Source organism: Kogia breviceps, chromosome 1 (genome assembly GCF_026419965.1).
Source record: "Kogia breviceps isolate mKogBre1 chromosome 1, mKogBre1 haplotype 1, whole genome shotgun sequence".
Taxonomy (NCBI): Eukaryota; Metazoa; Chordata; class Mammalia; order Artiodactyla; family Physeteridae; genus Kogia; species Kogia breviceps.
Genome location: NC_081310.1, coordinates 73,117,775 through 73,189,634, shown reverse-complemented (window position 1 = coordinate 73,189,634; position 71,860 = coordinate 73,117,775). Strand labels below are relative to the sequence as shown.

The window sequence follows — 71,860 nt, the reverse complement described above, 5'->3', positions numbered from 1 at the left end:
GTGCCACTTTTCACAACAATAACCATGCTACCCTCAGCAGTGTCTGTGGAAAGCAAAGGAGGAAGGGTCGAGTGAGAGAGAGAGCTCAGACTTAACCGTGACCTAGGTTATCTCAGCCCCCATGCTTATTCTGTTGCCCAAGACCCTCAGCGCAGCCAACAGGCCAACATTGATTGTTGTTATCCTCTGTCCCCTTATCCCTCTTGGGCTTTAGAAAGACCTTTAGAAAGGTCTGGGGGGAATTTCCTGGCAGCCCAGTGGTTAAGACTCCAGACTCCCAATGCAGGGGGCTCGGGTTAGATCCCTGGTCCTCCAGGGAACTAAGATCCCACATGCTGTGAGGCATGACCAAAAAAATAAAGAAAGAGAGAGAAAGAAAGGAAGGTGGAGATTGGTTCAAGATGGCAGAGTAGAAGGACGTGTGCTCACTCCCTCTTGTGAGAGCACCAGAATCACAACTAACTGCTGAACAATCATCGACAGGAAGACACTGGAACTCACCAAAAAACATACCCACATCCAAAGACAAAGGAGAAGCCACAGTGAGACGGTAGGAGGGGTGCAATCACAGAAAAATCATACCCCATAACTGCTGGGTTGGTGACTCACAAACTGGAGGATACTTATGCCACAGAAGTCCACCCACTGGTGTGAAGGTTCTGAGCCCCACATCAAGCTTCCCAACCTGAGGGTCCAGAAATAAGAGGAGGAATTCTTAGAGAACCAGACTTTGAAGGCTAGCAGGATTTGATTGCAGGACTTCAACAGGACTGTGGGAAAAAGAGACTCCACTGCTGGGGGGCACACACAAAGTAGTGTGCACATCAGGACCCAGGAGAAGGAGCAGTGACCACAAAGGAGACTGAACCAGACCGACCTACTAGTGTTGGAGGGTCTCCTGCAGAGGTGGGGTTTGCTGTGCCTCACTGTGAAGACAAGGACACTGGCAGCAGAAGTTCTGGGAAGAGTCCTCCATTAGCTCCGCCAAAGAGCCTGGTAGGCTCCAGTATTGGGTTGCCTCAGGCCAAACAACCAACAGGGAGGGAACCCAGCCCCACCCATCAGGAGACAAGCGGATTAAAGTTTTACTGAGCTCTGCCCCCCAGAGCAATACCCAGCTTTACCCGCCACCAGTTCCTCCCATCAGGAAACTAGTGCAAGCCTCTTAGATAGTCTCATCCACAAGAGGGCAGACAGCAGAAGCAAAAAGAACTACAATCCTGCAGCCTGTGGAAGAAAAACCACATTCACAGAAAGATAGACAACCTGAAAAGAAAGAGAGCTATGTACCAGATGAAGGAACAAGAAAAAAACCCAGAAAAACAACTAAATGAAGTAGAAACAGGAAACCTTCCAGAAAAAGAATTCACATTATTGATAGTGAAGATGATTGAGGACCTCGGAAAAAGAATGGAGGCAAAGATTGAGAAGATGCAAGAAAAGTTTAACAAACACCTAGAAGAATTAAAGAACACACAAACAGAGATGAACAATACAGTAACTGAAATGGAAAATACACTAGAAGGAATCAATAGCAAAATAACTGAAGCAGGAGAAGGGATAAGTGATCTGGAAGACAGAAGGGTGGAATTCACTGCCACGTAACAAAATAAGGAAAAAAGAATGAAAAGAAATGAAGACAGCTTAAGAGACTTCTGGGACAATGTTAAATGCAACAACATTTGCATTATAGGTGTTCCAGAAGGAGAAGAGAGAGAGAAAGGAACTGAGAAAATATTTGAAGAGATTATAGTCGAAAACTTCCCTAACATGGGAAAGGAAATAGCCACCCAAGTCCAGGAAATGCAGAGAGTCACAGGCAGGATAAACCCAAGGAGAAACACACTGAGACACATAGTAATCAGATTGACAAAAATTAAAGCCAAGAAAACATTATTGAAAGCAATGAGGGAAAAATGACAAATAACACACAAGGGAACTCCCATAAGATTAACAGCTGATTTCTCAGCATAAACTCTACAAGCCAGAAGGGAGTGGCATGACATATTTAAAGTGATGAAAGGGAAAAACCTACAACAAAGATCACTCTATCCAACAAGGATCTCATTCAGATTTGATGGAGAAATCGAAAGCTTTACAGACAAGCAAAAGCTAAGAGAATTCAGCACCACCAAACCAGCTCTACAACAAATGCTAAAGGAACTTCTCTAATTGGGAAACACAAGAGAAGAAAAGGACCTACAAAAACAAACCCAAAACAATTAAGAAAATGGTAATAGGAACATACATATAAATAATTACCTTATGTGAATGGATTAAATGTTCCAACCAAAAGACACAGGCTCCCTGAATGTATACAAAAACAAGACCCATATATATGTTGTCTACAATACACCTACTTCAGACTTAGGCACACATACAGACTGAAAGTGAGGGGATGGGAAACAATATTCCATGCAAATAGAAATCAAAAGAAAGCTGAAGTAGCAACACTCATACCAGATAAAATAGACTTTAAAATAAAGAATGTTACAAGAGACAAGGAAGGACACTACATAATGATCAAGAGATCAATCCAAGAAGAAGATATAACAATTATAAATATATATGCACCCAACATAGGAGCACCTCAATACATAAGGCAACTGCTAACAGCTATAAAAGAGGAAATCGACAGTAACACAATAATAGTGGGGGACTTTAACACCTCACTTACACCATCCAAACAGAAAATTAATATGGAAACACAAGCTTTAAGTGACACAACAGACCAGATAGATTTAATTGCTATTTATAGGACATTCCATCCAAAACCAGCAGATTACACTTTCTTCTCAAGTGCACATGGAACATTCTCCAGGATAGATCGCATCTTGGGTCACAAATCAAGCCTCAGTAAATTTAAGAAATTCAAATCATATCAAGCATCTTTTTTGACTACAATGCTACAAGATTAGAAATCAATTACTGGCAAAAAAATGTGAAAAACACAAACACATGATGGCTAAACAATATGTTACTAATAATCAAGAGATCACTGAAGAAATCAAAGAGGAAATCAAACCATACCTAGAGATAAATGACAATTCAAACCCAATGGGATGCAGCAAAAGCAGTTCAAAGAGGGAAGTTTATAGCAATACAAGCCTACCTCAAGAAACAAGAAAAATCTCAAATAAACACTCTAAACTTACAGCTAAAGGAACTAGAGAAAGAAGAACAAACAAAACCCAAAGTTAGTAGATGGAAAGAAATCATAAAGATCATGCAGAAATAAATGAAATAGAAACAAAGAAAATAATAACAAAGATCAATAAAACTAAAAGCTGGTTCTTTGAGAGGATAGACAAAATTCATAAACGATTAGGCAGACTCATTAAGAAAAAGAGGGAGAGGACTCAAGTCAATAAAATTAGAAATAAAAAAGGAGAAGTTACAACTGACACCGCAGAAATACAAAGCATCCTAAGAGACTACTACAAGCAACTCTATGCCAATAAAGTGGAAAACCTGGAAGAAATGGACAAATTCTTAGAAAGCTATAACTTTCTAAGACTGAACCAAGAAGAAATAGAAAACATGAACAGACCAATCACAAGTAATGAAATTGAAACTGTGATGAAAAATCTTCCAACAAACAAAAGTCCAGGACCAGATGGCTTCACAGGGGAATTCTATCAAACATTTAGAGAAGAGCTAACATCCATCCTCAAACTCTTCCAAAAAAATTCAGAGGGAGGAACACTCCCAAACTCATTCTATGAGGCCACCATCACCCTGATACCAAAATCAGACAAAGATACTACAAAAAAGAAAACTACAGACCAATATCACTAATGAATATAGATGCAAAATCCTTAATGAAATACTAAGAAACAGAATCCAACAACACATGAAAAGGACATACACCATGATCAAGTGAGATTTATCCCAGAGATGCAAGGAGTCTTCAATGTATGTGAATCAATCAATGTGATACACCATATTAACAAATTGAAGAATAAAACCATATGATCATCTCAATAGATGCAGAAAAAGCTTTTGAACAAAATTCAACACCCATTTATGATAAAAACTCTCCAGAAAGTGGGCATAGAGGGAACCTACCTCAACATAATAAAGGCAATACGTGACAAACCCAAAGTAAACATCATTCTCAATGGTGAAAAACTGAAAGCATTTCCTCTAAGATCAGGAACAAGACAAGGATGTCCACTGTCACCACTATTATTCAACATAGTTTTGGAAGTCCTAGGCACGGCAATGAGAGAAGAAAAAGAAATAAAAGGAATACAATTGGAAAAGAAGAAGTAAAACTGTCACTGTTTGCAAATGACATGATACTATACTTAGGGAATCCTAGAGATGCCACCAGAAAACTACTAGAATTAATCAATGAATTTGGTAAAGTTGCAGGATACAAAATTAATGTATAGAAATCTCTCACATCCCTATACACTAATGATGAAAAATCTGAAAGAGCAATTAAGGAAACACTCTCATTTACCATTGCAACAAAAAGAATAAAATACCTAGGAATAAACCTACCTAGGGAGACAAAAGACCTGTATGCAGAAAACTATAAGACACTGATGAAAGAAATTAAATATGATACAAACAGATGGAGAGAGATATCATGTTCTTGGATTGGAAGAATCAACATTGTGAAAATGACTACTCAAAGCAATCTACAGATTCAATGCAATCCCTATCAAATTACCAATGGCATTTTTTACAGAACTAGAACAAAATGTCCTAAAATTTGTATGGAGACACAAAAGACCCCGAATAGCCAAAGCAGTCTTGAGGGAAAAAAATGGAGTTGGAGGAATCAGACTCCCTGACTTCAGACTATACCACAAAGCTACAGTAATCAAGGCAGTATGGTACTGGCACAAAAACAGAAACAAAGATCAATAGAACAGGATAGAAAGCCCAAAGGTAAACCCACTCACCTATGGTCAACTAATCTATGACAAAGGAGGCAAGGATATACAGTGGAGAAAAGACAGCCTTTTCAATAAGTGGTGCTGGGAAAACTGGACAGCTACATGTAAAAGAATGAAATTAGAACACTCCCTAACACCATACACAACAACAAACTCAAAATGGATTGGAGACCTAAATGTAAGACCGACACTATAAAACTCTTTCAGGAAAACATAGGAAGAACACTCTTTGACATAAATCACAGCAAGATCTTTTTTGATCCACCTCCTAGAGTAATGGAAATAAAAACAAAAATAAATAAATGGGACCTAATGAAACTTCAAAGCTTTTGCAAAGCAAAGGAAACTACAAGAAGACCAAAAGACAACCCTCAGAATGGGAGAAAACATTTGCAAACGAATCAATGGACAAAGGATTAACCTCCAAAATATATAAAGAGCTCATGCAGCTCAATGTTAAAAAAACAAACAACCCAATCTAAAATGAGCAGAAGACCTAAACAGACATTTCTCCAAAGAAGACATGCAGATGGCCAAGAAGCACATGAAAAGCTGCTCAACATCACTAATTATCAGAGAAATGTAAATCAAAACTACAATGAGGTATCACCTCACACTGGTTAGAATGGGCATCATCAGAAAATCTACAAACAACAAATGCTGGAGAGGGTATGGAGAAAAGGGAACCCTCTTGCACTGTTGGTGGGAATGTAAATTGATACAGCCACTATGGAGAACAGTATGGAGGTTCCATAAAAAATTTAAAATAGAATTACCGTATGACCCAGCAATCCCACTACTGGGCATATACCCAGAGAAAACCATAATTCAAAAAGACACATGCACCCCAATATTCATTGCAACACTATTTACAATAGCCAGATCATGGAAGCAACCTAAATGCCCATCGACAGACGAATGGATAAAGAAGATGTGGTACATATATACAATGGAATATTATTCAGCCATAAAAAGGAACGAAATTGGGTCATTTGTAGAGACGTGGATCGATCTAGAGACTATCATACAGAGTGAAGTAAGTCAGAAAGAGAAAAACAAATATCATATATTAACGCATATATGTGGAACCCAGAAAAATGGTACAGTTGAACCAGTTTGCAGGGCAGAAATGGAGACACAGATGTAGAGAACAAACGTTTGGACATCGAGGGGGGAAAATTGCAGAGAGGGGTGGTGGTGTGATGAATTGGGAGACTGGGATTGACATATATACACTAATATGTATAAAATGGATAACTAATAAGAACCTTCTGTATAAAAAAATATATTAAATAAAATTCAAAAAAATAAAAGAAAGAAAGGTGCTGGGAAGGTGAGGACTCTTGGCAAGGTGCAGAGAAGGAGCACACCACGAGGGGGCAGTGTGGAGCATAGTCCCCATCTGCCATCTCACCAAGGGCTTGTTTTTCCTTCCTCAAAGCCCCAGGACCAAACAGCCACCAGTGTATGTATTCCAGGGGATCCACGAGCTTTGCATGGGGAACCTTTACATACGTTGTTTTCATTTAAAGTGTAAGTTAAAGTGTAAGCATGTTCTGAATCCCCTGATTACACTTACAACTGAGCACTTGGAGGCTGTCCTTGACATTTAGCAATATGCAGCAGCACTTCAACTGGCATAAACAAACCAGGAAAGATCGGAGGCCGATGCATTATGGAAATAATGTGTTTGTTCTGGGTGAAGGCCATGGGATACCATCACACCGAGGTTTTGCAGTTATTCCAATAGAGCAGTTGTATGCAGTTTAAGTCAAGCCAGATGCCAAAGAACCTGAACCACGGTTGTCATCCCACCAGAGCAATCAGCTTTTGGCAAAATCCTTATTGCATTCCATTAGGCAAGTTGAACTTTATTTGTTGTATTCTTTTGATGATATTCAATTTGTACATTTAGTTTTAGGGTTGTATAATTTAGTGGTTGATATCTAGTTTTATATATATACATATTTAAGTAATGTTATAAAAATTAAGTCAACACAGGTAGGCGGTGAACCTTCTTTTCTTGTAACTTACGTTACGATGTGATCGAACTTAAGCTTGGGTGAGACAGCCACGGTGCTCAGTCGGGGAAGACGGGACTGGAAGGCTGCAGTGTGAAGCTAGGATGTGTCCTCTCTGTAAGAGGTAGAGGTCACTGATGCCATGGGAGGACTTTGGGACCTGGGACCAGAAGGAATGGGTTCCGGTCTGCAGCTTCTTTGGCACGTCGGCTCCTGCTTCTAATTTCAGGCGGCTCAGTAAGCTTCCTCTTACCCGGCATCCCTCTTGGCTGCTCCCCCAAGCTGGAGGGTCAGGGGCTGCTGGGGGACGAGGGGGTGTCCCAGTGGGAAGCGGCCTTCGACTGCACAGAACTGCCCAACAGACAGACCTGACCTGTCTGGCTGCTGCGGGCCCCCAGCGCCCTCCTCCAATTAAGCCATTGGTCACTCTCCAGTGAGTCCATTAGTAGGGGTTCAGGGCAATTAAGCACCAGAGCATAGCAAGCCCTTCCTGGGAAGAGGCCAAGCTGGCCCACACTTGCTTGGACTATCCTTTCCCATCAGCATGCCTGGCGTATGCAGATCCCTCAGACCAGCGATTCCCCAGACCTGGGGTTAGAAATAGGAGAACCTCCTTCTTTTCAAGGCTGGGAATAGGGCCAATGTCACCTGGCAAAGGAAATTCCTGAAATCCCTGGGGCCTCATCTCTCCAGGACAAGTTTCCCTCTGCCACTGGTAAGATCAATAATAGTCAGCATTTTAAAATAGGTCTTTATAGTTTATAAAAGATGTTCACATATATTATCTTATTTTATAATCAGAATAAAGAACTCTGGGAAAAAGAACCCAAGTCACAGAGGTTAATAATGTACCTGAAAACACAGTTATAAAGCGGACACCAGGGACCAAAATCCAGACGTTTGGACCCAGAGCCCTTGTTCTTCCCACAACAAGCGCTGTTTTCAGTTGCACAACGTACAGGGAAGTTTTGTAGCTGGCCCTGCCTTCAGGACACTTACAATCCCAGATGTTCAGGTATTAACTTCCCAGCTTAACTGTAAGATACCAGGTCGCATCTTGGAGTCACCTAGAACCCTCACACACAAATGCTTGTTGATTTGGTTTTGATTTAAGAGAATAAAGGTGGAGAGCTTTGGCCATAAAGATTTCCTGTTCTTAGAAACACCTTCCACTTTTTCATCACTGATGAAGCTCCTTGAACAGAGGACAAACATTTTTATTTTACTTTATATTTCTTTAAAAAAACACTTTATTATGTAAACTTTTTAACTCACACAAAAGTGAACAGAGTAGAACAAAAAACCTTCATATTTCCATCACTCAGGTTTAACAATTAGTAAGGTTTTATTGCACTATCCCTTCTCTCTTTTTCTCTGAATTATTTTTTTTTAATTCTAGAAATTATTTCAACTCACTGTTACATATTTCAGTGTGCTTCTCTTAAATATATGTTTGTTCTCACATGACCATAATGTCAGTATCAGACCTAACAGAAAAAACAGTACTTCTTTGCTTTCTCCTAATACCCAGACTATATTCAGATTTCTCTGGTTGTTGAAATAGAGTCTATTTAATTCTGTTGTAATTGGCTATCTTCTATATTATAATACCCACCTACCACAATAAACTTTAGAGGGATACTGACTAAGAAGGATAATACTTTAGACATCTTTCTTTGTAAAATATCTCTAAGAATGCATATTTCTTTTAGATATAGATGTTTGTAAGTATTTAAGGGGAGTTCCTTAGTATCTGTGGATTGGATATTATTACAGTACCTGTGAAATGAATTTCCATTTTGGATGCTGTGACGTCACACTAGTTGTCAGAAAATGTAATTAACCAAGATGAATCTTAGTTGGCTTGAGTACAGCTTCCTGCCGTACATCTATCCGCCCCACTCTCTGTAGAGTCAGAGGTGTGAAATGTTATTGAAATGTGTGGTGTTTCCTGACGCTGTTGTGGAAATACCTGTGCTGTATGAGTATTCAAATATATAGTAAAATATTCTCAGTACCTTCAAAAAATTCTTGGTTCTCTTAATTTCTAGAGTTAGAAGTAATAATAATTGTGCACACTTATACAGTGCTTTTGAGCACTTTACCTATATTAACTCGTAATTCAAACATTGTTAATCTACAACAAGTATTCGATCCTTTTCTGAGAGGGAAGGGCTGGCGGCAGAGAGTGTTAAACATAAGACAACGACTAGAGAAGGAGAAGGGAAGCAGGTTGGCATTCAGATGTTAAATTTATCTCCTTTCTGTTGTCCTGAATATGTGAAATCCATACAACCTGAGGAACCAGACTAGATTGGAGAGTCACAAACCTTTTGTCTTAAAGCGGAGGAACCCCCTTTTAAAGTGAAATCTCACTTAGAAACCCAATACTTGAGCAAGAACAAGCAGAGGTGCTCTTACTAAAATGGAAGTGTGGCAGTGGAGGGGGGCGGGGAAGTAGCTGGAGTCGCACCCATGGTCCCCAAGCCATCTCTTCCTTCCCAGTTCCTCACAGCACAGTTTGGCACAGCTGGACAATCACCTCACCAGATCATTTGCCATCTGGGCTCCAGAGAGGCAGAGATGAGTAGCACCCAGGCCCTGCCAGCAATGCACTGTCAGATCCTGTTAACAGGTGGTGGGTGATGTGGGACCGAGAGAGAGGGTGCCTGGATGCTCCAGGAGCAGAGGAGAGGGGCTGCCTCCCCACTGGGGATGAGGGGGTCTGAGGCAGGGGAAGCGTGTCAAGAAGGGATGGTGCCGGAGTAACGTTTAGGATATTTTGGTGAAACAGGAACGAAAAATGTTTAAATTGAAAAATCTACAGATGTTTAAAGATAAAATCACAGTCTATGAGGTCACTGCCAAAATGGTTCGCATCCCTGGAGGGCAACCAGGATGCTAAAGGGTCAAGAGGCCAGCTCACATCAGAGAGGCAATGGGCACTGGTTCTGTGTCTGGTTACCTTACCAACCCTCCATGAATGTGTGCTTCTCCCCGTAGAGTCAGATCAGCCCCTGGGCTTATCAGAGACTGAGCAGCCCCCCAGCGTGGCCCTCGGGAACCCACCGAATGTGCGACGTGTCCGTGTATGGAAGGGGCAGCAGGACACCCCAGGGTCACCCATGCCCAAGCCCACTCCTGCTCTGATCCTTGCCTCCCCGCTCCCAGTTGTGATTTCTCTCTGTGTGTCTCCCTGTGTCTCTGTCTGGTCCAGCAAGCCAGGTACATCGAGAGCCTCAGAGTCTTTACCTGTGAGCTCCCTTCCACCTCCGGTGGCATCTGGCTTTGGAATGCCAGTGCAAGTTTCCTACCTTGCGTCCATGGGCTCTTGATGGATCCGTGGATGGGCTCACAGGGGGGAGCAGTGTATGCAGACTTGTGTGTGCACGGTTTTCTGGGAAGACGATCCACAGTTTTCATGGGATTCTGGAGTAGGGTCCAAAGCTTCCAAATTACTAATAGCCACTGTGTTCCCAAAGTTGAAGGAACTGGTATGTTTTGTCTGGAGAATTGTTCTCATATATTTGAAAGGCAGTCCTGTGAAAGAAGGTAAATGCTGTGTGGCTTCCCAGGAAGGAACTGAAACCAATGGTAAAATCTCCAGGAGGCCAATTTCAGCTCACTGTAAGGACCAATTAGTTGAGTGATGGAAAATATAAGTTGCCCCAAATGGTGAATTCCTCATCACTGAAGTATTCAATCGGAGGCTGTCCATGGTGTTGGGGTACAAGATGGACTGATGGCCTCGTGGGTCTGGTCCAGCTCTCAACTGGAGTGACTGAAGGAAGGTGTGGCTTCTGATGCCTGCTCAGATGAAAATGTGTGGAAGGAGAAGTTGAGCGTACCTTTGAATTATAGGGAGAGACCCTAGGTGTGGGAAGCTATCTGAACTGATTGCTTATTGGCTTTTTTAATGCCCCTCATTGGAAGAGGACATCAACAACAGGGTTGTAGGACCTCAGAGCTCACGTCTGCAAGAGCTGGGCGGGGGCTGAACATTCTGGACTTTATCCTGCTGGCCTGTGCTAGGCTGGATCTATGCCCTGGTACCTGGGAACCGCAGAATCTGTCTTTGTTTGTACTCTTTTAGGCAGCTTTTATCAACACTATTCTATGTGGTATTATGTGAAATGCTTCTAGATCTTCTCCAAAAAATATTTTTGAAATATATGCAAGAACAACATTAATTATGATTATGCAATTTTAATAGGTTAAATATTTTTAAGAAAGGCACACCATATGGAAAATGTCCTTCTCCTAGAAGACCTGATGTTGGAATTTCCAGAAACAATTAGTATTGACCTGGCATTACCTCAGGTCATGTTAACAGGTGGCCTATAGTCAATAATTACTGACACAGATTATATATCTTGCCTTCTAATCTGAACACATATTTTCTATTTAGTCAGTATTCACTGTATATATATTCTTTTATTCCATAAACATTTGTTCCCTATGGAGCTGTGGCTTAAAGGAGGAAAATTGTACATGAAAAGCAGAGTTATATGGTTCTCAATCTTTCTGAATCAAATAAGCAAACAGACGTAATACTTCAAAGCGAAGGCGAACAGTCGTGGCCTTTGATTTCTAGAAAAAAATGGAGGAGAGCTGCTGTGGATGAAAATGGTTTGGGAGCAGCCTAATCAGGATTATCACAAAACTATCACAAACTTGTTTCACAGGGGCAAACATTGCCTCTTATCCTGGTTTTCCTTATTTGTGAAGTTGCCACACCCTCGTTGGCCACCTGGAGAGAGCCGGCTACTTTCCAGCAGGTGAATCGGTCCTTGTGGGCTGGCGAGCCCTGAGGGCAGAACAGAGTCCACCTGAGCACTTCAGCTCAAAGAGCAGCCCAGGCTGGCCTTCCCCCACACAAGACCTCCAAGTGGGTCAGGAACCAGGCTGTTTCCCCCACTCCGCCTGGGCTGAGCCCGCTTGGTGGAAGAGACCCAAAACCAGAGAACCAGACCTGGTTGGAGGAGCTGTGTGATGTGGAAAAGAGGGGCCCTAGTGTGGGTGCCAATGCCAGCCCACAGCCCCTGCATTTCCAAGAAAAAGTGAAGCAGGAGGCTTGTCCCCAGACCAGACGGCAGGATGGGTGCCTCTCCAGCAGGAAAGGGTCAGGCCCCTGTGAGAGGCATTTGAAAGCACAGAAGCCTAGCCAGGGGAATGTGGCCTGTGGACTGAGGCCAGGAGAGAGGCCAAGGCAGGGAGGGATTGCTAGCTTCCCTTCCTTGTCTGGGCTGGATCTTATGCCTGTAGCTCACAAGATCTCTGCCCCTTGAAGAACTGCAGCTGCCGAAGGGGAAACCAACCTTGGTTGTGACATTGACCAATGTCCATTGGTGCCAGAACACCTGGTGGGCAGCGCCTCAGCCTCTCTGGCTCTCCTAACAACCCTGCAGTGAGGTGAGCTATCCCGGCTTTGCTGCTGAGTCTCAGGGCTGTTGGAGACTGGCTCAAGGTCAATCAGCTTTTAAGAGGCACATTGAGGGTTTGAAATTGGATCTTCTAACTCCAAAGTCCAATCTCTTTCCAATAGTCACTCCACCTTGCCCACACACCCCAGAAAAGCCTGATATGCACCCTCCATTCATAAAGGGGGTCACTGTTTACAAACTGCTTTGTAAATCTTGGCACCCTTTTGTGAGATGTGCCACTGATATATTCAAAAGACAGACAAACTCATGGAGCTCAGAGTGGTTAAGTGACTGGGCCAGAGTCACACAGCAAAGTCAGGGTTCAATTTGAGTGTGTCCACCTGCTCTCAAGAATCCTGAAGAGGGTAAAGGGTCTAGCCAGCCTCTGTCTCTGCCTTGCTTTACGTGACCCAGCTTTCTGTTTTGAGGGGAAGCATCTTATTTCTGAAAGACCAAAAGGGAAGCAAAGCAAATGTGATATCTGGGAGTCTGAAAAAGAACCCTGTAGTGGTCAGGATGATCCTGACAGCTTACAAACATGGGCAAATGTCTATTCCTGAATGGCCAAAGTCCATGTCTCTCTGTGGAGTGATGGAAAGGATTGTCCACCTCAGTGTAGGACCAAGGGTGAAAATCTTCAAATATTTCATTTTCTTAAAGGATAATACAAGCCCATGAGACCACTCAGCTTTATACAGAAAGTAGGTAAGCAACTACTTTTATTATTATTATTTTAATTGGGAATAAAAGAGGCTTAGCAAAGTGAAAATGATTCACTAAAGGAACCCTACAGGGAGGCGACTCATGACATTATATCTATGGCTGTGGGGTAATGGAGGCAGCCCTGGATTTGGGGTCAGAAGATATAGGTTGTGTGACCTTGGGCAAGTCACTTACCCTCACTGAGCCTCAGGGTCCTCCTCCACAGACCTGAACACTCTTTAGGGAAATGGTGACAAGCATAGGACACAGCGTGTGTACCAGAGGGACAGGTAGTGAGTCCCATTGCCAACAGCCCCAAACCCTTTGCTCATGCCATCACCATGCCCTTTTGACCTTGTGGCATGATTTCCCACTCACTTCACTGGGTGTCCCCTGATCTGCCCCACCACCCGCCACACTGCGGGGCTCAGTGAGTGTTGTTCGAATGAAGGAGTGAACAAATGAATTGACACATCCGAAAAGCATGATGCAGACTTCGGCTTTATTTTTTTTCAACGCAGATAACACATGAATCGCAGTGCAAAGAAACATGTTTTCTAAGCCTCTGTTCATAGCCAGACACATAAGGACGGAATACTCAGGAGAGGGTCAGAAGTGGCACAAAGTATTGAGCCCTCTCTCATTCCTGTTCCTTTGGCACAATGAGCTTTGCCCCTAGAGAGGTTTGGTTTCTCTCCCCAGCATCTCCCCAATGCTCACTTCACCACAGTCTCCCAGACACTCCAGGTGGATAACACAGTCAGCAGCTGACATCCCAGAGCTTGGCTGGGACCCTCTGACCCTTGCCTCTGCATCCATCTCACACATGGGAAACTGAGGCCCGGGAAGGAGAACAGACTTACTCCAGGTCCTCTGGAACCCGGTCAACAGGGCAAGGTGGTAGCTCGGGTGCCTGATAGTGCACCCAGAGGCTTTCAGCCTAGCTGTGTTCCTGGCAGGGCATGAGCCATGAGCAGGGCTGCCGAAAGCCCTGGATGGCAATGGAGCATGTTTGGCTTCAAAATTGGGAGATCACACAGATGATCCAGTAGCGTGCAGAGTTCAAATTAATTCAGTAAACATTTACTGAACATCTATCATGTGCCAGGCGCTGGCTGTTTAAGGTAAAATGTGGAACTTCCCTGGTGGCACAGTGGTTAAGAATCCGCCTGCCAACGCAGGGGACATGGGTTCGAGCCCTGGCCCAGGAGGATCCCACATGCCGCGGAGCAACGAAGCCCGTGCGCCACAACTACTGAGCCTGTGCTCTAGAGCCTGCGAGCCACAACTACTGAAGCCCGCGCACCTAGAGCCCGTGCTCTGCAACAAGAGAAGCCACCGCAATGAGAAGTCCGCGCACCGCAACGAAGAGTAGCGCCCGCTCGCCGCAACTAGAAGAAGCCCACGCGCAGCAACGAAGACCCAACGCAGCTATAACTAACTAACTAGATAGATAGATAGAGAGAGAGATAAATGGATAGATAAATAAATAAGGTAAAATGGGCGGGGGGTGGGGTCACGACGATTCCTTGTTTGGGGCAGGCCACTCCTGATTAGGTGCCCAAACTCCAGAGTGTGTATCCGCGATCCTCCTGGGGAAAGGGATCTGAGCGGCGCTGCCCTCCGGCCTGCTGACCGCCTCGCCCTGTCCTCTCTCTGTCCTCTGGGCTTCCTGCTCAGTCTCCAGACCTCTCAGGTGAAGAGCCACTCTTCCCCTTCCTGGGATCAGCCTAGCTGTCCCGCTTCCCCCTCTGCTCCGAGGCAGCTGCGTCCAGGGTTTGCTCCTGCCCCCAGGGATGGTGGAGGAGGACAGCTATGAAGGAGAGGGTCATGACACTGTGACCCTGGGGACAGGACCAGCCCCTGCCTTTCCCGTCTGCCTGGCAGCCGCCCGAGACTTTGACAGGGAGGTTCTCATTCACCCCGGTTTTTCTGTGGCCTCGGGAGACTGTGGCCCAGAGCCGAGAGGCAGACAGGCACCCTGTGTGTCAATGTGCTCCGGGCAAAGACAGTTTCCCAGGGGAGGCTGGGAAACAGAGGCAAACAAGCCAAACGGAGAAGAAAATAGAAAATGCCAGGAGAGGAAGCGGATGCAGGGCAGGGTAGAGCAAGAGGAAGTGTCTGCGGGGCGCTCTGCTCTGGCTGGTTGCTCTGAGTCTCAATATGGCTCAAGGCTGGAAGTCTGGCCGAGCTGGAAGGGGCTTTGGTGACCATACAGTGCACCCCCTTACGTCACAGATGGGGTACCCAAGGCCCAGAGCGGGGAGGGAGCCGCCCAAAGCTGTACAGCTGCATAGAGACACAGCAGAGCTGGGCTCACTGACTTCGCACGCGGACGCGCACGCGCTCGGGAGCGCATCTGGGGGTCGCTGTCTTCGCCCCTCCCCCACCCACTCTGCTCGCGGTCACCATAGAAAGGCAGCTCTTCCGATGGCATTCTACGAGCTTAAACCCAGTCGATCCTGATCCAAAAATAGGTCCAAACCCTGTGTGCAACTGCTGTTAGGGGATTGCAACGTGCAACTCTGCACCTACTGAGTCCTAACCACGGTCTGGGGAGGACACAGGCAGGATGCGACCAGCCTCTGATTGTCCCCCATCAGGGAGGTACCGAGACACAACCAGAGCACCCGAGGCCTTCTGGGAAGAGGCAGCCGGAGCAGGGCAGCTGCACTGGGCAGGTGGTGCTGCAGGAGGCCGGCTCGCACAAGCAGTTTCCCAAAAGGAGGGGTTTGCTCTGGCCACTGATTTAAAGCCCCTCCCCCAGGCCCAATATTACAACCACCATCCATTCTGCTCCCGGGGTTTGACGGGAACAAAAAGGACAAAGGAAGAGAAGTAAAAATCCCTCGGTTTCATTCCAGCTGTGCTGTGCATGAGCTGTGTGACCTTGGGCTCGTCTCTTAACCTCTCTGGGCCTACTTTTCCTCATATGTGACAGGAAAGGGTTGCCTGCATGAACCCTGAGGTCCTTCCAGCGCCTGGACTCTCTGACTCACATGAACTCAAGGAAGACTTGCCCATGCCCACCCTGCCAGGGACCCTTTCCTTACGTGGCTTCCTCTGTGGCTCTGACCTTGGAGGGTTTTTTATTTATTTATTTATTTATTTTGCGGTACGCAGGCGTCTCACTGTTGTGGCCTCTCCCGTTGCGGAGCGCAGGCTCCGAACGCACAGGCTCAGCGGCCACGGCTCACGGGCCCAGCCGCTCTGCGGCATGTGGGATCTTCCCGGACCGGGGCACCAACCCGTGTTCCCTGCATTGGCAGGCAGATTCTCAACCACTGCGCCGCCAGGGAAGCCCGAACACTCAGCTCTTGGTGTCACTAAGCTAACCAGAATTAAACCAACTTTCTCTGTGGGTGAATAATTAGTTTTTATTGCATCTCAAGGGCCTCAGTAAAGAAACCACTTGGTTTTTTGATGCTGAGGACATTCTGTATTTAGTTCTATGTGCTCTTTTACCCCTCATGTTTGTCACTGAAACTCTTCTTCCTACCCCAGATGTAAGCTGCACTTTGACCTTGCAGATTTGTTCTTGAGTTTGAAAGAAGTGGGTGGGGAGTGGAGTCTCTTCTCTATTCATGTACAGACTTCATGGTTCTCATGTGCACCTCACACTGTCATGGTCAGTCCCCCACTCAGGGCACAGCCTGCGTAACTGTCCGTGGTCTTTAGAGTGGTCTGCCTCATGCTTCCTCAAACAAAAGTCTAGCTTCTCTTTTCTTGTGACTTCTCAGCCCTGAAAGCTGAGACGGGAACCTTTAAGAATTGAATTCCGTATATAAAGTCAAGTGGTTCATTTGGGATGTGTCATCAACCTCTGCTTACCCAGCACCTGAAGCAGAAGAGAAATGGGTTTTGTGAAGCACAGCACCAAATTCGTGCAGCTCTTTCTGGAATATCTGGACTTACCTGGACGTGAACCCTCTTTCCCTTCTTTCCCTCTACCTCTATTCTGGGGGCCCTTTATCAGTTAGGTCTTGTTACAAAATTGTGAGTTAACAAACAACCAGAATACCTCAATGACATACTCAAGGCCCCTCGGAGCCTGGGCTCAGGGCTGGCACCCTGTCACTTCTGCCTCATTCTACAGACCAAAGTTTGCCACGTGGAGCAGAGGACACTGTGCTCTAAGCGGAGGAACTCCAGAGTTACATGGCAAAGAGCCTGGATACAGGTTGGGTAAAGAATTCGGGCCTTGGGGACTTCCCTGGTGGTGCAGTGGTTAAGAATCCGCCTGCCAATGCAGGGGACATGGGTTCGAGCCCCGGTCCGGGAAGATCCCACATGCCGTGGAGCAACGAAGCCCGTGTGCCACAACTACTGAAGCCCTCATGCCTAGAGCCCGTGCTCTGCAACAAGAGAAGCCACCGCAATGAGAAGCCCGCGCACCGCAACAAAGAGTAGCCCCACTCACCGCAACTAGAGAAAGCCCGCATGCAGCAACGAAGACCCAACGCAGACAAAAATAAATAAATAAATAAAAATTTAAAAAATCAGTAGGGATATAGATGATTTTTGAAAAAGAAGAATTGGGGCTTTGGTAAAATTAACCTACCACAGCCCCCAATTCTCCTGTACTCGTGTGGTCATCAGACCCTCCCTCCTGTGTCTTCAGCTGCTCCCTCTCTACTTGGTCAGACCCCAACCCAAAATATATTTAAATCTTTCCTGTCTTAAGACAAAAGTATTATGTAGTCCCTTAAGCATTTATCACCCTATATCTCCCTGCCTCCATTCTCTAGGAAATGTATCCAAGAAGGAAGAATAAGAAATAAGAAAGTGTGTACAAAGTACAAAAAGAATATAAAATATAGAATGGTGCTATTCATAAGAGCAAAACTGGGGGCTATGTAAGCTTCAAAAGAGGAGGAAGAGGGCTTCCCTGGTGGCGCAGTGGTTGGGAGTCCGCCTGCCGATGCAGGGGATGCGGGTTCGTGCCCCGGTCCGGGAGGATCCCACGTGCCGTGGAGCGGCTGGGCCCGTGGGCCATGGCCGCTGAGCCTGCGCGTCTGGAGCCTGTGCTCCGCAACGGGAGAGGCCGCAGCGGTGAGAGGCCCGCGTACCACAAAAAAAAAAAAAAAAAAAAAAAAAAAGAGGAGGAAGAATTTGGCAATCTGCTATACGTAGTGGGTGGATGTTCATTATACAGACATTATAAATGAAGACTATGCAATAATATTTTTTAAAAGCCCCGTGAGATCAAGTTAATTGAAAAAATAAAATTTAGACCACAGATACAAACCTATGTTAACAAAATAACCATAACATGTGAAACTGATGAAATCTGAATCAGGTGTGTGGATTGTACCAATGCCAATTTCCTGAGTTTGATATTATATTTATGTAGGATTTTATTACTGGGAGAAACTAGTTGAAGGGTATTTGGGACCTCTCTGTTCTATTTTTTCAGCCTCCCATGAATTTATAATTATTTCAAAACAAGAAGTTTTTTTTAAAAAGCTCCAAAACTTACACAGGAAAAAAAAAAATGAACATCCTGAAAAATAAAAAAATTAAAAATCCTGAAAATAAAGGCTATTATTACGTGATTGAAATACGGGTGGTTTTCTTAGTTTTTTCTGAATTTTTTCCATTTTCATGTTATAATGCAGGGGAAATATCCACTGCAGTTTTAAGAAAGAAATCCTAGATCTTCTCAGCTGGTGCTGCGATCCTCCCCCACCAGGCACGGAGGCTGGTGGCTGTCATGGCCTCACCATTGCTCTTTCTCTAACTTACTCTGCCATCTGCTTCCAGACAGCACACTCTATGAGGCAGGGGCTGGGTCTCTTCACCTTTGTGCATCTCTCTCTCCTTCTAGCACCCAGAAAAGGACTTCATACAAACGTGTTCAATATTCAACAAATATATGTTGAACTAAAAACTCTACTGGATCCTGGGGACCCAGAGCCAGTGTCAAGGTGGGTGGAAGTGCATTTTTACCTTCTAAGGGCTCACAGTCTCCAGATGGTCCAGGAGTTTTAAAATTTTATTTATATTTCAGTTAAAAAACAATTTTACCAAGGATAATTTTTGCCATTATCGTTTTGATTTTGTTTAGATTTTTTTCTACCAGAAATATTTGTCATAAATTGACTAAACTACTGAGCATTTTTGTTTCTTGGGTTCTCCACAACAAAGCTGAATGAATTTGTGAGACACACAGGGAGACAGATGAAGAGAGCAAATGAACAGGAGACAAGACTCCACGGGATGGGGCAAGGCTGTAACGGTGCTGGCGCCCTGCCCTGCCAAACACAAGCCCCGGAGAGTGGGGCTCACTGTCTCCTTTTGTTTAGAGAACAAAACTCAGTACCCTTTCAAGGAAAATCAGAAAACCCAGACTCCCTACAAAGGATCAATCACAAAGTCTAGTGCAGGATAGAAAATCACTAGACATGTGAAGAAACAGAAACATGCAACCTGTGGACAAGAGGAAAAGCAGCGAATGGTTCCCAATGGAAATTTTTAAATAGGGGGAAAAGGCATCGGTTGTGTATTTCAGAAGGACCACTCAGGTAGCCAGTGACCTAAGGACCACTGAGAAAGGACTGGCCTAGCAGGAGACAGCGAGTCCTGTTAGCAGAATGTCCTAGTGGCTCTGCAGGAAGATGAAGATATAGACAGATAAAGGTCCTGCAGATCTGTGAGTTTTGTGTTTGTACTATGATTACAAAATGTCAGAGCTGAAAAAAATCTTAGATAACATTCTATCTCCCCCCTCACATTACATGTGAGGGAAGCAGGACTCAGAGGAGTGATTTCCCTAAGATCCCACAGCCATTTCAAAGATGAACCTGGATTAGAACCCAAGCTCTGTAACTTTCCCATATCACATGGCCTCCTTATGACTGCCTTGTGCTAAAACAGGCTCTCTGAGATGACTCATGTGTGTTCTTATGGGGAGAAGTCCCAGCCATAGTTTCTAAGACAACACCAAAGTGTCATTTCTTCTTCCTTCTCCCACATAGAATAAGCAGGTTTCCAGTAAGCCATCAGATAGCAACATAAAGTCACCATAAACCAGACACTAATGCCCATTCGCATGAGTAGCTGAGATCTGAGGCTTCTGATACTAGATTTCTAGAAATGTGTGTACTTGAAGTTCACATTTGAATCTGTTTAGTTGCTACCCAGAAGCAACATGAAGAGGCGGAGACTTTGGCTTTAATTCACAGTAGTGCCCAGTTCATAGCACCCAGGGGAAAAGGAGGATACATTCCGTGACCTCAGTTTGCACTTGCAAAGATGTTGTTGGCAACACATGCAGCAAGTGAGGGATAGCAGTGGATGCATCAAGGCCCCTTCCTGATCCTGGGTGCAAACACGAGGCATCCACAGTGGTTCTGCAGGTCATTTTCCTCCCAAGACAGCCGCCCCTCGCCCAACACATCCCTGGGCTGCTCTGGTCCAATCTCTCCAGAAGTGCTTTCCAAGTGCTTCACATGTCTGACAATAGTGAGCTCCCTCCTGCAGAAGTAAGTTCCTTCCCTGTTCCTAGGGCTGCACAACCAGGGATTTCAATCCAGTTGGGTCTTACAGTCCTTCCCTGAGGGTTTGCTATTGGCTGAGACTTGGCTGGTGCTCAGGGTGGGGTGCTAAGGGGACCAGAGTAGCCCTGGTGGGGATTAGTCGTGAGCTCTAAGGCTCCTTCTTACTCACAATAGATGGAATTCTCCTATTGATTACCCTTTCCTGACTACCCTCCAGGCCAGGTAGGTGGCATTGGTTTTATACACATCATCTAATTTAATCCTAAACACCACACTGTGAAGCACGCATCCTCCTATCCACTGTTTTCATTAATCAGGAAACCTAGTCTCCAGAGATCAAGTCCTTGCCCAAGGTCACGCAGCTCATCACCCGTGTCTAGATAAAGGCGATGTTCTGTCTGCCACATCACACTGCCTCCAAAACTACAAGGAGGGGACACACACGTGGGGCAGCTTTTGGGTCCCTGTGACTTTGTAACTGAGAGTACTCATGACATATACTTGATGCAATGGGAGGAGGTCTGGAAAAACAAAAATATGTTAATGAGAAGTAGCAGCTAATACTTGTGTATTTCTGACCCACATGTTGTGGGATATTCAAATCTTTACAAAGCAATCATGGCAGAAGATCAGAAACCAGAAGTGAAGCTGAGAGGGTGTGTGTGTGGTTGTATGCGTGTATGTGAGCGTGTGTGTCTGCTCAGGCATGGACGTGAGCATCAGCACGTGTATGAACTGATCAGGAAGCATGTTTCCACAGGTAAACAATTCATTTATTTCATTTTTCAAAGCACAGAAAACCAAACCAAACCAAAAAAAGCTCCTGCTTTTGTTTACAAGATGGCCTTCAAAGATGGATGTGACTTGCAATTTTAACTTTTTCTGGGGTTTCATACTATTTATTTAATCGTTAAAAGTGCACAGGGCTTCCCTGGTGGCGCAGTGGTTGAGAGTCCGCCTGCCGATGCAGGGGACATGGGTTCGTGCCCCAGTCCAGGAAGATCCCACATGCCGCGGAGCGGCTGGGCCCGTGAGCCATGGCCGCTGAGCCTGTGCGTCCGGAGCCTGCGCTCCGCAATGGGAGAGGCCACAACAGTGAGAGGCCCGCGTACCCCCCCACCGCAAAAAAAGTGCACAAAGTGGCAAATTCTGAGTTCTTAGGAACCAATTGCAAGGAAACATACATCATGACTTACTCAAGTGAGCAGTAATTAAACTCTTGCTGGTCAGGTTCTCTGGAAATTCTTATCTAGGGGTTGCATGCATGTGTTGAGGCCAGGAAAACCAGACCTGCCCAGCAGGCTTAGGGAGGGCCTGGCTCGCTGAAGGGAGAGGAGACAGGCTGGTATATTTCAAGCCAGAAGACCCGCATTCTTTATCTGCTTCTTCTGGAACTGCAAGAACCCCAGCGGGACCCAGGGGCAAGCAGCTTATTTTTAGAAAGCACTTCAAGTCCTCTGCCAGTGTACGCAGGCGTGAAGAGAAGAGCTTACCGTCCCAGTTGATGCTGCCAGCATCCCCAGAGGGAATCAAGAGTGGGAAGAAGGGCCACCTGTCAGGACTGGCAGACTAGGGTAAAGATTTCTGCAAAGGGCTGAGCCAGAGGGCTTCTGGCTGAGGACGTTCTCACGCAACCCCTCAGCCACAAGGAAGCAGGCTTCTGACCTGTAGCAGAACTTCGACTCTCCTGAGCAGGGAGGCGTCTTGGCAGAGAGGCAGCCTCAGTTCTGCCCCCAGCTCCAGTGCAAGCCGAGCACCCTCAGCCCGTGGCACATTGCTCAGCCCACAGTGGAAACTCAACCATCGGCTGCTGAATATATGAAGACCTTTACCCCCTCCTTCCTGCTTTGCCCAAACAACAAGTTTTCCTGGAATAACTAAACAGGCAATTGTCCCTGTTAACCCGCAGAGCCATCAAAGGAGGTGTGGATATACTAGCTGCTCAAGAGGAGGGAAGTTCTAGGTGGATTCAATTTAATTCAACATTAATGAAGCCCCACAGCACCACACACGTGAGTCTAGGGAGCAGACAAACACAAGTGAGTTGTAGAGGCGGTGGGGCTATGGCACACCCGTGGCAGTCATCCACCACCCATCATAGCTTCTTTCCTGCGGGACCAGGAGCAGCCTCGGGACTGTCTCAGCAAAGCCGTCCCGACAGCCACTACACAGGACCAGAACTGGCACTCAGGATGGAACCTGTCTGCTGTCCTGATTGTGGGTGGGTGCTCTGGCCGGGCTTCTGTACTGAGTTTGGTAAAGAAGGCGTGAACGCTAGAAACCTGTAACTGGGAGAAAAGCAAACACCTGGGGGCTGAGGGGCCCCTTCCTGCCTGCCTCACTGACTTGGGCCCCCTGTTGCCCAGTGTTGAGAATGAGATGCTTTTCAGCTCAGGAAACCAATCATGACCACAGGAGCACAGGAGACACTGAGGTTCCAATCCAGGGTCGCCCCCATTCCCCACATAGGGGTTCGGCTCCTTCTCACATCAGTACCCTGCGTCCCTCCTCTGAGGTCCCTGTCATTCTAGGCTGCAGGCTGTGGCCCTCCCCCTGCCCATACCAGCAGCCCCCACCCTCCTTGCCTCGGTGCCCATCCTCTCCCACCCTCACGCTAGAAATGGCCAGGTTTCAGTGACCTTCCTGAAAGCTGCTGGATGTGAAGTTATTTGGAAACTCCACACCAAGCTGCTCCAGGGACTCACTTTCAGCCATTCTTCTCACTGGTAAAGCTCAGCTTCTCGGAACACTGTTGTGTGCTGGGAACACCATGCCCTCAGCAGTCTCTTCAGTTCCTGGGGTGAGCGTTTCAGGGCTGAGGGGCGATGTCAACAGCCAGCAGCCTGGGGGGGTGGGGACACTTGCCAAGAGCATCCTTCCAGGGGATCTTGCATGACCAGCAGGGAGCCTGGAGCATGAGGCCAGGTGCTGCATTATCTTCACTTGTGCTGTGCTGTCAGCACTGCCCCAAACACTTTTTATTATCTTTGTCATCATCCCCAAACCTGCGGTAAGACCCTGCCTGGGGTACACGGCTTCTGTTTTGCAGCAGTGACAGTCCTGCTGGGGAAAGAGGCTATCCGCATAAAGTGACAAATACCATCCAACAGCTCCTGTGCCCAGAGCCGAATCAACAGCACAGACACAAACAAGACTACACAAGTTCTGGAACGCATATTAAAAAATAAAAATAGGGCTTCCCTGGTGGCGCAGTGGTTGAGAATCCGCCTGCCGATGCAGGGGACACGGGTTCGTGCCCCGGTCCGGGAAGATCCCACATGCCGCGGAGCAACTAAGCCCGTGAGCCATGGCCGCTGGGCCTGCGCGTCCGGAGCCTGTGCTCCGCAACGGGAGAGGCCACAACAGTGAGAGGCCCGCATACCGCAAAAAAATAAAAAAATAAAAAAATAAAAATAAGATCAGTGTCTGAATCAAATATCAGTTTAACTTACTCATATAGTTGCCATTTCTTTCAGATTCCTTAAAAAACTAAGTTGAATCTTTTGGACCCAGGGAACAAGGAATTACTAGGCAAGGTTTTTCAACTTTTTTGTTAAAAGGCAGTAAATCATTTTATATTTTGAATAATGATTACTTCACAAATGTCAAGTTTTTAAGCATTTGCCTTAGAAGTAACATTCTACCTATCAGAGTCTGTGATCTGGATTTTTTTTGGAATGGTGGGAGAGATTCAGGTCAGGGGTTAAACTGAAGAAACGAATGGAAATTTTGCATGGTTGTATCCACATCTGTGTCAACTGACCAACTCACACAAAACATCAGCTACACCCTGTCTTTCTCCCAGTATGGAGACTGCACCATTTGTATCATGGAACAGGATCAAAAAACAGTCAGGTCCATCTGCCTGTGGGAAACTCAGATGCTCCCGCTGTCTAAAAGAATCATATCCCCCAAAGGGTCAACTCAGCAGTGCACACACTCACCACAAATGGCCTTAGAAGCCTGTCACTTGAGCTGTCTTTCCCTGTGTCGATTTTACCCCGATTAGACCCTGCCCTCAGCTGGGCAATTCCCAGCCATACTTCAGGTCTCAGCTTAAATGTTGTTCCTCCTGAGAAGTCTTCCCTGGCCATCGTGTCCCTGCTTTACCCTCCTGGCCATTATTCCTCACATGAGGGGAGCCCCGGGTTCCACTAGCTATATGTCCTGGGAGGGCAGGGACTTATCTGCCTGTCTTGCCAAGACTTAGCACAATGTCTACACGACATGGCAGGTGTTAGGAAAACCTTCTATGAGTGAAGGAATGAAAGAACGAGTGAGCAAGCGATAGACCTTGAGGCCTCCACACTCTCCTCACTTTTCAGGCATGAGGCTCTCGATGGCCAGACACATTAGGGCTCTTCTCACGCAGACACGTTTTCCCTCCGTACCCAGCAGAAACAAATGTGAATCTGCCCCAACACGTAGCCCCAGCACTCTTCCAGAACAGGGGTGGGCATACTCCAGCCCACAGGATCGACTTATAAGGAGGCTCGCTTATCCATTCACGCACCGTCTGTGGCTCCTTCCACACCGCACCTGCAGAGTTGCGTTGTTGCAGATGTGTTGGCAACGCCTTAACTGTTCACTATCCAGCCCTCTGCAGGAAGTGTGCTGAGCATTGCTCTAGGACCTCGGAGCAGGTGGGGATCAGAAGAGGATTCACGGACAAGCAGAAGTGGAGGAACAGGCAGCACAGGGGTGAGAGACGGGGTGGTGACATAGAGACTCCCCAGGAGAGGGGGAAGGTGCAGTGGATGCAATGGGAGGTGCTATCAGGAGAGGTGGTCTGAGCCCCAGGAGGAGTTTTTGCAACCCCAGTGGGCTGAGAATTGTGTGGGCTTTGGTGTAAGACAGAGCTGGGCTGGATCCTGCCGTTGTGGTTTACTGCTGCATGACCTTAAGCAGCTTGCCTCACCGTCCTGACCTTCAACTTCTTCACCTTTCAAAGAGAAACTGCTTACCTCACAAGGTTTTGGTGAGAATTAGATGAAATAAGATGGGTAAAGGGACTCTGAGAGCCAATAGAGTGCTGGGTTCTCCCAGCCCCAGGCTGGAATCGTGATTCTGCCTCTTATAACTCTGGGTTCCTGGGAAACCCTTGGCCCTTGTGTGCCTGCTTCCTCATCCCCTACACGAGGAGGCCACGGGTCGAGCAGGGCACTGCCGTAGGACTGCACAACAGCACACGCAGGCAAGCACCCAGCAGAGACCCCGGCACCAGGAGGTCTTTGCTTTTACTGCTGAATTGTCCAGCCCAGACCTCAATCTGTGGCGGGTGCTCGAGAACCGTGATTTCTTTCCAGCCTTCCTCCTGCACGTGGCAGGACCCAGCGCTGGGGGTTCACGGCTCACCCCGCTAAAAAGTTGCTTCGTGACTTTGGGCAGCCACAGGGCCTCTCTAGATGCCTAGAACTTGGCTTGTAAAATGAAAGGGTTTGTCCAGATGGTTTCCAAAGTCTCCTGGTGATAAAAACCTCTTGGAAACCTTGTAAAACGTCCAGCTTCCCTGACCCCTCCCTTAAGGGTTCTGGCTCTGGAGGCCTGGTGTGGGATCCAGGTTGGAATTTGTCATTGAAACAAATACCCCAGATTCTTGACATCAAGCTGCTTTGGGAAACACTGGGCTCGAAGAGGCCTACCTTCTGCGTTCCAATCCCACAGCCCAGGCAAGTGTGTGTGGGAGGGGAGGTGTGTGGGGAGGGGAGGTGTGTCTTCGGGCTAATGAAACTGTCAACTGGGCATTATTCAAAAACATTTTAGGTTGTCAGCTTTCGAGAATTACTCACCGCACGACCACTGTGATGCTCAGGCAGCCAATATGCAGATGGGACCTGTTTGTCTCTGTCCTCTGACTCACGTTTTGCTTTCCTCCAGAGACCTCTGCCCCGTCCGAAAAGAGCGCTGGGCCGGGACCTGCAGCTGGCATCCCATCAGCCGTCTGTGCTTCCTCTAGTTTCTAGAAAACTCTCCATCTTCTCAGCCTATCTCAGCACGGGCCAGGGGTCCTGAAGGCCGTGTTTGAGAGAGGTGAGCACCAGTAGCCTGGAAGTGGAGCCCCCAGTAGCAGGGAGCCCAGAGCCAAAGGCAGGAGGCAGACTGGGACGGGTGGCAGAGAATGTGGCCTTGGAATCAGGGCCTGCTGGGGCCCAGTCGGAGCCCACACCTGCCCATCACAGCTGCAAGCCCGGGGGCAAGTCCCTTTGCATGTCTACAGTTTAGTCATCTGTAAACACTCCCATACAGAATTGCCTTGGGGGTTAAATGAGCTCCTGGGTGAGCCCATTTAGGCATCGTGTGCCTGCAGCATCTCCACACGTCACCACTCTCCGGCTCTCTTGAAAGCTGCACCTGCAAGCCACCGAGTTTCTAGTGGCGAGACCTAGTTTTTCTTAGCTCCTTAGACTGTGAAGATGCAAATAGCTGGACACCTGGAGGGTCATTTAGGTCATTTTCCCTTCCTAGACCTGTTTCTGACCTCAGAGCAAATGCACGAATGAACAGCTCTGTTTTTTGAGACAGGACCGCCCCAGAGGGTGAGAGTAAAGAAGCGATCACTTACCTGAAGGGTGGATGGACAGGAGACAGCCAGGTGATGGTGGGTGAGAGGTGTGTCCCAGGCAGCAGAGACCCCACATGGACGGGCCCTGAGGTTTGAAGGAGCTTTGCACGTTCGAGGGTGTGAGAAGCACTCAGTGGGGATGGGGAGATAAAAAGAAGCCACAACCCACATGGGAGTTTTGAATGTTATCCTACATCCAGGGAGAACATTTGGGCTGGAGAGAAAGATGCTTTTAAAAGGAGATTTTCGGAGAATAGGCTGACGGGAGCAGGGGCAGAAACTGAAAGTTCGGCTCTGAGTTGCTTCTCAATGTGCTGTTATTGCAACAGTTCACTTAAATCTCACGACACCCTTATGAGGTGGCTGCTATTACCCTTGTTCTTCTGGGCCTGGGTAGCCTTGAAGAAACAAGGCTCAGAGAGGTTGCAGTTTGCCTGGAGGCCACCCAGCTGGTGAGCTGTGGAGCCAGCACTCCAAGTCCATGCTCTTGCCTACTAAACCTTACTGCCTTTTCTTTAAAGACAGCATCTGCACTTGGTGGTCCTTACCTCCCATTTGCCGTTCAGCCCCGTACAATAGGGCTTTGTCCCCCTCTGGTCGCTGCACCTCCCGCTGCAGTCACAGTGATGTGCTATGTCCATTATCTAATCCATGCCAACCTCTGACGCTGCCAACTGCCCCCTCTCCCCCACTCTTGGCTCCTGGGACATCACACTCTCCTGGTTCTCCTGGTTCTACACCTGCCTCTCGACTGCCCTCAGTGCAATACCCTGCAAGAAACTGAATTCTACCGGCAGTGTGAGCTTGGAAGTGGCTTCCTCCCCAGCCCAGTCCCAGATAAGACACCAGCCCTGGCCACCCTGACTGGACTGCCACCTTGTCAGATGCCCTGAGGCAGAGAACCCAAGTAAGCTGTGCTCTGATTGCCGACCCTCAGAAACTGTGAGGTAATAATGTGTGTTGTCTCAAGGTGTTAAGTTGGCGATAGTTGAGTACACGGCAATAGGAAATGAATACATTTACAGACTCTTCACCGGTTTGAACAAATGGAGGTGAGTTCCTCCTGCTGTAAGCAGGGTGTACACCCAACAGAGGTGCCCCGAGCCCACGGGACCAGCCCATCTCACTGTCCTCTCCTGCACATCGTCCCCCATACCTACTTTTCTATCATTTCCTGCATCCATGCTTTCTCTGCCTAGAATATCTGCCCCTTTTCTTGACCTGTGATCTCCCACTTATCCCTGGACTAACTGAAATTACACCTCCTCCATGAAGCTCTCCAAGATTGACCCCTGCTGTGGGATTTCACGCCATGCTACCTATCCCTCCACCCATGTCCTGTGGCTGCCTGTGCTAAGGTCTCACCCACCACATAGCGCCCCCCATCTCATTTATCATTGTACACCCAGGGCCTATGACATCATAGCGATGCAATAAACATGTGCCGAATGCGTGCATAGTTCAGCGCAGCACATCTCCTCCACCACGAACACCACAGCCAGCGAGGGAGTCTGTAGCCACCTTGAGTAGAAGACAAGGCCTTGCTGTCACCATATTGGCCCACTTTAAGAGTGCTATCATATGATATTTATGTAAGTGGGGGGAACTACCTTCACAGGCGAGCAGATCTGGGCGAATGAAGGGCCTTTTTGTTGCGCTCAGAGCCAGGATGGTTTGGGATATGTAATCTGACCTGCAGTAGAGCAAAGGGTGGAGGCAGGGAACAGTGGAGAGCACGGGAGCCCGTGGGATGTGGCAGCTGGGGACCACAGAGGTGACACAGGCCACCAGAAACCCCCAGGTGGGGAAAGGCCAAGGATGGAACTTCTGATGTTCAATTTGAAGTTGTCAGCATTGCTGTTGGGGTTGAAAGGTTTGGAAAAAAAATATTTGGGGCATGTTTATCTGAAATTCAGATTTAACTGGATGTCCTGGATATTATTTGGATATATATTTGCTGTGATATAACTACCTCCTCCGGTAAACTTTCAGTCAAGTCTACAATTAATACTGTGCCTTGTATGATTATATGCTGTTGGTGCATGTTATTTAGGTAGAAATCTTTCCCTGAAACTGTTGTTATGAATGTATCTACATACATATATGTGTACTAGGTTGCAAGGTAAAACATATTTCTGAGTTGTGGTCCAATTAGTTTGAATGTTACCAATTTATAAAATGAGCACCACAGACCATAACATGGAACATGGGAATTGGGACCGTGTCCTTTTTCTTATCATCACCCAAAATGTCAGTACATAGACACTCAGTAAAAGCATACTGCATGAAGGAATGAAGGTAGGGGGTAAGAGGGAAGAGAATCACGGTGTCAGATCACTGATTTGGCAATACTGAGAGCATGTATGGCCTTATCTCTGAGATTTCTGTGCACTGGCAGAGCAGAAGCCAGGCTGCAGAAGTAAATGGAAGTGAGACAAATGCCAGTGGAGATTGAGAGGCACTTGTTTTGTTTGCATTGAAAACATGGAAGTTCAATAGGTGACTAGAAGAGATGATACAGGAGAGGCATGCTCTATTACTGCACTGTCCAGTAAGAGAACCACTAGCCACATGTGGCTATTTAAATGAAAATTAATTAAAAATGCAGCTCCTTGGGCTTCCCTGGTGGCGCAGTGGTTGAGAGTCCACCTGCCGATGCAGGTGACATGGGTTCGTGCCCTGGTCCGGGAAGATCCCACATGCCGCGGAGCGGCTGGGCCCGTGAGCCATGGCCGCTGAGCCTGCGCGTCCGGAGCCTGTGCTCCGCAATGGGAGAGGCCACAACAGTGAGAGGCCTGCGTACCGCAAAAAAAAAAAAAAAAAAAATGCAGCTCCTTAATCACAGTTGCTAAGTGGCTAGTGCGCTAAGTGACTAATCAAATGTTAAACGGCTACCATATTGCCCAGAGCAGATAGAGAACATATCCATCATTGCAGAAAGGTCTATTGGACAGTGCTGCTCTAGAAAAAAAGTTGTAATTTGTCATGTCTACGCTGGCTTCAATAAAATGAGTCTAAGTGAGACCAGTGCACGCAGCCCCCAACCTCCTCCTACCCCAAACGTTCTCCAAACACAGCAGAAAAACTGTTGGGATTCTATTACAATCTATACACGATAAAATCACACTGGGTTCCAGTGATTGCGAGTTAACCCTGGGAGAGTTCAGTGGGGACGTCAGGGAACTGCTGGACCGCAGGATGTGGTCTGGGGGCAGTCTGGGCGTTCTGTGTCTTCATGATGGTTTCCCACCAAATCCAACAAAGGTCTGTGACAACTAGGAGCAGCTTACGATCGCCCGGACTGAATGCACGGGGAAAAGGAGGTATGGGCTGGGGGTACTGATGGGAGGTATCGGGGTCATGCTCAACAGAAAAGGTTGGAGCATTCAGGCTGGGGTAGACAGAATGTGGTGGGTAAAAGGTGGTCATTACAGCCAAATTCCTGTTCTACAAAATTCAAGTGACTGTAGAGAACCAACTAATTGTGTTTGTGATTTCTATATGTAATTTTCACGGTTTTTATATGGCAACTTAATTTTTTAAAAAAAGGAATGTGGTAGAAGATGAGGTGTTATTATCCATCAGGATTCTCCACTTAGGGTCTGTTATTAGGTGTCCTCCTGACTTGCTGAAGTGAGAAAGTCACTTCTGGAATTTTAAAAATAAAATTTCCAATTATATGGGAAAATCTCTCTCTCCTTTTGAAATCACCTTGCTCCCAAAGATATGTTCACTTCTCTGTGCAATGAAGAGGTGGTTTTTCCTCATAGGAACTTGTTTACTTCTCTTTTCTTTCATCCCATTAGTGAATTATGACCCCTGTGTTATATTTATCTTATCTCTTCTCCAATAAGACAGGAATTTGGAGGAAGCTCTTGAACCATTTCTGAACCATAGTGTGTGATGAGGCAGCTGAGGTTCAAAAAGGTAAATGACTTGTCCAAAGACATGAAAATGACATGTTCAAAATCACCTGCAAAGAAAAAAATTCTATTCACTAACATAGTTGAATCGTACAGACATCCTGTTGAATGAACGAAACATGTTCTAAAAGAATGAAATTACAAATTCACTTCTATCAAGTACAAAAGCAGGCGAAACTAAATGACGGCACCTAGAGGTACATACGCACGTGATAAAACTATAAGGAAAAGAAAAAAAAGTGTCACAAAGGTCAGTAGAGCAGGTACGCTTGAGGAGCAGGGAGAGTGAGATAATGCAGGGCTCTGGCGGGACTTCTGAGGGACCAGCAAGGTTTTATTGGTTAAACCGGGTGGTAGTTATACAAATAAGGAAAAGCGAGGTATACATCTTCTCATCTCATTGATCCAAACATTACTTTTTAATTAATTTTTTTTTTTTTTTTTTTTTTGCGGTACGCGGGCCTCTCACTGTTGTGGCCTCTCCCGTTGCGGAGCACAGGCTCCGGACGCGCAGGCTCAGCGGCCATGGCTCACGGGCCCAGCCGCTCCACGGCATGTGGGATCTTCCCGGACCAGGGCACGAACCCGCGTCCCCCGCATCGGCAGACGGGCTCTCAACCACTGCGCCACCAGGGAAGCCCAAAACATTACTTTCTAAAAAGCTCATTTATTTGGATGCACCAGTCCAGAATCAGTGGGTGTTCATAGGTGGAGCAGGTCATTTTTCTGAGAGTTGAAACTTTGCGCTGTGGCGTTGGAGGTACAGTGGGACGTGGGCTATTATGGGGCTCTGCTTCTTCTGGCCGTGCCTCAGTTCATCTTCCTCTTATTTTATAGGGGTTTCAAAGTGTTCTCCTTGGGGGGCTCTGTGGAGGTGAGTCAGGGCTCCTGAGGGAGTGGTCGGCACCTGAGCAGGGCTCTAGGCCCCAGATCAGCTGCAGCCCAGCTGCCCTCCTTCCAGCTGCTTTACATATTGGGTATCCACAAGGGATTTCATTTTTAAAATGGGTTTTGATGTCAAAAGAAAAATGTAGAAAATCCCTGGGGTATCAGTTCTCCCTTCAGTAATAGACATACTATTTAGAAATACTAAAATTACTTTTCTTTTTTAAAAAAAAAAAACTCCCTTCCAGATTATTCACTAAGAAAATTTCCTCAGGCTTCCCTCTGGAGCCTGGGCCCTGAGGTCCCGGGTTCTGCTCCCTGGCTCCCCACCTCACCCCTTCCAGCTACACTCTCCCCAACTTCTGTGCTGAGGAAAAGGCTGCTTCCTTGGGGTCGGTGGGCCAATTTCAGCCATGCTGGCTCACCCAGTGGCCTTCTTCAGGGAAGGTGGGGTTTCTAGGAGGTGGAGTCCCCCTGTTCACATGGGCAGGGTGCACAGCTGGGCCACAGGAGAAGGGAGTTGCAGACCAGTTCCAGCCACTACAGTCTGGATTCCACGGGGCTAAGCCATACGCTGCCAGGTCTAATGTCTCTGTCTAGACTTGTCTGCTGCTAGGCCTCCAGGAGCCTCCAGCATAAGACCTCTGGCCTCCCCTCTGACCTACCGGCTTCTAGAGTTGCTGACATAGGAGTCCTTAACCTTGCAGGCTGCCTGATCCCTGCCAGAGCGAGCTGAGCACAGTGAGAACCAGTCATATGACCACCCAGAGCCGAGGCCCAGGGAGCCAGAATGGAAGGGGTTGTGCTCAGAAAGCCTGCCCAGGAGGGTAGCAACATGGGCTGGAAGCTTACTGGACAGAGCACCAGCCCAGCCACTTGCCATTCAGAGAACAAGCTTCCTCCAGAGAAACTTGCCCATTGTGGCTCCAAGGCTACATTCAAAGTCATGGACAGGATGTATTATGTAACCAAAGGCAACTGTTCATCTCGGACTCACTCCAGAACTTCATTATTAAAAATAGCTAAGACCATTTACTGAGTTATTACTACATTCCAGGCATTCTATTAAGTGCTTTAGGTACATATCTGGGTCAATCCAAGTCAATCCTCCCTACACGTTAAGTATTTTTTCTCATTTTATTGATGCAGGAACTAGTCCATGGAGAGGTTTGGTAGCTGGCAGGATTAATGAGTCAATACAGGTGAACCCAGGTCTGATGACCCCCATCCAATCCACCGAAGTATCAACAGCCGTGATCACGCTGCTGCATGCACAGGGCAGGCCCACCGTGGCCACTGTCTGTGGGCCTCAATATCTCCCAATGCCTCTCCACTCTTCCCCCACAATGCTGTTCCCAGGTCCCCCCTCCCCCCGTCCCCATTATGGTCCCCTGACCTTCATTTCCTAGGGATGCCCCCATGGCTTGTTTCTCTGCAGGGCCCCATGTAGAGCAAATGCCGCCAATGCCTAGAGTCCTCAATGAGCCCCCTAGGAACCTCATTTGGGGAAGCCCAGGTCAGTTCTCAAACTTCTAGACCTTCTATATGTGTGTCTACATTCATGGCTACAGTCCAATATGAGATGGTCCTGGCAATATCGCTGAGTTGCCGAGAACAGATACAACTGTGCTTGGTGAGCTGTGTGCCTCAGACAAATACTGAATCTCCTGTGTATGTTTCCTCAATTACAAAATGGTGATAACACTTGTACATACCTCACAGGGCTGTTGTGAGAATTATGTTAATTAATATATGTAAAGCACTTAAAACTCTGCCAAACTCATTGTGCTATTATTATTATTGGTATTGTCATTTTATTACTCTTACTAAGGCAGAAAAATATGCAGTGAGTTTTAGAAATAGTTCAGTCAAGGAGGTAAATTTTTTGAAATGCTGGCACTCGAGGGCTAATCTCTGGGTATGTGAGAAACCGGCTGGCCCAGCACTCCCACCGCCTGGGGGACAGGATAACCCAGAGGTGCGGCACCGTAAGGCCACTTGAGGTGAGAGATAAAGGACCAAGGAGTCACTGGGTTTGTTTGATCTTTCTCAAATTGCCAAAATAGATTCCCTAATAAGCAATACCCCTCCCTCCAGTGTCTTAAAGAGATGGAACAACAACCAGTTAGAGGAAGCTTTTTAATCAGCAAAACAGCATTGCTGTTATGATCTCTTTCTCTGATAGTTTCATTGCTCCCCACCCCCATTCCTTTGCTCTACTTTGCAAAGACAGAGACTGGCCTTCTGGCCTTTGGGTGAAATCAGGCACAGCCTCCACTGCTGATTCACTGGCTCCCGTTGCTGCAGGTCCCATTCTTGGGGAAGAGGTGGGTAGATGACATGGGCCTCCTGGGTGGCTCCATCAAAGCTGAACCTGACCACAAGCTAAAGAGTTGTGCTTGGTGGATTTTATTTCTCTCCAGACCACTGCTGTGGATTCTACCTATGCTGAACATGGCAGGAATTAAGAGTTTTTAAAACGTAATAATTGGTTCAATTCAAAAGAAATCTTTAGGCTTTCACTTCTAGCCATTCTTACCATCTTGCCTGAAAAAACTTGAAACCAGACAAAATGAATGAAAGAAGTTGGGTGTCAGGCAGTGAAAGGTAGTGATTCCTGAGAGATGGGAAACCAAGGAATTGAGCCCTCTGATTGGCTCAGCTCACCGGCTAGAGAGAGTTTGCAGGTTTCTGAGATAGGGAGGAGGAAGTCAAGGGGAGCTGAGTTTTGGAAATGGAACTGGGAATCTGGGAGAGTGCAGGGCAGAGGACCAGAGAGGAGGGAGCTGCATAGGGAGGGAGCTCCAGAGATCTGCAGAGGGTCTCCTGAAGACCTTCAGCTGAGCCCTGACCAGCACACACACGTAGAGAAAACTACTTGAGGTTGGAGAAAGAACCACCCTAAAGGACTAGAGGGAGCAACCCCGGGTGTTTGACAGATCCAGGAACTGTTCCTTCTCCCACCAGCCATGGGACATTGTGGGGCATTAGGTGGAGAACTGACATAGATGATAGGATTAGTAAACAAGAACATTTAAAAAGTTATTACACTATTAGAATGGCTAAAATCTGAAAGACTGACAAAGCCCAAATCTAATGAGGATGTGGAGCAAAAGGAACTCTAATTCATTGCTGGTAACAATGCAAAATGGTACAGCCACTCTAGAAGACAGTTTGGCAGTTTATTACAAAGCTGAACATACTCTTACCATATGATCCTGCAACTCATTTGTCAAAACCCATAGAATGTATAACACAAAGAGTGAACCCTAATGTAAACTATGAACTTTAGTTAATAATAATAATAATCTATCAATATTGACTCATCAATTGTAACAAATGTGCCACACTAAGGCAAGATGTTAAAAATAGGGAAACTATGAGTGGGGGAGGACAGGGAAGAGAGACAGAGAGGGGATATATGGAAACTCTTTGGACATTCTACTTGATTTTTTCTATAAATCTAAAACTGCTGTTAAAAAGTCTTTTTAAAAAAATTATTTATTTATTTATTTATTTATGGCTGCATTGGGTCTTCATTGCTGTGAGCAGGCTTTCTCTAGTTGTGGTGAGCAGGGGCTATTCCTCCTTGAGGTGCGCGGGCTTCTCATTATGGTTGCTTCTCTTGCTGCGGAGCACGGTCTCTAGGCGTGCGGGCTTCAGTAGTTGCAGCACGTGGCTCAGTAGTTGTGGCTTGTGGGCTCTAGAGTGCAGGCTCAGTAGTTGTGGCGCACGGACTTAGTTGCTCTGCAGCATGTAGGATCTTCCCAAACCAGGGCTCGAACCCGTGTCCCCTGCATTGGCAGGCGGAATCTTAACAATTGTGCCACCAGGGAAGTCCTAAAAAGTCTTTTAATTAGAAAAAAAACTACATAAAGTACAAAAATGTTACGATAACTCTATTTCATATTTTCAAAAAGATGAAAGATTGAATATGTAAGTAAAGAAGGGAAAGATATAAAAAGACCCAAATTGAACTTCCAGAGATGACAACTATAATGTATGAAATGAAAAACACCCTGGATGGAAACAAGAGCAGATTAGACATTGGTAGAAAATGGGAGGTTTACTCTGCAGAGCTGAATTGAAAAGGCTCTGGATTGGGGGATATCAACACTAGCTAAGGGATGGTTGAGACACTATTCTGAAAGTGAAGATTAAGTGCAAGTCCACACACTTGACTGTAAGTCAGGCTTGTGCCTCCAGATATGTGTATGGCTAAAAGATTTCTCTTGGGAAAAACTGGCCAGCTCAAGAGAAAATACCTACAAACATCCACAGTGGGGGTCTCCCAACAAATCATGGCTGAGTATCTGCCCATCCCTCTACAGAGAAGGCTGGAAACTATAAGTATGCCTCGAGCACTGACTAGAGCTTCTAATTAATATTAAAGTGACTCATTCCCAAATAAAAATGAACAGCCAAGGGTTTTCTACCTTCTGAAGAAAGTCTCTAAATGAAAGATGGGGTAAAATATGTAAACAGAGAAAAGGAACTTGGAGAAAAGAGAGTAAAGAAGCATGAGAAAATATCAGCAAAATGTATAAATACTATTCTTGGGGTGATAAGAGAAGCTATTGCATCAGGAAATAGAGTAGAAAGCTAAAAAAAAAAAAGTATTAAAAAAGAACCTTTGAGGGCTTCCCTGGTGGCGCAGTGGTTGAGAATCCGCCTGCCGATGCAGGAGACACGGGTTCGTGCCCCGGTCCGGGAAAATCCCACATGCCGCGCAGCGGCTGGGCCCGTGAGCCATGGCCGCTGAGCCTGCGCGTCCGGAGCCTGTGCTCCTTAACGGGAGAGGCCACAACAGCGAGAGGCCCGCGTACCACAAAAAAAAAAAAAAAAAAAAGAACCTTTGAAAGTTAAAAACTTGATAGCAAAAATTTTTAATTCAACAGAAAATTTAGAAAGTATGCTCAGGATATTCAGGATACCACTCGGAAAGTTAAGGAAAATATATAGATATAGATATATATTGAGACAGAGACAGAGACAGAGAGACAGAGAATTTGATTGAAAACCAAAGAGAAACAGTAACATTAAAGAATTAGACCAGAAGATCCAACATCTGAATAATCAAAATCCAGAAGGAGAAAATGAGGAAATTTTTTTTTTTTTTTTTTTTTTCGGTACGCGGGCCTCTCACCGCGGCGGACTCTCCCGTTGCGGAGCACAGGCTCCGGACCCACAGGCTCAGCGGCCATGGATCACGGGCCCAGCCGCTCCGCGGCATGTGGGATCTTCCCGGACGGGGGCACGAACCCGTGTCCCCTGCATTGGCAGGCGGATTCTCAACCACTGCGCCACCAGGGAATCCCAGGAAAATTTTTTAAAAGAAACAATAAATTAAAAATTTTCCATAACTGAAGGACATGACTTTCAAATTAAAATGACCCATGGAGTACTCTGCATAGTGAATGTAAATTCACACACACACACATACACACACACACACACACACAGGGCACTTTATCACTGAATTTCAGAACCTCCGAAGAGAAGACCCTAAGTGGGCAGGTAATGGGAACAGGGCACATACAAAGGATAAGGGGCTAGTGTGGCATCAGACTTCTCAACAGCAATACTAGAAGGCAAAAGCAATGAAACAAATGACTCAACATTCTAAAGGAATATGACTTGCAGCCTAGAAGTTTATGTCCAGCTAAATTCAACCAAATATGAGGGTAGAATAAAGATATCTCAGGCATGCAAGCAGGTTGGGTGGGAACTCTGTCCTCTTAGCTGACCTGATTGGAGGGTCTGGGATGATTAATGATGTCTCCGGAAGCCAATCTTTCAGGGGATGGCAGACAAGGGACACACCTGTATACAGCAGCTGTCCGGGAGACAGGACCATGTGTGGCAGCATGAAGAGTCATCAGTCAAGCACAGTCCCCCTAAAGGGAGATTGGAAGTATAGGGGGACATTGGCTGTCATAATTACTAGGGGCTGCTACAGCCGTCTAGTTCCCCAAAGGCCAGGACACTAAGTGTCCTGCAGTGCATGGGATAGTCCCTCAACAAAGAACTGCCCTCCCCATAATCCAAAAAGCACATCCCTGAGAAATAGTGACTTAGACACTTTCTTTGGCTTTTGCTAGGAGACTGATTATGCTTGAAGTGGGGCTGAGAGAGAGTCATGAGCTTTGGCGGGGGTTTGTTGGGTGAGAGGGAGAGAAGACAGCTGATCTGGGGAGAATGGAGACAAGTGAGAACATTCCAAGGGATAAAATACAATGACTGATTAACATAAACAAGTATGTCACATGCCCGTGGGTCCACAGAACAAATTCCATAAAGCTATTTTTGGTGTTGCTCACATTTGTAAAGGTCTCTGTCATTGTTCTGCGCCCAAGTTCCCATCAACACCCCCTCATCCTGTGTCACCTGGACCACTGCTGAGCTCCCCATGGCTCTCCTCATTTCCAGTCTCACCTCTGCCCCTCCACCTGATGCACAGTGACCACAGTGATCTTTCTCAAACGCAAGTCTGATGGTGTCACTCACCGGCTCAAAAACTTTCAGTGTTTTCCCAATGCCTCCCCAGTCCCCAGAGCACATGGAGACAAACTGACTCATCCTGTAAGACCCAGATCCAAGGTTGGAGGGCTTTCCCCAGTCATTCCATCTAATGAGACCCTAATACTGTACCCCTCCATTTTAGTATGATCCACTGTGTGACTCTTGTGTGCTGTTTTTTTGTGTGTGGTTTTTTTGGTTTTTGTTTTTTGCGGTACGCGGGCCTCTCACTGTTGTGGCCTCTCCCGTTGCGGAGCACAGGCTCCGGACGCGCAGGCTCAGCGGCCATGGCTCACGGGCCCAGCCGCTCCGCGGCATGTGGGATCCTCCCGGAACCCGGGTACAAACACGTGTCCCCTGCATCGGCAGGCGGACTCTCAACCACTGCGCCACCAGGGAAGCCCTCTTGTGTGCTTTTATACAGTGTTTCCCAGGAGTCCACAAGCTCCTCACGGGCAGGGACTGCTTCTCATCTGTCCTTGGATCTCCAGTGTCCAGCACCAAGCCTGGCACAGGGTAAGCACTCCTCAAGCATCTACTAAGTAGAGTTGACTCATTTCTTCCTCATGAGAAGGCTGAGCTCAGAGAAAAGTCCCAAGGGCACTTCTGTGACCAACATGAGCAAGGGCCCTACATCATGTCAGGCCTCCTCTGAGCACCGGAGTCCTTCACAGCTTTTCTGAGTCACAAGATCACTGAGGCATCAGGCTCAGCTTAGACCTGTGGGCTAAGACCTCTACGGATGGGCTAGTCCAACATCTGCGTTTTGCAGATGAAGAAACTGCGGCCTAGCGAGGTCCAGTGCCTGAGCTGAAGAAACATGGCCTCACAAGCCAGATTAGGACATGGTCTCCTGGCCTCCAGGCCAATGTCCTGCCAGCTCTCACACCAGGTTCGATGGGGCCAGTGGGGAACTGTTGAGTATTGTATAGATAAAGTGAAGGCTTCATCAGCCTGTCTTCCCTTCTCACCAGTGGGGAAGCTTGAGTGGAGGGCGTGGGGATGGGGAGGATGGGAGAGAGACCTGAAGGTGATTCGAGACCAACGGTGGAGGATCTGGAGCCTTTCTACAGGCAACGAGAAACAAGTGAAGGCTTTTGAGAAGAGGCTGACTTGGTTGGAACAGGGCTTCCCACTGAAAAGAGGTGGGAAATGCAGTCTACCAGGGACCAGTGAGGTTACCAGAAATGATTGGTCCTGATTTATGGATACCCCAGCTAGAGGTGCACAGGAAAGAGGCATGCTGTGTCTCACCTGCACAGTGAGGTCTTCTCTGGAAACTTTCTCAGCTCAGAAGGTGTCATAATCAGAAGAGAAGATCCTCGGTAGAGAGCAGCAGGGAATCTGTCCCTGGATTCTGTAGTCTGGACCCAGGAAGGGTCAAGAGGTCGATGTGGGCTTGGAGTAGCAGTGACAGTAACTGTGGGTCCCACCAGTGAAGGCTGAGACTGGGAGCCAGCCCCTAGGAGCTGGAGCACAGCACTGGCCAGCCAGGGATGGTGTGGGCTGGAGCCCTGAGGACCAGCTAACCTCGGGGAGCATCAGGAGCAAAATGCTCTTCACCTTGTCCTATGGTTATACTTCTTGCTCTTTCTATATTTATTTTCTTCTTGTTCTCTTTTAAAATGTAGTAAAATGTTGTTTTAAAACATCCAGACTATCTCAGCTGGCTCCAGGGAACCAAGGGTGTTGGTGGCGTCCATGCAGGGGTGGGGGTGGGGGCAGCTCCCCAGGCCACTAGAGTGAAAAGGCTCCAGAGGGGTGGGAAGAGCTGCTGGTCACTTGCTCTGTCCATGGGAACATTCTCCTTGAAGAGTTAAACCTTCAAGACCAGGGATTTGGGGACCTGCCTGGTGGTGCCATGGTTAAGAATCTGCCTGCCAATGCAGGGGACACGGGATCGATCCCTGGTCCGGGAAGATCCCACATGCCGCGGAGCAACTAAGCCCTTGCGCCACAACTACTGAGGCTGCGAGCCACAACTACTGAGCCCACATGCCACAACTACTGAAGCCCACGTGCCTAGAGACCGTGCTCTGCAGCAAGAGAAGCCACTGCAATGAGAAGGCCGCGCACCACAACAAAGAGTAGCCCCCACTCTCCACAACTAGAGAAAGCCCACACGCAGCAACAAAGACCCAACGCAGCCAAATAAATAAATAAATAAAATTTATTTAAAAAAAAAAAAAAAAAGACCAGGGATTTTATCATGGGAAGTGAAAACCTCTTACCACCACCCTCTGAGTGGATTTCAATTCTTGGACTCAGTTTTGTTCTGCAAATCACAAATCCCCTTGATTTTATTACCATTCAGTACACAGTTCCTCCCCAGGAACAATGATTTTTTTTTTCAGAATCTGAAGTTAAAATGCAATGTATTAACAATAGTCGACAAAAACCACAAAAACAAAACAGTCTTTTTGCATCTGATCTGGAAGCCTAAGAAAAAGACAGGCAGATTGGTCTCTCTTATTGAATCTTTGTGGGCAACCGTTTAAAAATTCAAACTAATTCTGAGGATGTGGACATCTAGTTTATTGGTTTGATGTTTCTGGTTGCCTTTTTTTCTTGTTGAGAACTGTGACATGTGACCCCATTTTCAAGTGTTTTCTGTGCCTTGGGATGTCATCTTCGGGGACTGGGCCCCCGTTTTTCCAGCTCCTAAGGACCCTCTGGCCATCCTAGCTCCTGTGGTACATCTCCTCCTCAACCTTTAAGGCTGTGGTGTCCAAACTCCAAGCACGTGAGAATTATCTGGGGATGATTCCCTGCCCCTAAGCCAGACCTACTGAATCAGAATCTTGGGATGGGATCTGGGGAACCTGAAATTTTAACTAGCACTCCAGGTGATTTTTATCAGATAATCTGAGGACCAAAATGAAAGCCTCAACTTTACTGAAGAATCGCCCTGTTTAAACACAAAATAGACATGCCTACACCCACAGGCTATCATTTATTAACTATCTATTTACTGCTAGGGTCTTTACTAACTTTAGCTCCTTTAATCTTTATACTAACCATAGCAGGTAAGCATCCCCATTTTTATAGCCAAGGAAACAAAGAGGTTAAAAAACTGACCAAAGGACACAGAGTTGGGAAACGGCAGTGCAAAGTCCATCCATCTCCTCAGCCCCCACCCACTTCTCACTCTCACTGCCTGTTCACTCTTGAATGGGAAAAGACAGACACCCAGGAGGAACAGAGCGTGTGGGCTGGCTGTATAGCATCATCGGCTCCATTCTCTCCTTCCCCAGGCGTGTGCCCTCCGCGTTCTTAGTGAAGCCCAGTGTCTTTCAGATACTCTCTTCACGTCTTTGAGCCCTCTTGACTTATTCTTGGCAGGGTTGAGCCCCGGTCTCTCATCATGGCCCCTCCATCACTCTGTCCCTTGAACACCTGAACGGCTCGTAGAGTCGCTGATGGCATTAGCGCCTTCCCCATCCCCTTCTGGACTCATCAGGGAGAAGGTCAATAGTTTTCCTGCTTGGAACCTCCATCTTTCTTGAGCATTTTGTATGTCAGGCCATTGTTTCTTCAAATCTCTGACAACCCATGTGCCTGCTGCAGAAGTGCAGGCTGAGCTCCTGGGGCAGGGAGGTCTGAGCCACGTGGGACAGACCCTGCTGGATGCCCAGCCTGGGGGTACAGTCAGCTACTGCACTTTCAAGCAGCCCCAGGGACCCCCGAGAGAAGTGGTAAAGGTCTCTGGAGTCTGGGAGTCACCCGCCAGGACGCCAGAACAAAGGGCTCACTTTAGCCTTAGGCGAGTGTCTCAGGATTCTGGGGGATGTGGGCAGCAAGGATTCATTCGACTCAACGCTGAGGGGTACAACTTGAAAGTCCCAAGCAAAGCGTCCCAAGGTCTCTGAGAGGGATTGTAAGAAGCAGAACCAACCTGCCTAATAGGAATTGTAATATCTGAGGGCTCTATGAAGAACCGAGGGAGAGAGTCCAGGCTTTCTGGCAACATGGAAGAAATTGTGACCCACATGGGGAGAGGGGCTCCCCCCGCTGAGCGAGAGGTGTGGTGGACGGTGGGCCAAGAGGACCATCTGGGGCCAGAGGGCAGTGATGCCCACTTGGCTAGAATCTCTGGGCTCAAGTTCAGAGTCGTGGTGACAGAAACCCACACGGGCAGGTACAGCGGGCCACCACAACGAGACCCTGAGCAGGGAGCCCACAAGGAGAATGTGACACGTGGGTGACAGGACTGGCAGTCTGCAGTTCCACCCGGTTGAGGGACATGGTTGGAGGGGGGACAAAAAAGAGAAGTGTTTTTCTGTGAAGCAGCCTCTCATCTAGAATAAGAGCCGGCAAACTGCAGTCAGTGGCCGCATCTGTCCTGCTGCCTGTTTGCTTACAGCTGGCAAGTAAGAGTAGATTTTACATTTTAAATTGTTGGGGAAAATAAAAATAATGGTATTTCACGATACTTGAAAATTATATGAAGTTCAAATTCCAGTGTCCGGAAATAAAGTTTTATTGGAACACGGTTAATTTACATGTTATCTCTGGCTGTTTTCGTGATTAAAAACAGCAGAGTAGAATAATTGTGACAGAAACTGTATGGTCCACAAAACCTAAATTATTTCTAAATGCTTCTTTATAGTAAAAGACTGCTGACCCCTGAGCTAGAAAAATCCTTATACTGTCCCCAGTAATATATTTATCCAATTGGTTTCCACGATGGCCGGATCAGAAACTCACCCCAGCTGAACCCATGTGGCTGTGCAGTGTCCCCCTCCACCTGCCCTATTCCACAGGCCCTGACTGCTGACCCTGCTGGAAGCCACTGACTGCTCCCTGGTGCGGGGGAGGCCCTTGTCTGGCAGAAAAAAACACAAGCGAGCGGGATGGGGCGAAAGCGTTCGTGTGAAATCTCAGGCAGGGAAAGCCCCAGGCCCCTCCAGTCCTGTTTTTGCCATTTTTCTGAGCTGCTGGGTTCCCGGTCATGGGGGAGAGCAGGCCCTGGTGGGGGACGAGGGGGCTGGCTCTGGGGCTCGGGCAGTGGAGGAACATCTGAAACAGCAGCTTTGGAGAGAGGAAACGCCCCTGCCATGCAAAGTCCTCTTTGTTTATCATCACCATTATTAGAAATGTGCACATCCCAGCAAAACCAGTGGGTCACACAGTTACAAAAGAGCCTGCCACACTGGAGCAGGAGGTTTCTGGGCTTTTTCAGCGTGTAGGTTCTAATTCCTGGTACAGGGAAGTGGTTCAGTGAAAGAACAAAATGACTTCATTGTACAGCGAGTTCACTGTGGTTGTCCAGAACAGTATCTCTCATTCTCTGCTGACCGCCCCGCACAGGGGTGGGGGAAGTAGGTCTGAAGTTCCGGGGAACTGTGTGAGTTGGCAACAGGTCGGAAGTGAGGCTCATTGATTATCTGGTAGGAATTATGATGATATTGCCACCCATGGGTCAATGGGCAATGAGGTGGTCTGCCAGGACAGAGCACTGGCTGGCGCCCCAGGCCTCAGCCCAACAGCTGGGCATGGTCCACACCATCTTGGCTCCGGGTATGAAACTGTTCAGCCCAGGCTGATGAACCCCTCTGTGGCTGTGTGGGCTGTGACATGTTGCTTAACCTCTCTGAGCCTTGGTTCCTCATCAGCTAAGCAGGAGGTGGGATGGGGGGAGAGAGACTAGCCTCACTTACCTGGCAGAGCTGTCATAAGCATTATCGATAGTACAGGTGACACCCTTAATTGGCCTTGCAGGTTTCAATAAATTGTAGCTAGTGTTACTATTTACTTCCTGATGTCCAACAGAGCTGAAGAATCTGTGGCACACGTCTTAGTGCTTTCACGTCGTCTCTCTTCACTCCCAAGTAGATTATAAGCCCCCGGAAGGCAGAGGATATCAAGGAGTACATACCATCTCTGAGCATCTGGTACTGGGCTTGGGGCTCTGTATCAAATACTTGCTTTACTAATTCTCAGCAACCCCAAAGTGTGTACCATCTTCATTTACATCATCTCGAGGAAAGTTGGGCTGCGAGCAGTTTATGGGAGCATGCGGGGAGGAGGGGAGGTGTGCTGGGTTTGGAGCTCTGGCCCTTCTGCCTTTCTGGGTTGTTCCTTGCCTCGGGTCCCTTGTACCCTGCTGGGTACGGGCCTGGCGCTCGGGCAAGAGGCTGGAAGCATAACGCACACAGCAAGCCTCTGGTTTGACGTTTCCTGACATAGGGGCTGCGCCCAGGTCAGCAGCAGCCAAACTTCAAAAGGCAAAAGCAAGGGAAGAATCATTTTCCTTTCAGTAGTATCTGAAGTGGGATGGAAAATAAGCCTCTGCTGGAGAGCTGCCCGTGGGCCTGCTCTGGAGAGACGGAGGGTTTCTCCCACCCCGTGCTGATCATGGGAGGGCCAAGGAAAACGATCCCTCACCTTGGGGGAAGGGACAAAAGGCCCAAGGATAATCAGGTACATGGAGCCAACCTAAGAGAAAGGCAGAAGCACAGAGGGAACCTGAAGAAGCAGGGGCGGCAGAGGAGTAAGAGGCTGCCCGGAGGCTGCTTCTCCCAGCCTCCAGCTTGCCTGAGCCAATGGCAAGATTCTTTTCTAAAAAGTCTTTGCCTAGCTAGTGTTTATTTAGGGATAAGGTGACCCAACTACCACTATATTTAGTGCATGAAAATCGACAGGTGTTTGCCTCCGGGAACTGCTTTGGGTTTTGCTATTAGTTTTCTGAGCCCCCTCCCTTGTGGGTTTCATTATGCCATGGCTGTGGGCAAGCTGGTTTCCTGACTTCTGCACGGTCCTCCCGCACTCCCTTACCCTCTGCTCCAGCTTGCAGGTAGTTTACATACTCCTGTATCATGTAACTTCTTGTTTAAGGGAAAAAAAGATGCTGTTTCCATTTTAATTCTGATGTTAAATTATAGGCCAACCCCAATGCAATAGAGGCACCTTATTTCAGCTTAGTCAGTTGGCTTAATTTTGTTTTGAGCTAATCAGTTTAGTCGGTCTCTTTGGCCTCCATTTAACACCACTTACTAACCATAGACTTGGGACGTGTGCTCTTCGCTCTCCAGACGCTCTTTCTTGTTGGAGGGCGGGATACCCGTTCTCCTGTACCTCCTCCACGTGCTACCCTGTAAAATACAGGTTGAAGGCAAAACAGCATATCGTAGAAGGGCTGAAAGCTTGAGCCCCAAAGATAGCCTAGTCCTGGCTCTGCCGGCTGTACGACGTTCTGGTTTCCTCTGTAAACGGAATTGTCCTATCTCCGAGTTGTCGGGAGAGTCAATGCTAACACAGCACAGGACATGGCGTTCGGTGATGTTCCCGGAACATGTCAGTGAGCCTGCAGTAGGTACCCCTCAGCGTTCCCCACCTGATTCACAAAAGGAGGGTTGTCTGAGAAAAGCTGCTAGCCTTGTCCAAGGAATTCCTTTCCTGCACAAGTGGAAGCGGATCTATTACCAAGCAACTCAACACCTCTTCGGCCCTTGGGCCCCGAGAGGCTGGCATAACAACTAATACTGTCTGGTGATTTATGGTTTACTGAGTGCCTTTGGGGGCATAAGACCGGGAAGACTGGGGCCTTGGAGTTGGCCGCTGTGCACAGACTCTGCCTCTCCCAAGATATGAAACCTTGGGGTGCTGGGAGCTTCCGGTCCCTTGTCTGTAAAATGGGAACAGTGCTCCCCATCTCCCAGGTCTCTGAGGTCCACAAGCTGACATGCATGTAACGTGGACACGGTAAACTCTAAAGCCTTAGTCAAATATGAGCAACTGTCATTCCATTTTCTCATGGCTTTAGCTTCCAACAGACCCCTTGAGCAAAGGCCCAGACGCTATCCATATTGAACAGATACGAACTGTTTAGGAGAGTCACTGTTAAGCTGCCGGTCTCCATTGCTTTCTCTCTCTCTCTCTCTCTCTCTCTCTCATGCACACACACACAGTACAGCTTCAGACCCCTCCTTCCCAGGTAAACATCTACAAGAAGGCAGGTGACACTTGCTTCTCATGCCTTCCCCTAGGACCACTTGTAAGAAACCTCCTACAGCAAAAGGCAGCTTGAGTGGTGACTCTGATGAAACAAATCTGTGATGCAGCTTTGGCCAGAACAGGTCGGCGGGCTTGCTCTGAGCTAGGTGAGGAATCACCTTCCCAGGCATGAAGCCGAGCCTCCCGCCATGGCCCAGCTTCCCTGGCTTTTTGGCGGCACTCACAGAAACCTGTTCAAGAGAGGGAGGCCGCTCAAGCAGCTGAGAGACATGTGGTTCATCTGCCAGCCCAGCACATTCTCCTAGAGAGCATTCACCCTCGGGAGAGGGACACAGCCCCGTGTACAGGAGAAAGCACGGGGTCGGGAGGCAAGAAGCCAGCCCTGTGGGCCCAGCTCTGGTGCTGTCACTCGGGGCAGGAAGTCACTTGACCTCATGAATTCCCCCTCAGCTTTTGGGAGGTGTGGGGTACCAGACACCCACCAGAGTGCCTTCCAGCTCCTTACTGTGTCCCACCTTTACCTGCCTCTCAACTCTACCTGCCATAAGGTGCACAAGGAGCTGAAGGCCTCTGGAGGGGATGAAGCTCCACCCCAGGTAAGGCAGTAGAGGGTGTGTCATACTGAAGCTTTGGCCTGTGCTTCTCCCAGAGGTTGTTTAATAAACCCTCTCAGGTCCTGTTAATGTTCTTAGCATCTTCCAGCAGATGTTAATCCCAAATTACATGTATGTGACTCTCCCACCCAAGTCACTACTTAGACAGTGAAGGAGAAAAAAAATTCCCCACTAACTGAAAGTGTGCTCCTGCAAATCCTGGGTGGTGATGGGAGCAGTATTCCAATGCCAAGGACCCTTGGAGGTGATTCAGGAGTTCTACTAAAACACCAGAAGGGAAAGTGTGTGGGGGGGCGCATATTAGGTGGGTGGGGAGTTAGGGAGGATACAACAGAGTGTGAAGTTTGCAGCCCTAAGTACTGACCTTGTTCAGGAGGTCAAGAGCTTGCAGTCAACAGTGTTCCAGTGTCCAGGAGATAACTACTCATTCTGGGGAACTGAGCACCACCACTGCCCACATCAGTTGCTCTGTAAATATTGGTCTGGACAATGCCTGGACTAAAATGTTTCCCAGCACGAGAATGAGGCACGATAACACATCCACGTTAGTATCCAGGATTCAGCCTCCTGGTTGCTAGCGGCCCCAGTCCAAGTTCTCTATGGGCAAAAACACCAAGTTCAACATTTGCACGAGTTCAATCTCTGACAGTTGTGTGGGAGGCAGGCTGGGGGAAACGAAACAAGCAGGGGTTCACAATCTAGGTGAAGAGCTGATGCAACACAGCAAGTACAGGAGTCGAAACAGAAGCAGGGTAGGTGCGACAGCCCGGCTGACTTTAGGGGCTCGCTGCACAGAAGGACCTGTGTGCCCTGGGACTGGAAGGAGGGCTGCTTAGCAGGGGAGGTGTAAGGCTGGAGCTGCCTGCAAAGGACTCCTCATGGGTTTAACTCTGACATCTGCCCTTGCACAGCAGAGCCTTAAGCCTGTTTTAATGTCCGGGAAGAGCACAGGCAAGTCTGGTTTAGAAAGAGCCCTCGGATGAGTCGAGAAAAATGGAGGGGAGACACATGATCTGACTCATGAAATAACCCGGGCAAGAGGTGAAGGCCACACCAAAACAGGCAGAGTCAAACATTTCAGAAGGAACATGCAGTACAAATGAGGAGGAAAAGGATGCTGGCATTGGCTTGTAGGCAAACATAAAAGATTGTAAAATTGCTCTCTGATGGATCCTAATTCTTGTGGCCATGGAGGGAGTTGCTCCAAACTTCAGGAGCATCTCTAGGTCCACACAAAGTATAGCCAGTGTGAGTAGGTGGCCAGAACGGAGGTAGTCAACGTAAGGCTGAAGAGGCCACTGAATCTCATGTCGACGGCGCCAGGATGAAGGGCGGGGCAAGGAAGCAACAGAGGTGGTGCAGGCTGGGACTCAGGGCTTCAGAGAAAGTGTCACCAGAGAAGCACGCCAAAGCAGTGATCTGGAAGGACTCCGCATACTGGACTGCAGGTAATTCTCATCCTCAGACCAGAAGGTCTAAGAAGGAACAGCAACAGGCAGGCTGAAGACAAGGGGATGAAGGATTTTACACATATAAAGACAAGACCACCACTCAGGCATCACTTGATCACTTCTATACTTCTTTTCCAATGTGAAGACACCAAGATAGCAGTTGTATACAGTATAGTTGAGGTTATTTTGGTTCCCTTATTGAAATAGGTCTAGGGCCAAGGTCAAGCTCAAGAGAACCTAGCCCTTAGCACTGAATCAAACAAGGTGCCAGAGAAGGTGGATTTCAAGACCACACCACCTAATGTAAACGTTAGCCGAGACGCTGTGGTCGATAACAAAGCTCAGTTTGAATCCAAATACTACGGGCATTGCAGCCCCCAAGGTAACCACACAGAGAAAAGCACCATCTTTCAGACAAGTATCCAAGACTGATGATGTTGATAACTGCTTACCACTGTGCAACGTGTTTCCTGAAACCTAAAATAAGTTCACCATTGAAGAGACATAAAGAAATGAGCAGAACTGACATGGTCTTTTTAAATATATCTTTATTTCTCAAACTCAAAGCTTTATTTCATCAGGTTCTAACACATTTTGCATTGACAAGTGATTTCACCTGCATCCCATAAGAAGGTCAGTGGCCGTTACACCAAAGAGGAAACCTCACATATCCTAGGAAATTAATATTTGAAAGGCTATGCAAATATAGAATAACAAAAAAGCTTCCAATTTAGTCTAATTTGTATCTTTTCATCTATAGTAAGTTGGAAATTAATGGATAAAAAGTTAATTTTCCTAAAGCAGTGATTTTTTTTTTTAATTCATGAAAAAAAAAAAAAAAAAGACCAGATTGCTTGAGTTTTAAAACTCCCACAGATCCACATTATTTAACGACTTCCTCTTTAGCGGATGGTCTTCTCACCTTCCTATGCAAACACACATGACAATTTGCACCACCCCTCACTAGCCCAGGCAAAACTCCAAGCATTTTCTTTTGCTTCCACTTAAACTATTCTTTAAGTGATAGGTAAACAAGATTTAGAACTTGAACTCAGAAGAAAGCATTTTCTTTCCTGATCCTCACTTTGGAAGTCTCCACAAATAATCCTGAAAATTTGCCAGGTCTTTTAAAATACATCCCCTGCTACACACCCCTCCCTTGGCCCTCTGAATGGAACTGGCCGAACTGGAGTATGTTCCAAAGTCAGCTGTGACATTCTGGTCTCTGCCAGATTAAAAATCGAATCTAACCTCGGCAACTGGATATTCTTTCACCTCACAGAATCTACCCCAAGCGTTCTTCCCTAGTGTGCAGACCTTCAGATAAGCGGGAAGCCATGGCCCCAAGGAGCATTAGGGTCTCTGCTCTCTGCTCACAACTAGGTAACTATCATTTATTCTCTGGAAGAGGACATTTGAGCTCAGAGTCTAGCTGCATCCTAAAACAAGGCACTGGTACCAGAAAGTTAACTAAAAAGGAGGTATTCCTAAAGTTAGGAAGTTGCTTTCGAGTGGCACCATTTTCCAAAGTTAACAAAGAGCAGTACTAGGTTAAAATCCTAATCTACCATGAAGGTAAGGGGCTAGTGCTAGCAGAGAGGCTGAAGGACAAGCAGATTTGGGGCTTTAGCAATTTCATTATTATTGCATCACCACAAAACACACGTTCACACACAGTTCTCTGTGACTCAAATCACCAGGGGGGAAAAATATCAAACTGGGGGGGAAAAAAAAAACAAAAAAAACCCTTGAATGCCAAACCACATCTGTTACCACACACCAGGAGCCCAGCATCTTCCCTACCCGCCTCTCCCCACCTGCGAGGTCCTCCCAGCTGTGAGCCCTGCCACCCTCCCATGTGCAGTCAGCAGGAACCCTCATTTGAAGGTGTCAGTGATGTAGTTTAGTTTCAGAGTTGAAGTTATTGAGTGAGGAATAGTGTCTCACTGCCCAGGTAAGATTTAAAGGTGAGACGAAGCTCGAGGCCAGGAATTTAGTGTGTCCTCTTCTGCCAACACGTGGGGGAAAAGGTACAGCTTTCATCTCACAGCTGCTCAACCTGGTTCCAAGAAGCAGGCTGCGGTAACAAAAACTGCATGCCTGCAGAAAGCATCAGAAAACTGCTCAGAGCCCTGAAGCAAACGAGGCTGCTTACATTTATATTAGAACTCGCACTTGAACTTTAGTGCCCTTTGCCACTGCCAAGTTTCATATTACTCAACACACAAAGAAGAGGAACCACTGGACTCAGTACAAGTTCAGAGTACCTGGTGCTTGTGTGAGCAGCACAAAAGGCAGGTTCCAGCTAGAATTTCCAGACACCTGAAATTCAAGGTTACCTGTTCCGAGGCAGGCAAGAGGCTCATAGAGCAGATGGAGACACCACTAGACCAGGGTGGTATTTAATCAAAGTGCAACTTTGGACGAGTGCAGCTTTTTACCCTGATGGTTCTAGAACACAGGTCTACTCTCAAACTTCAAAACAGCTGGGCTAAGAACTTCAGGTGAAGGGAGTCTATCGAGCTGGCCACCGTGCAACGATGGTAAATAACTGCGGGGCTGGGGATTTCTAGCAACTTCTGTGCCTCCCTTCATCCTTAAAGGAGGACTAGTAGCAGACAGGAAAAAGATATCAAGCAGAAAGAACTCCAAGGACAAACTGGAAATTTAATTACTTGATGCAGTTCTGATCCCACCTTCATCCGGACCCTGGTTACCCTGATTCGCAAGCCTTCTTAGTAGAAGCAATACTGACTTCTGTGAGCAAGTGCTTATGCTGGCGGCTTTGTCATATTTTAGAGCTTTGGTTAAACAGACCTGTCATCTTTGTGCAAACATGTTGCCATTTGACCACAATGGCAGCCTTTTAAGGTCATGGATGACCACAGAGTTTTTAAAGTTGGGGCTCACTCTTCACTGCCCTTTTTAACACTGAAGCACCCCAGGACCCACCTCAATGTAGAACCAGCCTTGACTCAAAGACAGTGAATTCAAATATAACTACTGGTTCACAGGGAAATAGAAGCTGGTTACACTAAGAAGTGACTTCTATTCAACTAGTCCACAACATGGATACCAACTAAGCCTCGGGTTTCAGTCATGCCCGATCTGCTTTCAAGAGGACCAAGACAACGTATTCCAGAAAAAGAAAACCCTGAAAATATAATCTTCAGAAAAAGGTACACCACTCCTTTTCTACTAAGCATTAAGGTAACTTCATTGCTTCAAGCAAGGAGAAGGCAATCACTTGGGGCTTGGGATTTTTATGGACACAGGAGAAAGTAAAAATCAGGAGCATGGATTTAATTAAATCACTCAAGAAACTAAGCTGGCTGGCAATATGGAGTTTCTTTGCCCTTGATACCCTAAAGTGATGCCTTCTAAGAGATCCCACAAAAAGCTTCGAAACACAAAGTCCCTTACCCTACTGGGAAAGCAACAGTAGCCTAGAACTCTCCCATTTGCTAAGCTTGCTTCAGACTAGAGATTAACACTGTTTGCCTTCTAAAGTGCAGAGTATAAACAAGTATGGTCAATCTACCAGAGTAAGGAAGATTATTCTTCTTCATTCTCTTCATTCTTCCCAAATACACCAGAAGGAATCCTCTGGAGGATGCCTTGGGGGCTCGGATACACACGAGGCCCCACTGATGGAAGGAGCGCCCACCTCACACACAGTACAGGGACAGCAGGTGCGAATCGAAAGCAATTTTAAACCAGAGAACTCTGCCCGTAGGCTCAGACCATTCCACAGGTCACTCGGATCTACTGAAATCCCTGGATTTGTTTGCTATCCAAAAAGCCTGGAGAAGGAAACCACTATTTTTGAAAAAACAAAAACAGAAATCAGCCAAAGTACGCCAGAAAAAGCAGCCAGTCATACTTGGAATGTGACCAAAATGGGTTTCCGATTAAAACATGGGAAGACCCTCACATCAGTTATGGCAATGACTCTAGACTCGGCACAATCCTTAGTCTTGGGAAGAGCAAGACAAAAGTGATGAGCTGATGAGGGAAACAAAAAAGTGTCATTCAATAAGAATTCCTCACTTTAAAGAAAAGAAAAATTGAACATTCACGTTTCCTATTTACAATCCCCCACCACAATTCTAACTGAACATTATGTTGCACAGTTTATTTTGTTTTCAAGTTACATTTCAAGAAAAGGTCTTTTTTTTTTTTTTTTCTCAGCAATATCTCACAATTCCTCGTGATAGCACAGCGTCTAAACCATAAACCACTTCCAACCAGATGGTAATTTCTCCAGCTATCGGCTTTGGTTTATTGAGGAGAGAAATCCTCAGCTCTGCTGACAGAGAATAAACATAAGCAATTTAGTCCCTTGAACAAAAATTAAGCCACAAGAGCACCCTCACGTTTACCATTTTCTGCGGTACTAAAATGGACACAAGAAAATAGACCATCCGCACAACTTTCACGTAAGTGCTGAGAATTCCAAGTGAGGGCCGACATCCCATACCATAGGCTCCAGTGAGAAGCCCAGCAGCTGGAGACTTCTACACTGCCCACGTGTTTCCCAATCTCAACCACCGCACGGAGCTCAGACGTCCCTGCGCCGATGTCTGGAACACACGGCACGTTAGTGTCTGTCTTGGAAAGATGTGGATAGGTCATAGTTCCTATAGCACTTTCCAAAGTGGCACTGGAATAACAGGTCCCTTTAGGGTTGGCTCATGATATACTGGAGACCCATTCCAATGGGCACACAAAGAAAGAAAAAAAAAAAAAGCAGAATCAGAGCTGAGTTCCCCTTTAAAAGCCAAACACCTGCATCTAGAAGGAGGCTCCCCTACCTGAGAGCCCTCGCCCTACGGGGGTTCCCCCTGTGGAAACCCTCGGGTCTCAAGGTTAGTTACAGGGCAGCCAGGTGGGGTAGGGCTGGCTGTAGGTGACCGGAGGGTGGGCCACGTAGTAATTGTTGAAGTTGCCGTCACTGACATACGGCGCGGGCTGGTAGTAACAGGTGACGGTGGTGGCATTGGGGATGATGTTCTGCTCGGCCAGCACGCGCAGGGCCAGCAGGGAGATGAGGTTCAGGGTCTGCCTGCGCTCGTGGCCCATGAGGCACACGGTGCTCTCGTTCACCACCCTGCGCAGGGTCATGAGGTAGTCGTACTTGCTCCTCTCCTCCTCAGCGAAGTGGTTCTGCAGGTAGGTCTCCAGCTTCCTCTGCTGCTCGAGGATGTCGGGGAAGTCGATGAAGAACCGGGAACACATGTAGCGCTCCAGGCTCTTGATCTCGTCCTGGTCGGTGGGCCTGAAGTCCCGCACCAGGAGGTTGCTGTACTTGAGCAGCCCCCCGCCCCGGATCTCCTCGGGGTTCTTGGTGGCGATGAGTCTGTTCTGCAGGTGGTCCAAGGCTTCCCCGAAGTCCCCGTACACGCTCTCCCCGATGACAGTGGGGTGCAGGTGCTCGGAGAGGGGGTGGCTGGAGCAGTCATAGAAGAAGAGCAGGGAGTCCAGGATGATCTGGAAAGAGTCCACACTGAACTCGAACTGACGCCGGATGGAATCCACAAATTTCAGCTCCACGTTCCGCCCGTTCTTGTTGGAGAGGGAGATCAGACTCCAGCGGTCAGTGTCCGTGCACACCTTCACCAGCTTCTGGACGTACGCCTCCTTCAGAGTAACTGGGCTGATCTTGAGCTTGTTCACACCCTCTGGAAGGAAGTTCAGGAGGGAGCACAGAACCACATCCCTGACCAGTTGAAACTCGGCCTCTGTGGGCAGAGCCACGTGAAAGATGAGGTCCAGGTCTTTGCAACCCAACCCGTTGTCTTTGACCAAGACGTGGCCAGCCGCAGAGCCGTTCAGCCGGACGTCCTGCACTTTGATGCCCGCCTCCTCCAGCCGGCCGCGGACCGTCTGTACGATGTCCTTCAGCGTGATCTCCAAGGTGGGGAAGTTGCCTCGCCCGTGGACGGGTACGACCTCGGTCAGGACCTCATGCAGCCGGCTCACCTGGTCCCAAGTGAGCACGCCGAAGGACACGCAGTCGCTGGTGCTGCTGCTCTCCTCTGCCATCTTGCGGGATGTTCTTGCCGGGGAAACTGAAAGGGAGGGAAGAGAAACAGAGTTAGGATTCACTTTTATGTGGCAAAGCAGCTCCAGGGACTCCGAGATGATGCTAGTTTCCCTCTGGACATCTTCCTTATTGCAAAGTGGCAAAGAGCACCTACTGCCGGGTGCCGCTGTTGAGGATTAAATGAGTTTAAACATGTTAAGAACGGTGCCTGCGTGGAGTAAGGACAATATACACATAAACTTACCCTACACCAAATCTGACAACTTCGGACTTTTGTTTTCTGTGGGGTTTGTTTGCTTTGCCCGCTCTGTCTGTGTGGGGGGTAGGGTCGGGAGTGGAGTCTGTGTGTGAAGGGAAGCAGACAAACTTACTAAACCAAGTAACTTAAACACAACATTATTCAGTAGAGGGTCTTTAGGTTTGGCTAATTTTCCTTGTTTTCCATGGAAATCACCTCTCCTGCTTTTGGCTCCCTGAGCTGGTTGATACCTTGGGACAATGCCCACACAGAACACAGGATCCGCAAGAGAAGCTTCCTTCTCTTTGTGAATAGGTGGATTTTCAACCCTGGGCTTAGTCCTGCTCGAACCAAATACACCGATATCCTCTTCACGTACCGGAGCTGTCTGCCCCGTAACAAACAATCCTGTTTTCCAGGGTAGGACCAAGGAGGTGTCTGAATGACAAAATTCCTGAGTAACAAAGGGTTAGGTCAGCCAAGCAGTGGAACCCTCTGCCCAGCAAGGAGGCCCCACACAGGATGTGGAAAACCTCCTCAGGGCAGTGTGATTTTTCAATGGTATTTTGAAAAAGAATCCCTTCAGTCTACTCAAGGAGAACAAAGTTAGCACTCAGTACTAGGAGAAAAACATGCTTCTCGCACATCACCGGCTAGAACCACAAGGTTTCCAAAGTAATTTTCAACTAAGTCATATTGTTCAGAAAATGAAACAATAGAGTCCCTGGAAATACTAATATGTAATAACAAAAACGGATACATTAGAAAGTCCAGGTGCTGTGGATCCACATGGGTCACATACTAGCTAGATGGATGTAAAATGCTGAGGTGCTGCCCTCAGACTTCGCTGCAAACAGAAAGTTTTGCCACCCCCTTCACTTTTCTGACTTGCTAGACACACAAAATCCATCCCAATGACCTGCAGTTTCATTGTTTGGAAGCGGCTGCCTTTGAAAACACGTCCAGCATGCGTAGTCCTGGGGTTCCAACTTGGGTTTTTAGTCTTGCACTGGTGCCAGAGACCCTCGCCTTATCTACAGAGCTCAGATCAATGGGATGGTTGTCGATCCGTGTTGGGGGCACCCCTGGACACACCAAGACGAGCTTTCCAGGAGCTGGCCATCAAGGAGGAGGGTGAGAACACAGTGTCTCAATATGAGGCAGTGTGTCGATGAAAGAAAACATAATATGAAGGCAGAAGAAGTGTCATTTGATGGGGGCGAACAGGAAGGCCACAGAGGAGCTCATTTATGGGGCGGGGACACAGCTGACAGAAAGGCAACAAGAGCTCTCAGCTGGGGTTGAGGGGTCGAAGGCAGCCGAGACCTGACAGGTTGTCCAGTCCGGCCATCATGCGCCTCTTCTCAAGCCAGATCACAGGCTCCCTTTAGTATGTAGGTTAAGGGACTGAATTTGCTTAGTTGGCCATGGGAAAGTAGATCACGTGATTAAAGCAGGCTCCAGGAAGGCCAATGGGGGATGGGCACTCTTCTGCTTGCTACTGAAGAATACTTGCCAAAGGGAAGGTACACGTTTTCCTTCAAACCTGTTTGGACAGCGTTAGAAAGCCCTAGGCCTATCTAGATTATCCTACCAAAGCACTTCTAAGTTAAGGTGATACCAAGCAAAATCTGTGATGAAATACTTGATGTTTACTGTGGCTGGCCTTTGGTTTCAAGTCAGATTTGGGACAGTAGAGATCTCTTTTTAATGTGCTCTATATACACTTAGTTCTTTGTGGCCCCTTTAATGATGAGCGTAGCACACATCACACTTGTGCCAACTGCATAGGGCACTACACAATTAAGTTCAAATGATTACAGAAAGGTATGGCTCCAGCTTTGTTTTGAAACTCTGCTAAACCATGATTTAGTGACATAGATTTCTGCCAGGTGTGTTGATTTACCTATAAAAATACAACTTGTTTTACCCTGTGTATCAGCTGTTAGTGTGCTTCCAAGGCTTGGGTTTCTGATATGGACATAAGAAGTCACAGCAACAGAGGAGGAGCTGCAATTTAATCAGTACTTGGAAAAGAAGGAACAATTAATTCTAAGAAAAATCTCTAGGAAGAAACTCAATAATGTTGTAGAGGAGAATAGTTGTAGGAATCACTTTTTTTTTTTTTTTTTTTTTTTTTTTTTTTTTTTTTTTTTTTTTTTTTTTGTGGTACGCGGGCCTCTCACTGTTGTGGCCTCTCCCATTGCGGAGCGCAGGCTCCAGACGCGCAGGCTCAGCGGCCATGGCTCACGGGCCCAGCCGCTCTGCGGCATGTGGGATCTTCCCGGACCGGGGCACGAACCCATGTCCCCTGCATCGACAGGCAGACTCTCAACCACTGCGCCACCAGGGAAGCCCAGGAATCACTTTTGACTCGTGCCATTTTTTAAGGACTTGTTAAAAAAAGAAGTCATCTAAAGTCAGGACTACTCCCACCTCTAGAACAGTGGCTCTTAACATTAGACATCTAAGACCAGAGAGAATCTGAGGAAAGCTATCACTCATTCTTGGGGTGGGGGTGGAGGGTGGGAGGTGTAGTACATATGCATGAAAATTTTCACATATTTTAAAATCTCTGAAATTGTAGTAGATTCAAAGTTAGAATCTATTTTAGACTGAAAATTTGTAAGGTTCTAATGGGAAGAGGGGCAGGAATAGCCAGAAAAGTTATTAAAAATTGGAATGATGTCTACTAGCCTGGTAAGGGATATTATGAAGCTACAATAACTGATAACAGCAATGATATTGGCAGAAAAAGGCAGACAAATAGATGAAACAGAATTTTTAAAATCTAGAATGAAAATCTAGTACATAAGGGGATTTAGTGTATAAAAAGGAGGCATTCAAAAAGTAAAGGGAAAGTTTTGAGACATCTGGATAGTTATCTAGATTTTAAAAATAAGCAAGGCTGGCTCCTTAGCTTGTGCCAATCTAAGATCTAGATGGATGAATCAAAGACTTAAGTGTAAAAGGATGAAACCCTAACAATATCAGAAAAACAGGAAATTTATGTAAATTTACATAGAATAGGTATTCCTTTCTAAATCACATAGAAGTCACAAAAAATTAATACATTTGCCTACATAAAAATTAAAACATCTACACGGTGAAAACACCATAAAGACGTGAGAAGACAAAACCAGGAAAATACCTGTAACATTAGACAAAGCAGTCATTTCCTTAATGAATAAGGAGCTCCTACACCTCAGAAATACTAGAACCCCAACATAAAGGAAGGGGCAAAGGACATGAACAGTGGCTCAGACACTTAACATATTCAAACTTACCTTAAGGGATGGGCAAATTTAGACTTCAATGTATCATTTTTACCTATCAGATTGGCAAAGACCAAGAAACAGACACTTTTGGTACACTGCCCGTGGGTTCCCTCTGAAGAACAACATGGGACTCTCAATTTTAAGTGGACATACCCTTTGGCATAGCAATTCTACTTCTAGGAAGTCCACTTTGGATGTTATCCTGTGAGTATACTTGCAAGTATATGCAAGGATATTCATTGAAGAATTATTTATAAAGCTACAAATAGTCATTGGTAAAGAAAGTTAAATGACTTGATGCATGTATACAACAGGATACAAATGCCTGCAGTTGTCCAAAAGAATGATGGCTGCTCTATCTGTATGAATATGAAATGCTTATCAAGATTGATTAATAAAAAAGCAAGTGTGAAACTGTGTGTGTAAAAGCACAAGTCTATGCTTACACAATCAAAAATCTCTGGAAGGATATACAAGTAGTTCAGCTTTCACCAAATACCACTTCTAGATTGGGGTACAGGGTACAAAGAAAACTTATTTTATCTCTCTTGAATTTGGAACCTACATATGTATTAGTTGAAAAAAGTTAAAATCTTATGAGCCATATTCCAAAATCTCTCCCCTTTGGAGCCTTCTAATCTGCTACCTTGTTTAAATCCTTCAATTCCTTTCCTCCTAGCCCTCCCCACCATCCCTGTATCCACGTGCCAAAACCAAATACACTTAGAAGCGTCCCCTCCAAGCCTAAAAACTGATCTCTAGAGGGGCAGGCAGAGGAGGAGGGACAGTGTTTATCTGGAATGGCTTTTAGTCAATTTTCTACTTTTGCGGTGTTTGAAAGATGATGTCCATTGTTTATCCAAAAAAACCCCCTAACTTTCAAAACAATGGATAAGTCATCTCATTTAGTGTCAATCTATGTTTAGTATCCAAAAATGTGTTCTGTAGTTTTACAAGAATTACTATTTCTCATTTCAGACATATTACAGCTAGTAGCCTCATGGTGCTGTTGGTTACTGGCTACAGTTGCAAGAACCTTAATAAATGCAGTAAACTTTTTCAGGAACCTAAGATACCTATAGTTGGCATCTTCCATGTCAACAACTTCTGACACATATATGAATAATGGAGTTAACTCTTAGAAAAAAGTAGTCTATATAAAAGCACAGTGCAGAACATGTGCCAAGTCCAAGTTTTTAATTCTCCCAATTTACTGTGACTCAGATCTGGAGCAGCTCTTGAAGCTACTGAAGACTCAAATTTAGGCTAAGTTATATTTGTTGTTTAGTTTATTAGAAGAGCCCAAAATAAGTTATCGATGCCTATTAGAAGTGAATCCTTTGTTTTCCCTCACCTATCCAAACAATTTCAAATATCAAAAGTACATTTCCAGGTTACTTAGACAAACGTGGTATTACCAGAATAAATCCAAGTCATAGGCCGTTAGTGCTTAGATAACACACCAGAGCTTAGTGTAATGGTTTCAGTTTTAACTAACCACTTGAGATCAACATTGATATAATCCCCGCATAAAAGAATCACGTGAAACACACAGTCTCCATTCATGAAAGGCCCTGGTTAAAGGCAGATTCTAATTAGCAGAATTAACGAAATAGTAACTAGAAAAAAACTTAATTTGAAACCTGGTAAATTCAAACTAAAGTGTTTGATTTCCCTTTACTTGTCTAAGAAGCAGATGCATTGTAATTTGCACTAGAAACTGGGAAAGGCGGGAACCATGATGTCTCACTGATTTGAAAATTCATGCACCTTTTTACAAGTGAGGATGACCAACTGCCTGCTCAGTTTAAGCTACTTCATCTTCTAAAAAGTTTGACTTGTGATGAATGACTGTCTTAGGTTCCCTTGAATTCCCTTTTCTTTTAGCATCTGGCTGCAGCAGAATGATAAAACACACACATTAGTGGAAAACAAGTTTGTAGAGATGGCAGCCAAAAGTGAGAGGAGAAGACAAACGAAGCCCAAAGAGTAAACCAAGCTCCCTGAGCACACTATCTTACCTTTGTTTCCCACTGCCAGGCACACTCAAGGCAGGATGATCTGAAAACCAGTTTGAGCCCTCATTTAAAAAAAAAAAAAAAAAAAAAAAAAAAAAAGTTATTTCTAGTCCCGCCCCCTACCATATCTAGATCCCAGAAACAAGGGTGACAGAGGCTATGAAAGCATGAGGGGACTCCGGGTAGGCAAGAGGACAGGTAGATGGACAGGTTGGAGGTGAATGCTAAGAGCACTTGTAATAGGTCTGGGCCTCACAGTCGAGGGCTTGGGTCAAATCAACACTGATTTGTTTGTGCCTGGCATCAGTTGTAGAAATGCCCAGAGTCTCCTTGGCGTGTGTGGAGATGTACATCTGTGAAGTTAAAGACGGTATATATTTAAGCCTAGGTCTGTGACATCTGACATGGAAGCTCCAGAAGGTTTCATGGAAATGCTGCAGTGTGAGAGAGGCGCTCTCAGCTATGGCAGCCCATCTAGCCCACAGGCAACTGAGCAGCACCCTCTTCCCCTGACCCTGCTGTGGGCTTAAGAACACAAAAGAAACTCAAACACGTTACAGCATTCCTTTGATGACAACATGCTGTTAACCGGATGTTACCCCAACGGCCTGGATCTTCCTAGTGACCCTTTCCAGCTCAGGGTCAGAGACCCAGCCATGCGCAGTGGACTAAAACTGGTGACAGACTCCAAGGGAGGTGTGTATGGGGCACAAAGACCCCTGCCGTCCCTGGCTCCTGGCCCAGGGGGGACCCATGCGCCCATGGCTGCGATTTTCCATACAAATTCTTCTCCTCCGTGTACAACTGAGGGCACTTTAAGCAAAAAGAAACTACTTCCTTGCCTATAAAAGCTTAGGGAATTTAAGGAGAAGTGAAAGTAGATGGCAACACCTGTCATAACATCCCATCCCATCTCTTCCCTCATCCAGCTGAGGGAATGGAAACCACAGCTCTGGGCCTATTTCTTTTTCTCCTATAAAATGAAGGTGTAGAGGTGTGCGGGCAAGCAGACAGAAGAGTACTTAGTACAAGCCACTTCACATCCACTCCCATTAATCCTCACAAGCACTCTGAGGAAGCGACAACTGTCCCTTTTACACAAACAATAAGGATCAGGAAAGATTAAGCAAATTGACCCCAGATCCTCAGCTCTGGACCTAGTGTTCTGACTCTTGGAACTGGAAACAATTTCCACCAAGGTCAAGTTCTGCCACTGGTGGGCGGCAGGTGGGGAGAAGGCAATAAGCTCTTAAGTTACAAACCCGCACGTACGCTGGGATGACCAGTGCTTACTGCTACCAAAGTGATCTTTTCTAAAACAGAAATTGTACTGGTCTTATCCAAAAAAAGGAGCTACCTTCTGCCAACTATACAACTGCAACGCCTTATCTTCCCATCGCCCTTATCCCCACTGTACATGCTGAAGACAGCAAAGCTTCAGTCAACCAGCCTTTACTGCCTGCTTGAGTGCAGGCTCTTCCTGTAGAGACGGCCACAGCCAGGGGACACCAAATGTGACTAGATGTTTGGCCAGGTGCCCTATGAGCCACCAAACTATGTGACAGTGTCCCAAACAGGCAGCGAAACCGTGCTGTAAGTTCATCTGGATCAACCCATCCGATTCCTACAACAATCCTGTAAGGGAGATACTATTTCCCTACTTTCATAGGTGGGGAAACTGGAGAACAAAGAGGATACACACGCTGTTAACTGTCCAAGGACGCACTGCTGGGAAGTGGCAGAAAAGGGACTTGGGAGGCTTCCTAGGTGGCAGACAGCTTTGGTATATGTGTTGGGGTGAGGGCAGGGCTTTGAAGGTAAGCTGGTTGTTCAGGTAGTTGTAGGAAGGAGATAGCAATAAGAAGGAAAAAGAAAAGAAAGGTATGAAGCTTTGTTATCAGAGGGTGGGAAAGAAGTTGGCTGGAAGTGTTAAGGCCCCCTGCATGGATTAAGGCCAGACGGCAAGTGCCGAAAGCAAGGCAGAAGCATTTAGGATGAAAGTAACTAACAACTGTCAGTACAGAAACTCTCTCCCTCAAAACCATCATGGATTTGGGGGTGTATCCAGCCTGATGGGAGCCACCAGAATGAACATAATTAAGTATAGTCATGCGAATGTTTGTTGTAAAGGAACAATGGCTGAAAGATGAAGGCCTAGGATCCTCATTTCTGAGGAAGCTCCAGGATACCAGCCAGGTTGGGAGGCAGTGGTGATTTCAGAGAAAGCAAGTCCTGAAGGGAGAGAGAAGCCAGGAGTGGAAGGAGCTGGGATAGTCAGCTTACTGGGCAAGCATTAAGAAGAAAAAATAGGGCTTCCCTGGTGGCGCAGTGGTTGAGAATCCGCCTGCCGACGCAGGAGACACGGGTTCGTGCCCTGGTCCGGGAAGATCCCACATGCCGCGGAGCAACTAAGCCCGTGAGCCATGGCCACTGAGCCTGCGCTTCCGGAGCCTGTGCTCCGCAACGGGAGAGGCCACAACAGTGAGAGGCCCGCATACCGCAAAAAAAAAAAAAAAAAAAAAGAAGAAAAAATAATAGCACAGGAGAGAGCTTTTAGGAATGGGCTGATCCTGGTCTGGATCTGCAACTAAGGCACATGCCCAGCTCACAGAATAAAGGAACAGCTGCTGGGAGTCACTCTGGTGGCTGGAAGATCAGGCTTGTGAATCTGCGGATGAAGCAACAGAACAAGACACTCCCTGCAGACAAGAGGGTAACTTTATCAGATCCAAGAACAAATAACCCAACTGGAGCTGCAGAGAGAAGGTAGGTAGATTGGCAAGAAGTGATCAGGACCCCAAGGGCTGGCACAGGAAGGAGAGCTGGTACAGACTTGAAACAGAAACAGCCTGGAACAGACTGACGAAGGCCTGCACGTTGAACCTAAGACTGGACACCTGCCCCTTTTCCCACCTGTGTGCAGTCAGTCTGACCCTTGAGATCCTTTCACCCTCGAGAGAGAGAGCCAGGGACTTGGAATGACCACGGATTTGATATACGCTGCAGCAGATAAGTGGGCAAAAAGGAGAAAAACCAGGGTCAACAGGGATTCAGCCTTCTGCAGAGAAATCCTCCCTTACTCCTTGAATTCCTAGGGAGGTGAAGGTCGAAGTCATCTAGGACCAGAGGGAAGCCTGGGGAAGCCTTTTGTCTGCCAGCTGCCAGCCCCTCGGCAGGGCCCCCGGCCCACCACCTGGGAGGAGGCCACATTCTGGAGACTCTCCCACTGTCCCCAAACACACTACGAAGTCACAGATAACTGAGACGCACACCTGAATAAGAGTTTCGATTAGTAGACAGCCCAAAGCAACAGAACCAGACAAAATAATGCCTTGCTTATTAAAAGGACAAGAAAATGTATTCTTTGTTAGCTTTTTACAAGAAGTTATGCTTACAGCTGCTCACTCAAACACCCACAAACACACTCTACCTCAGTCCAAAGATATAAGTGCCCCACGCCACAGAGCTGTGCCTGGGGAAAACTGCTCTCAGTCAGTGACACAACAAACCCCGCAGGTGGTCTTTTCTCACTCCGTTCCAGCACATTCAGCCAGTGGCCTCAACCTATTTTCTCAGGGTTATCAGCATCCTCCTAGCCATTCAGCACTGATGCGTACTAGAGTCTAAAAATTTGGCTCACTTCCCACGGCAACAGGGATGCTGCCTGAGCCAAAGGCAAAGAGTGTCCCGGACGGAAGCAGAAGCGGGAAGAGAGGCCAGTGCCCTCTCACTCTGCCCAGGCTTTCCCAGTGGGACCGCCCTCACAAGCGCTCCCTCCCCACTGATGCCAACATACAGTCTTCACGGTTATCAATGCCTGGGCCTCGTCCACAGACACCCGCCCTGAGACGACTCCAAACAGAAAGCTCTTTCCTGTCTTTCAAAATAGGACGCTTAAGTAAGTGTGGTTGGAGAGATAACGCTGGAAGGACTCATGCTGTGGCAGCAAAACAGCATGAGACAGAATAAAAACACTATCCCGGATGTTGTAACAGGGACACCACAGAAGTTCAAGTGCTTAAAGGAATACCTTGAATCGTTGCAAATGTAAGTATTAACAAGGTCAGAACACAGATATCTCTGGATGGGAGAGAGGCATAGAAGCCTTGATTTTTCCAAGGTGTCAGCATGATTAAGTGTTCCATGCTCAACTTGAACTGGAAATAATCCTTGTTGCTCCTGGGTACCTCCCTCCCTCCTACCAAATGACTCTTTCTAAATCAGAGATGTTACTAGTCTGAACTCATTTAAAGAGATCCCCAGAGCTGGCCCTACAGTTTTAGAGACTGACTAGGCTGGGTAAAATAGGACAATTCCTAGGAGACTTTACTGTAAAGATGAACAAGTTTACATACAATCCATAGGGTTTAAGGGCTGACAGACTCCAGGTTTTATCAAGGGCTGTGTCCACAAACTAATTTACCATCTAACTTTCTAGTTTAGAGCTTTGTACTGTTGTTAGTTGTCCAAAATGAGAACCTCAGTCAGCTAAAAGCCCCATCTCATCACCAGCAGCATCCCGTGGGCCTTATCAGGAAAGGGACAAGCACTCTCAGTTGCTCAAATGTAGCATTTCTCCTACTTTGGACATATACCCCCCCGCCCTTTACCGATACCTAAGCATAAGCTGCCTCCATTTCAGTGAGGATGCTAATTACACATACAGTTCCATCCCAGTTTTAGTTTTGCATAGATCCTTCCCTGCAGAGTTGACTTTCGCATAGCAGGTACCTGACCTCCAGGTACTGAGCATGGTGGCAGCCCAAGTGAACATCACCAGCCTCAGTGGTCCTTCTGACATCATCATAAATACTGCTAAGAACAGAAATTTGGGTAGGAGGGCAGGGGAGGGGGGGAAGGAGTGGAGGGGTAGGATTAAAGTGAAGGAGCAAGACCATGGAGTGGTAGCTATTTCTGCACCAACTGCACATGACGAGGCCAAACCACCTTGTCTTTGGTGTCTTCACCTGTGTGAGCCGTACAAGCCATGCATGTGGCTCACTGGGATGCTTATCATCAAATTAGCATTTACCAAGTCACGTGCTGCTGTTATCAGGCATCTTGTAGACACCTTTTACGTGAAAGTTATTTTCTCTCCCATTTTCAAATTTTAATTGTTGATAAGTTGTTAGAGTCCTGGTCCCCTGCCAATCTCAGAAGATTTTATCTTCAGTTCTTCGAAATTCTATTATTACCTTATGATTATTCTCTAAGAAACTACAGAAAAACAAGAGAACAAGCACTGGACTAGGACTCAAATATCCTGTGTTTCAGTGTCAGGTCTGACTCACACAGTGAATGATTATCAGCAAGTGGGCCACAACGACGGAGCTTCCTTTCGTTCTTTCAGATATCTGAGTACCTACGACATTCCAAACACTGTTCTAGGAGCTTACGGTCTATCGGGAAGCAAGAGACCAAGATCTCTGCCCCCCGGCAGAGCTTAGATCCTAGCTCACACTCTTCCTCCAAAACCTTGTGCTATTAACTCTTGCCTCCCATGCGAGGAGAATCAGGATTTGACAGTGAAACATTTTGCAGATGGTCTAGATCTGTGCCACCCAATAATGTATCCACAGGCTGTTGGGTGCTTGAAATGGGACAAATCCAAATTGAGATGTGCTGTGAAGGTAAAATACACACTGGATTTTGAGGATTCCGTACGAGGGGGAAAAAAAGTAAAATAACTCATTAATATATTTATATTGATTACAAATTGAAAAGATAGTATTTGACATGATGGGTTAAACAGAATTATGTTCACCTGCTTATTCTTACTTTTTAATGTGACTACTAGAAACTTAATTGTGACTCATATTTCTACTGTCCTTCTTACAATGAAGAAACTGAAGAGGTAGAACCTAAAAGAGGCAGTGGCACTTCCAGGACCAGAACCCAGGTGTCCTCACAACTAAAGCAGCGTCAGAAGCAGGGAGGGGGTAAGGATGAAGACAACAAAGGGTCTGGGCAAGGGAGAGAGCAGCAGCGCCAGCGCCCCACCCAACACCCCCAGGGCCGGCCGGCACCTGGACACACAGCAGGTGCCCCGTTCGCATCCACTTCATCTCCGCATGTGGGTCAGCAACCCTCCCAGGACCGGCCAAGCCTGTACAGGGTCAGCCGGCTGCGGTGGTCCTGATGCCAACTTCCTCAGCCGTGGCAGGTCAGGGATAAACAGGGTGTGTCTGGAGGATAAGGGGTAGCCAGCCAGGCGAGGTGGAGGATTACCCCTTCTCCCATCCTAGTCAGGGCTATGCAAGGTGAGAGGAGCTTATGACACAACACGAGAGGGTGGGAGCAGTCCAAGATTCATGGATAATTTTCTTCTCAAAATGTGTTTACAGGGAGCAAATATAGAGACAGATATGGAACTTTTTGCGCTCGTCCAATTTAAGATAAGGTTTGAAAAAAACTAGAAAATAAGGTACAAGGTAGAACTGTAAAGAAGTACTGATGAGAAGAGGTTGTGGGATAAGGGGACCCCCAGATGGGGTAAGATCAGACGCCTCTGAGAAGGGTCCAAAGCTGGATTAAGACAAAGTTTGGTGAGGAAGAAGGAGTATTAACTTGCTCAAATATGTGAGTGTGTATTCCATGAGGCAAGGTAGGTCAATTAGGAAGGGAGGTCAGGAAAGAACAGAAGGTCAGAAAGGTACAGGTCCTCAAAGGAGAGCGTCTTCTAGAGGGAGGGTCAGTTCCCGTGAGTTCTGAAGGTGTTGGAGGTGCCGGGACAGAGAGCTGGCCAGAGGCAGGGGGAGGTGCTGGGCTAGCACTCTCACGGAGCTGCTGTCTGCAGCCCTAAACCAGGTCAGCGATGGCAGCGGGAAACAAAAAGTTAAAAAGAGAAAGACTCAGCAGAACGAGCACCCAAGTGAATGTGGAGAGAGAAAGGCTGAGTGCGCGCTGTGGGGCTGTGCTGGGGTGGATGGGCAGCGGGGAGAGCTTGAAGGGAGCGGGTCTGGAGCTCAGCCTGAGGAGTTTCAGCTGTCGGCCAATTAGTCGTCACTGCTCCTCGCTCCAAACCTACACCCCTGAGGCCTCCGTTTTTAAAAAGGCCCCGAAGCCACTCAGCATTCTGGGCCCGGAGCTTGCGATCCAAAAATGTGTGCCAGCATCTTGGCCCATCAGGACGCCATCTCCTGAAGTGTGCTTCCCTCTCTGAGAGGAATGGCAGTCAGATGCCAGCAGAGCACTGGATCCAGTTAACAGGCACACCTTCTAAGTGCCAGGTCCTGCACTGGGCATTCAGCAACGAGCATAGACCCCTGCCTTCCTGGGGCCCACATGCCAGTGGCTGCAACAAACTGGCAAAACCCAAGTGCCTCAAGGACATTCTGAGGTGGACCCAGCTCCTCTTGCATCCAGAGCATTTCCACAGGCCTTTTCACATACCATTCCCTTGGCCTGCTTGGCACCTGGCACAAACTACTACCTAGGAAGCACTTAACCACTTACGGACTCGGTGACTGTTATCCAAGAAATAAACACTTTACACAGTTGGGTGACCAAGACTCCCAAAGGCTCCGAGACTAAAAAACATCCTACACAGAGAGTTGCTTAACATCAGCAATTATTTCTTCACATTAGTTTTTCCCCTATTGTTCCAAGAGGTTCTGCAAACAGTTCTAGAACAGGATACAGGGCCCAGCCGTACAAAATCCATTAATTCTAAACAATTCATAAGGCTTCCTTACACAGTTGAGCTACACAAAGATGCTTCCTCTAAACCATTTAAATTCCAAATATAAGCTTCCTTATTAATGCATGTAGTGAAAGGATAAAAACATTTGAAACCAGAAGTTCCAGAGGCATCACAAGAGATCAGCACTACTGCTGTACCCAAGTGGCTTTAAACACATGAACATTTCTTTAAACATAGGTGTCTGCTTCATCATAATACTGCTTATGCCCATTTATTTAACATGTTACAGTCAAAACACCAAGATGGCAGAAAGCATTTTTCTATATTGCCTTGTTTACCTCAGTGACAACACATAAAAGCAATGGACCTTATCTAACCAGAGTAATGTTTTATCCCAAGTAACACCTCAGACTCTGCATTGCTTCCCCTTAATCCCTGCCCCATCCCCCCCCAATAACAACAACAACAGAAATACCCCAGAGCCCCGTGCCAGACGGAGAAACCCAAACACAACATCACAAGTTTAACTTAACTCATGAAACTAGTCCCAGGCATCCATAAGATGTTTTCTCAGCAACACAAAAAGGGTTTACCACGTCCGTTCGCTGCTCTTGGCTTGTCACTCTTTAGTGACTGACACCATGCACACAACATAACAAAGATGAAAATGAAGACAGGGTACTACTTAGTTGAGCAGTTGAAAAAATAATGGCATTTTCTAATTTTGCATCGTATGTGCCGTTTCTGGCACTGGGAGAACAAGGACGCTACAGTCCACTCTAAGTTATCTTTGCTGCTGGGCAGTTCCTTGGACTCTCAGAAGTGTGAGGACTTCTCTGTTCTGATGGGTAGTGCATGATGTGCACAATCTGGCCTGGCCTTGAACACTGGGGGAATGCAGGCTCAGTGGGGCACTACTGGGAGGTGGGGCAGGGGAGCTCCTGCAACTCAGGATGTGATTTCGGTGGCTACTTGTACTCACAGGCGAGCTGAGCACATTAGTAAGAGAAGCCATAGGTGCTCAACCAAATCACGGTCATTCTGACAAACAGGCCAAACGCCAATCCTTTCCTTCAGTTACCCCAACTTAATCTCTGGACACAAGGCGGGTATTGTGGAAGAAATTCAACATAAAAAGTGCTGCTGTTCGCTCTATGGACACACACTAACTTATGAAATTAGGAACCTTTGTTTGGGGTAACAATTTAGAGGCCTTCTGGCAGAGAAAAATGTTTTTTTTAACTTTGAGGTTAAATTTACCCACAGCTACCTGAAACATTATATATAATATACCAAAATCTGCTTTCTAAAAACTCTTTATTGAGAATAAATGGACTCTAAAGATGTGGGTATACCTTAAGACACAAGGTTTCAGTTATCTCAAGTAAAAGCTTGATTCCTGAGATACTAAGTAAGCTCTCCACCTTCACAAACAAGAATGTCAAAGGGCAGAACCCCTGCTGGTCCAGCTCAGAGCTTTCCTGAAAGGGAAGAGAAGAGTCAGCGTTCTCTAGTCCCCACCCCAACCCCTTCGATGGCAGGGTTTCAGGGTCTCCAGTTCGGGTCTCACTCCCTCAGTAACACCTCTGGGGGTTTAAGAAGGCACAGTTCCTGGTAAGCGCTCCTACCACCCTGACGGCTGCCTGGCTTGCTGCCTGGCTTGCTTCCCTGCCAAGTTACTCACGTTGAAAGGTTAGTGTAGCCAACAATGGCCACTCACATCCCCCCTGCAGGGCAGCTGGGCCAAGCCAGAAGTCTACTTCAGGAGGATTTAATAATCTTCACTTTATTTCCTGGGGAGGTTCAGGCTCCCAACCCACCTACCAAATATCCTGAATACGAATTGTCACAATACAAATGATTACAAAGTCTTTATAAACGCTTACTGTAATAAGTGCACTTGAACAGTCCACGGTTTGCATGTTATAACTCCATAACAGATAAACAAACGTTAAAAGGCAGCAGGTCCCTACTTAAGACAAAGATTTAGTCAGCCCTGCAGAAGTCTTCCTCCGGACAAAAAAAAAAAAAAAAAGTGTGGGGGGGTGGGAAACCGAGCTGATCCTTCCCGCGGGGTCCAGCCCTAACAGTCGGTTCTAGTGAGCCCGGCTCAACTCCCGTTCTCCAGAGAAACTCGCCAGGCATTTCCCCGGAAGTCCTCCCTTCCTTTGAGGTAGCGTCGTTTTGTTTTCTCCGGCAGGCGTTCTGCGTTTAGGTGTACAGGCTACCAACCTGTACTCGTCAGGTTCGTTCCCCTCCTCTGACTCCCTCTCACCGCCGCGATCTGGACTGCGTCACCTCCCGGGCACCGTACCTCTAAGCCGCCCGCGGCCCCGCTAGCCGAGTCCACTTAACGGCCGTGGCTTTCAGACTACAGGCTAAGCAAGTTTCACTCCTCAAAGGGGAGGAACCAGGTCACGGACGCAGTATTCCCGAGAAGTTTCCGAGAGGAGCGCAGCGCACGAGTCACTCGCTTGGATCACTTTGCGGCTCTCGGTGTCCCCAGTCTAGTGCGAGTGCAGGAAAAGTTAGGGATCTCCGCCCTCTCCTTAAAACCCCGGCCCAGGTTCCGAGCCTGGGGACCACCACTCCCGTCCCTGGCTAGATGCAGCCCCTGAACGCTGCGTCTCCAACTGCGACTTCCGAAACCGCCGCCGTCGAATTCGCGCCCGGCCGACCGGCCGAGGTGTGCGCGCCCGCGGGAGCGCCGGGGCGAGCCCGAGAGACCGCAAGCAAGGCAGGGGTGGGGCGGGCGCCGTCGGACCCGGGAAAGGTGCTGAAGGCCCCCATCACACACTCTTCGGCCGGCCGGCCCGCGCCCGGCCCGCGCCCGGCCAAAGCGCAGCCTGCGCGATGCGCGGAGCAGGAACTCGCTGAAGTTTGCCAGCCCCGGCCGAAGTCTCTGGAAAGTTGTAGCCCCATCTCGGAGCTTCTCGCCTGGCCCTCGGGGGAGGGCTGTTTAGGGGGCGGGGGTGACGTCGCGGGGGCTGGAGGGGAAGGGAGCACAGGGGCCCGGCACCTGTCCGCACCTCCCCTCTGGCCGCCGTGCCCCCACCAGGCTTGGAGAAGGCTGGAGCTCCGCTCGGCCGGGGCAGATTCCCCACCACCACCCCGAGGGCAGAACTCGCGGCTCTCCGGGACCGCGCATCCTCGCACCTTTAGAGGAGGGGGCCGTGGACTCACCTGGGCGGCGGCGGAGGAGACCACAGAGGCAGGTCCTTGGCGTTGGCAGCCCCCAGCAGGAGCGGCGCGGTCACTACAGCCCCCAGGCAGCGGCACAGAGTGAACCGTCCTGCCGCCGCCCCCTCCGTTCTTAAACGGCTTGACCACGCCCCCGCCCGCCACGACCGCCCCAACCCCCGCCCCTTAGCCTACTCTCCCGGGGGAGCGAGGGGCGGGGTGGGGCGGAGCCGTCGCCCAAGGGATCCTTCCGCCTGGGCGCTGACGGCGAGGGCAGGGCGAAAGGTGCCCTCTGATTGGCTCCTCGGGTGAATGGTTGCCGAGAGACGAGTAAATCTTCGGTGGCTAGAAGGGGCCGGGGTGCCAAAGGGAGTAGCACTACGCAGGCGCAATAGAGAGGGGCTGCGTCGACACCCCCTTAACTTTGGAGCTGCTGGGACTCCCTTCCTTTCTGCTTTCCACTACGCTCTTTTCTGCCATTCCTATCACATAACTTCTCCACCACCCCCACACCCCGCCCAAGTTTTTCCCGTCTCTATTCCTCTCCCGCGCAGGCCTGTTTTTCTTTTGCTTCTCTGGGGATTTTCGCTTTAGTTCTCTCTCCAGGAGTGGGGAGTGAAACCTCCAAGCCTACCTCCGACGTGTGTTTTGAAGTCGGAAAAAACTTTTGGTTTCTGAGCGGGTCGAGCCTTCCTGATTCCCCAAGCAAATTGGCTGGAGGTCATTGGGGAAAGGGCCGGCACAGTTGGTTCTCCGGCGCAGTTACCACCTGTGTGCAGTTAGTGGGACTAAGAGCCGTGAGGAATCCATCGCCAAGTCTGGCAACCGTGACAGCGTCAGCCCGACTCGGAATGTCACAGAGCTCAGTCGTGTATGTTATACAACATGCAGGCGGGGCTTGGACACCGTCCAGTCACTCCATAGCAAATGGTTTCGAGTCCAGGTTCTAAACTCAGATTAACCTAGGTTGGAATCTACATTCACCACCTAACT

General features: G+C 47.4%; 1 protein-coding gene across 3 annotated transcripts; it reads right to left on the bottom strand.

Annotated features, from left to right (window-relative positions):
* Nucleotides 1–48,996: 48,996 nt before the first annotated feature.
* Nucleotides 48,997–70,976, bottom strand: TENT5C (terminal nucleotidyltransferase 5C). 3 transcript variants are annotated; one of them, XM_067034059.1, is made up of 3 exons: nt 70,871–70,956; nt 70,002–70,194; nt 48,997–54,536 (listed from the first exon to the last, which is right to left on the bottom strand). In XM_067034059.1, exon 3 carries the CDS (start codon nt 54,508–54,510, stop codon nt 53,335–53,337), a length of 1,176 nt encoding a protein of 391 aa, XP_066890160.1. In that variant the 5' UTR covers nt 54,511–54,536; nt 70,002–70,194; nt 70,871–70,956; the 3' UTR covers nt 48,997–53,334. The 3 variants fall into 3 exon arrangements, with proteins under 3 accessions (XP_066890160.1, XP_058897404.1, XP_066890167.1); XM_059041421.2 differs by lacking the exon at nt 70,002–70,194 and having other exon boundaries at nt 70,871–70,976; XM_067034066.1 differs by lacking the exons at nt 70,002–70,194; nt 70,871–70,956 and adding an exon at nt 60,049–60,107.
* Nucleotides 70,977–71,860: the final 884 nt, after the last annotated feature.

What these genes read in the sequence shown, in the direction of transcription:
- TENT5C (XM_059041421.2), bottom strand. Translation starts at nt 54,510, where the DNA reads ATGGCAGAGGAGAGCAGCAGCACCAGCGACTGCGTGTCCTTCGGCGTG.